General features: G+C 31.3%; 2 protein-coding genes across 3 annotated transcripts; both read right to left on the reverse strand.

Annotated features, from left to right (window-relative positions):
- Positions 1-15768: 15768 nt before the first annotated feature.
- LOC132746355 (uncharacterized) lies at positions 15769-33498 on the reverse strand. The gene is made up of 5 exons (XM_060735472.1): positions 33169-33498; positions 24932-25158; positions 23264-23387; positions 20843-20927; positions 15769-20343 (listed from the first exon to the last, which is right to left on the reverse strand). The coding sequence occupies exons 1-5, from the start codon at positions 33496-33498 to the stop codon at positions 20264-20266; spliced, it is 846 nt and encodes a 281-aa protein (XP_060591455.1). The 3' UTR covers positions 15769-20263.
- A 26946-nt stretch (positions 33499-60444) lies between these two features.
- On the reverse strand, positions 60445-65737 carry LOC132746347 (uncharacterized). 2 transcript variants are annotated; one of them, XM_060735459.1, is made up of 6 exons: positions 65654-65737; positions 64978-65040; positions 64070-64200; positions 62666-62833; positions 62192-62238; positions 60445-60578 (listed from the first exon to the last, which is right to left on the reverse strand). In XM_060735459.1, exons 2-6 carry the CDS (start codon positions 65022-65024, stop codon positions 60531-60533), a joined length of 441 nt encoding a protein of 146 aa, XP_060591442.1. In that variant the 5' UTR covers positions 65025-65040; positions 65654-65737; the 3' UTR covers positions 60445-60530. The 2 variants fall into 2 exon arrangements, with proteins under 2 accessions (XP_060591442.1, XP_060591444.1); XM_060735461.1 differs by having other exon boundaries at positions 65596-65681.
- Between the last annotated feature and the right edge of the window lie 6352 nt (positions 65738-72089).

Genomic DNA, 72089 nt, shown 5'->3' on the forward strand with positions numbered 1-72089 from the left:
TATCTGTGATACGCAGGCTTCATAACCTCTGATCCCCTTTCAAAATTCCATTTAATTTAGTTCCGCCCATTGTTTTCTTCGTTTTAGGGCACACGCTTTTTATTACTTGGGGACCATACGCCGCTTTTCATGGAATGGTACGCAAGTGTCATATTGAAGGTTCCATGATAACCGCCGTATGAACACATCTGCGGATGTTTCTAAATTAAAAATTTTTTACTTTTTCACGTTTTAAATGTTGAATTCTGCTTCAGCCGGGTGCTAGGGGGCGTGGAAGGTATTTTTGCACTTTCCAGTACCGTACATGAACAGGCTCAATAAAACCCAGCCTGCAACATTTTCAATTTTGCCGTGTTGGGCTTTCTTTACGGATTCTGTATTTATCTATTTCATCTTTGCCGTCGGAACAATCCATATATTTTGTCAAAATGTAATCTGTTTGGAAGACATCTCGCATAGTCACAATGAAAAGCCCCCGCTTGGCAAGTGTCTGCATATGGATAAATACTTTTTGGAAAAAAGGCGTAAAATGACACAAACAAAAAACAAATAGATAAATACAGAATCCCTTAAGAAATATGATAAACAAGGTTAACAAGGAAAGACGGCGTTCAATGAACGCAAAAAAAAACAAGATTAAAGATCAACAAGACAAAGTTCACAGGACGCAACCCCCATATGACCCAGTCACAAGAACCAGAGGCAAGGAGCCCAGGCAGACCCCCAAACAAAAACAGGACAGGGCAAGGACAAGTTAATCATTAAATGATAAATAATTTGTAACTGATTTGGAATTCAAAGAAAAGCCTAACATTTTTCAAAGAAAATTCTAAAATAGATAAATACAGAATCCCTAAGGAAAGCCCAACACGGCAAAATTGAAAATGTTGCAGGCTCGGTTTGATTGAGCCTGTTCATGGACGGTACTGGAAAGTGCAAGTTACCGTCCACGCCCCCTAGCACCGGCTTAAGCAGAATTCAACATTTAAACGTGAAATAGTAAACTTTTGAATTTAGAAACATCCGCAGATGTGTTCATACGGCGGTTATCATGGAACCTTCATGTGACACTTCCGTGCCATTCCATGAAAAGCGGCGTATGGTCCCCAAGTAATAAAAAGCGTGTGCCCTAAACGAAAAAAACAATGGCGGAACTAAATAAATGGAATTTTGAAAGGGATCAGAGGTTATGAAGCCTGCGTATCACAGATAAGACGTCAAAAGACAAATTTAAAAAGCAGGCAACATATCCTAAGGTGATTCAACATTATTCAAGTAGGAATATTGGAACCACCCAAGTGGAAAATGCCGAAAAGTTGAAACTAAAAATACCACAAGCACAACAATAATGTCGTGCTGAACGATCTTCAAGGATCGAAAATATAACATCATTGATTAAATGTACGGGGAGACTTTTTATAGCCGCCACACGGCACAAATAACACGGATGTGATCATAAAATAGATAAATACAGAATCCCTAAGGAAAGCCCAACACGGCAAAATTGAAAATGTTGCAGGCTCGGTTTGATTGAGCCTGTTCATGGACGGTACTGGAAAATGCAAACTACCGTCAACGCTCCCTAGCACCGGCTTAAGCAGAATTAAACATTTGAACATGAAATGGTAAAATTTTGAATTTAGAAACATCGGCAGATGTGTTCATACGGCGGTGTACATGGAACCTTCAATGTGACACTTCCGTGCCATTCCATGAAAAGCGGCGTATGGTCCCAAGGTAATAAAAAGCGTGTGCCCTAAACGAGAAAACAATGGGCGGAAACTAAATAAAATGGAATTTTGAAAGGGGATCAGAGGTTATGAAATATGATAAACAAGATCAACAAGGAAAGGCGGCGTTCAATGAAGCCTGCAGATCACAGATAAGACGTCAAAAGACAAGTTCAAAAGCAGGCAACATATCTAAGGGTGATTCAACATTTTCAAGTTGGAATATTTGAACCACCCTACAAGAAAATGCCTAAAAGTTAAAACTTAAATTTCCACAAGCATAATAATAATGTTGTGCTGAATGATCTTTAAGGATCGGAAATAAAACATCTCTGATTGAATGTACGGGGCGACTTTTTACAGCCTCCACACGGCACAAACAACGCTGATGTGGCAATAAAATAGAGAAAAAAAGAATCCCTAAAGAATGCCCAACACGGCAAGATTGAAAATGTTGTAGGGTCGGTTTGATTAAGCCTGTTCGTGGACGGTACTGTCAAGTGCACGCCCCCTAGCACCGGCTTAAGCAGAATTCAACATTTAAAGGTGAAATTGTAAAATTTTGAATAAAGAAACATCCGCAGATGTGTTCATACGGCGGTTATCATGGAACCTTCATAGTGATAATTCCGTGCAATTCCATGAAAAGCGGCGTATGGTCCCCCAGTAATAATAAGCGTGTGACATAAACGAGAAAACATTGGGCGGAACTAAATAAAATGGAATAAAAGTTTCACACATATCAAACTAGGAATTCTGTAAGTAGTACAGTGTCGCCTAAGCCTTTTGTTTCAGATTTAGTCTAAATATTAATTTTTGTCTGATTTCAGAACAAGATGAATCTGTTATATTGTTGATTAAGGCAATAATGTGGTTGAAGCTATGGAGGCAGCAGATTCTGAAACATTAAAATATGATAAACAAGATCAACAAGGAAAGGCGTTCAATGAACGCAATAGACAAAGTGATCCCTCGGAAGCATTAATCACAACAAAATAACATAAGAATTGCAGACTCGGTTTGATTGGGTCTGTACACGAGGGATAATGAATAAGTGCAACATCCCTCACGCCCCCTAGCACTGGCTTTAGCGGTACACAATTCTCAACACTTTATAGTGTTTGCATCAATGATCCCGAAGGACCAGAATATATAACAAGACTGAAGTGAAGTACGGGGCAATGTTTACGGCTGCCACACAGCACTTGACACCTGCTGTTGTGAAGTACACAGTTCTTGAAAGAAAGGAAGACATCTCACATAGTCACAATGAAAAGCCCCCGCTTGGCAAGTGTCTGTATATGGATAAATTACATTTTTAGCTGCAAGGCTTCCAGAAATTTAAAGCATTAATTTGGATGGACTACGTTTTCTTACTGACAGGTATGGGTAGTTGTTTTTCGTTTTTCTTCACTTTATCTAGACTTTAAGGTGAATACTAGCGTGAATCCTGAACATGTTGGAGAACATTGGGTTAATAGATATCAGAAAATTTATGAATTTCTACCATATACAAATGTTGATAAATCATTGTCTAAAACCGGCTGTAAGAAAGTGTTTTTCATGATTTACCTGATGAACTCATTATTTAGATATTCTCATTTGTAACCACCAAAAAACTTTGTCAGAATGTAGCACCGGTTTGTCGCAAGTGGCGGCAAATCTCATTAGACCGTAGCCTTTGGAAATGTCTTGCTTTTAGCTCTGATCTGCACCTTTCAAGTTTGAATCTGTTTTTGGTGTTAATGCGTGCACCTTTATTAAAGAAACTCATTGTTAGTGGTAGAGTAAATTTGACAAGTTTGGAGGTTGCCATCATAACTGAACTCTGTCCAGGGATTCAGGAGATCGATTTTGAATTTTGTGATATCACAGGTGTTATTTTGAACTGTCTAACTGAAAACTGTCCAGCACTAAGGAAAATTAATATTGGGGGTGTGACAAACTTGAACAGGACAAGACTCTGCGGTATTTAGTGAGATGCAAAATGCTGACTCCTCTCAATTTCTCACACTGCATGTCCTCTCAGGATTCGGGCATTACATTTTTAGCTGAAAGACTTTTTTCTTTTGTCAGCAGCTTCTATTTTTACTCTTCCGTTTTCTCTCTTCTTTCCACTTCCTAAGTTTTTCCATGATTTAAGCACTGTAAAAATTAAACAGATCTTTATCTGCATTGTGTACATACCTGCTCACTCGAAAAACAGGATTTTTTTTTTCATTTTCATTTTTTTTTCTTGCTTCACGCTCCTCCTTCCATTTTTTTATTTTTTCCATGATTTAAGCACTGTAAAAATTATATATTAAAATGAATTAAATCATACATGTTATCAAAATTACTAACAGATTCTAAATCTATATTTTGTTTCACAGTTTGACTTTGATTCTTTTTTGATTTTATTCACATTATTAAAAATTATAATGGATCTGATCATCTTTCATTTTATTCAAGTCAAGTCAAGTCAAAAGATTTATTCAGTAAATAAAGGCCACCGGCCCAAAATACATGTCATACAAAATATGATATTTAACATTATAAGGTTGTGTCTTTTACAAGTTTTGACAATCATTACATTTAAATGCTACTGTGCTATAGATATCATGAGGTGGTAAATATAAGTAGAGATTTTCTTAATTATAAAAATATCATTTGATGAGAGTAATTCATAAAAGTTATGTAATTCATTTCCGGAATTATACCAGTTTAGTAAATAGGTATTTCTAATTTCTAAATATTTTTTACAATGAAAAAAAGCATGATATTCACAGTCAATATGATAAGTTAAATGATTTTCAAGACAAAAGTTGCAAAAGCGTTCTTGAAAAGGTATATTTAAATGCCTACCGATTTCAACATTAAGTTTGTGATTTGAACATCGAAATTTAGCATATGCTTTCTTATGTTTTATTCAAACAGATCCTTTATATACAGCAGCTTATCTTATTCAAAGTTATACTCAGCACGTCTTAAAGGGGCTACACTGAGGTCTGACAGGTAATTTGGTGTCCAAAAAAAAATGTAAACAAATTTCTTCACAAATCACAATATTATGACTAAAATAACAATAACTTACACTTTAACCAACCCTCTAACAACAATTATGCTAGAAAATGCATTTTCACATTAGCTTTTGATGCAAAAATGAAAGTTGGTTTTCCCAGACTTGTACAGAAGTTACCCACAATTCATCGGGTATGACTAAAATACGCAACGGACATTTTTGGAACAACAGAGTAAACGAGGGTAAAAAAGTCTATTGATTTTTTCTCTTCACTCTAACCTATCTGAAATGTTTATATAACTTAAGTTTAACAAGAAAAACTGTATAAAAGATAATCAAGGTAGCAATTTCGTTGTCTTGAAAAAAACAAACGCCAGCGAAGCGGACATTTTCTAGACAAAACGGAAAGATATTATATACATGTACAATTATTTTCATTGACATTTCAGTTTCAATTTCAATATTTTAAGGCAAACATAATGCATCGGTGATATTTATACTATAACGAGCACAGTGTAATCACACTAATAAATGTATTTAACACTATCTATAACGTATTTAAATCAAATACAGTTAATGATATGTCTCATTTGATTTGATTGTTTTTGGGATGTAGTGGGGGTTACGTCACACAAGACTGTGTAGGTCATTTTAGCGACTCTTCAGTTTTACTGGTGGAGTAAGAACTCAGGTGCCCCCTTTGCAAAATTGTTTCTGGCACAAACAGGCATCTGTGTATGTAATGAGTTACGTTTCGTAGGCTATCTTGATAGGATCGTACATGCACGTTCCACACACAATTACATCATATTCATATCATAGGCAAAATTAAATGCAAGTTCCCTGTTGTAACAATATGAAACAAAAACCTATGAACCAGCTTCTGAATGAGACATTTCTATCGTTATTCCAAAAAAAGCACCCCCCCAAAAAAAAAAAAAAAAAAAAAAAAAAAAAGAATGAGTACATCAATGGGCATGCTCTGGAGTGTTGGGAACTATTACCTGCACTCCAGTTACGCACTGTGCATGTATATGAATTCGATTTAACTCTGACTCGTTTTCAACAGAAAAGTCATCAAACTATGATACAATAAATGTTTATGATTCTATTAGAAACTTGTTAAGAATTTTATGATTTTTCGGTGAAAACGATATAAATTACTTGTGCTACAGATGAGATCAAAGTGCTGAAGGCACTGAAGAAAAAACGGATAAACTAACACATTTTCATTCCAGTTTCACAGGTAAATGAATTTTATGTGTCGCGGTTTACATCTTAATATCAGCTAACCTTTGCTTTTTGCGACTTTTGTTTTGAAAATAATCTAAACGATTAAAATAAACCCTCTTTTATGGGCAAATAATTTAATAAGTAGCAACCCCGATTTCTCTTTCATAAATTGGCTTTAGCAAATTCTCTTCTATTCAAATATTAAGAACATTCTGTCAGTGACGTGTCTTCTAATTGAAATCTTCCTGGTGAGTATGTTTCGGTAACAGGAAGAAAATGACAGTCTGTTCGTATTTTCGGTAACAGGAAGAAAATGACAGTCTGTTCATTTGATCATGACTGTGAAAAATCATGTTTTGTGAACCAATTTATCCTGCCGATAAAGATTTTGCAAGCAATCTAGTTGTTTATGTTCAAGTGCTTACACTTAGTATTTAATTCCAAAGAACATTTCTTAGGAGACATTAAACGTTCGATTACAGTTTAATCACTGTAACCGAAATACTTAGGAATTAATTTTAATTCCTGTTACTGTGAAATTTTTCGTTCATGTTTTTAAAATACTTAAGTAGCTCTATAAAATAGATAAATACAGAATCCCTAAAAATCTATAAATTTTCAAAACGATATCCAGTATTTCCGAAACAATCAGAAAGGCTTCTAATACATACTCTTATAAATCTAAAAGTATTACGAGAACCACCCACCTAATATCCAGAACATACATACGAAAAACAAGATAAATCAAAAGGCTGCAAGATCTGTGGTATTTTCTGATCTTTGCAATCTAAATCGCACTTTAAAATAGACAAATACAGAATCCCTAAAGAAAGCCCTACACGGCAAAATTGAAAATGTTGCAGGCTCGGTTTGATTGAGCCTGTTCAAAACTGTATTATTTTCCTGTATAAGTTTATTTTTATGTACTATAATTCTTCTTGCTTGGTACCAGAGTTTGATACATATGGAATTTTTCATGACTATGGTTGCATCAAAAAATCATTTATGTTCATTTTTATGACAGTCATACTTTATCCTTGCATATCGTGGCTATTTCTTTAACAAAGAAACTTTATAAAAACTAATTGCCTTGAATTGGATTTGAACCCCAGACACACTAAACGAGCGCGTTACCCTTGCACCACGGAGAAGATATACGAACAATGCCTGAATAAAATCAAGTAATACTAAATTTAGATTTTCCATTGCATTTCGGGTTTGTAATCCTTATTAATTTCGAGGTTTTTTGTTCAAGAAAAACCTGTTGTTTAACATTGATGTAAATAATTTAACAAAAATCTTCCCGCCAAAACATTCCGACATGTATATATTCAACTACTCGACAGTCAGATTTGTGAAATACGCTCTCGACATTAAAATGATATTCATCCGCGTAATTTGTGAATGTGCATTCATTGACAATTCTGTAACCCAAAGCTACTTTTAAACTTTGAATGCGTTGTAATTTGTTGGATACTTATAACAAAATGAAAATATTTCTTTCTTTTAAATCGCTAGTTTTCAGCTGTTTTAAGAACTGCTTGTTGTTATGTTTGTCGTGAAACCGCTGTGTCAGAGATATATGCAACACCCACACAACCAAGCAACACAGGACCACAGCTAAATTATCAATTAGAAATTTAATTTCAGGCTTTCAAGTGGTAAATAAAAAGACTAAACAAAAAAAAGAGAAAACAGGAAGAAAGAAAAGACAAAAGTAGAGAAAAGTAAAGGTTTTAGTGCTATAAAGCAAGAAAAGCAGGGTTCTCTTCCTAACTTAGTTATGCAATGAAATGCACCCGATCAATATTTAGCCATTGCAATTTTTGAAACCAGTCACTCGTGTTTTCAAAATAGTCGGGAAATGAACCTGACCTTTTTTATCAAAATATTTAAAAATCTATTAGCAATGAGTATGCCATGATAAACAGGCTATAAGGAGTAAAAACAATGGTTAAGATATGCATTGCCCTTTCCCAAGTTTATACCGTCTAGGAGTTGGAAGTATTATAAAACATAGTTTATGCAATGGTTGTTGTATGAGGTGAGGTTAATACTATCTTACTGAATTCTTAAAGTTACTTTTACTTACCTGCACTTCACATTTGTCTTGCAAGTATCATGATTTTGTTTGTTTCGTTTAATTTGAAAGAAAGTTAGGGTTTAAAGAACAACAACTATATAATCAGTTTTAAGTTTATTTTCACTAGTCACGGCAATAGCCCTGCTGTGGAAGCTTGACTGTATTGGGGGCTGCGTCCTGTGAACGTTACCGTGGCCTTGTTTGTCTTTATTCCAGTTTTCCTTTTTTACTCTTATAACGCTCTCAATTTCTTTTCCACCGGGAAGCTTCAATATATTGGTAACATTAAAGGACAGCTCAATTAACCCATCACTAGTACGGAGGCCTTCCAATAAAAAAGAAATTTATCAGGATATCTGCTAAATCAATAATGATAATGATAAGAATTATATTAATAGAGCCAGATTGTAACTCTTTTCAGACCTTCTTGATAATGTTTACCATTTGCATGAAACAGGTATCAATTACCTATAGTTTTGAATGTCTTGATCAAAACGTAATAATCTTCTCGTCAACAAAGTTTACATCCAATGCGGATAACTATGCTAGTATGTATGTAAAATGATAAATATTAAATTTCAGATCTATCTAGCAAAGGAGATCGATTTTTCATTATAGAATTTTAATTATCAATAATATGCACTAGACATACATAAGAAATATTAATTAATAAAATTGAAGCCTAAATGTCCTTTAATGAGGCCGGATTCATTCTCTATTTAGCCAGTGCTTTCAGTGCTTTGATCAGAGTTAAAGAGAAATCTCTGGAATAACATTCTGTGTGTGCTTGTGATTTTTAATGCTTACAGTACTCAAGTTCATGTTCATTGTATAAAAGGTATTACGAATTTTTTTTTCTGAACGGGTGTCAGATAAACAAAAGTGACCTTTGAAATAGGAACCATAACACTGATTGACAAAGTAAATTTTCTTAGTCTAGATATCAGGATATTTTAACCAATACAAAGTTAATACATAATATTTAATAATTACACGAAAGCTCTCAAATTAACATAGAATATTTGTAAAATTTGTGTATGTCAGTTTCCAACTCCGTACGTTTAGCTAAATTCATCATTGTAATGGAGAAAAAAAAAACATGATTACAACAATGTAATGCTTTAAATATATTGAAATTGCTTTTGAAAGATTTTTCTCACAAGAACATATGTGAACAACAAGAAATTTAACAAACAAACCCATAATTTGCTTTTAAATTTATGGATTGTTGGTATATTCCACTTTCACACTTTCGTTGCTGCCGATACACAAAAAAAATCTCCGTTTCGCTTTTTAGTCATCCCGACAATCATCACGTGACCGTTGTTTTTATTCAGATTTGCAAACTGAAAGGTGTTTAAACGCTTTTCCCACAAAATTGGAGAAAACATGTATTTCAAACGATTTGCCAATCCAAAGAACACATATCAATGTATCACTGATTCTGTTTGAATGTCCCTAACACGCAGGTAACAAAAAATTATCGGTTCGTGAAATTTTACTTTTTTTTTGACATTCGGCCGCACCTCAGTGGAGTACCTTTAAGACCTCATATCGACAACACTTCTGACCACGACAGGCATTTCCTAAAAGTTACCTTCCTTAATAAAGGTATCGATTTCATCGATTTACCCAGTATATTTCGTGATAAACGTGTCACTGATTCAGTTCCTTTATACTTCAAAAACTCTGAGATACCTATTATTTGCTATAAATATAAGAAACCTGTTAGAAATGTCATATTTAATTACAACAAAGTGGTCTCTGACTTAGACATTCAGTCTAATACTCCAACTACTTGAGACTGCAATACTTTTAATTTCTGTAATTCAGATTTTGGCCATATTATCACTGGTAATTTTGATATTATTGCAGACAAAAGAATTCGTAATTTATTCTTAAAAGGACCTAAATACAGAATTCCCTCAGAAATTGATTTTAATGCTTGTCGTTGTCAGATTGCTGAAACAATTGAGGATTTTTCAAGTAAATGGTGTCGCCGTGAAAATGCTGATATTAATGCTCTAGCTACTTGGAAACGTAACATTTTCAAAATTATTGATTCACGTATTAACTTTTATCGTGGAAATGAACATCTTCTTCCACCTAAACCGAGACTTACTTTAAGACATCTGAAAAAGGATATTCTAGCTTTTCACTCAAAATTTGTTTTGGTACCAGCGGACAAGGCGGCTAATAATATCATAATTGTATGACGTATCCATTACATCAACGTTTTACATAAAGAACTTAATAGCACCAATGCGTATTCTAAAACTACTGCTTCTGAAAAAGACATTGTTAACAATCATGTTACTAATATTTCCAGTCTAAAAGTCCGAATCGATGAAAAAGAACTAAAACTTCCTATTATGTATTGGATTCCTAAATTACATAAAAAACCTTACAAAGCCAGATTCATTGCTAATTCTACATCTAGCACAACAACTAAACTTTCTATTTTATTGACGTCTTGTTTGACTGCCATTAAAACACATGTAATTAGATACTGTGATAAAGTATACGAAAATACAGGCAAACATCTTTTTTGGTCCATTAAGAATTCCGGTGAAATTCTGGATAAATTAAAAATTAAGAACTATCGGGCTTCAACTGTCAGTACATACGATTTTTCTACCCTTTATACTACACTGCCACATAATTTGATTAATGATAAACTAATTTCCCTTATTCAGAAAACCTTTGCACGGGAAAAAGTTACATTTCTTGCATGTAACTCTCAAAAAGCCTTCTTTACTAACTGTATTGTTAAACAATATACTATGTGGACCTGTGACGAAGTTTGTAGAGCACTCTCCTTTCTTTTAGACAATATTTATGTCAGGTTTGGTAATACCCTATTCAAGCAAATCATAGGAATTCCTATGGGTACTAATTGTGCACCCCTGGTCGCCGATTTGTTATTGTATTGCTATGAAAGAGATTTTATGTTAAGTCTCTCTGAAAATACACAACAAGATGTTATATCAGCATTTAATAACACTTCCAGATATCTTGATGACATTTTTAATTTAGATAATTCTTTTTTTGATCAAATGGTGTCTAATATTTATCCTACGGAGCTACAACTTAATAAAACGAATTCTTGAAATTTAACTACATCATTTTTGGATCTTCATATCACTATCAAAAACAATTCGATTCACACGAAAATTTATGATAAAAGAGATGACTTTGATTTTAGTATAGTAAATTATCCTCATTTGGATGGAGACGTACCGCACGCAACGTCTTACGGGGTTTATATATCTCAGTTAATTAGATTTGCTAGAGCTTGTAGCAACGTAAAGGATTTTAACGAGCGAAATATTTTCATTACCGGTAAGCTTCTAAAACAGGGCTACCGCTATTATAAATTACGTAAATATTTTACAAAATTTTACAATCGTAACTTTGATTTAATTTCAAAATTCAATAGTGATCTAAAAACACTTCTGCGACAAGGGATTAGCCAGCCTGATTTTTACGGTGATGTGGTTTACAAACTTCGTAAGATCTTGGGTCATTGTAATTTTTCTGTTGTGTTTACTAAAATTATAAAACGTTTTATTAAAAGGGGTTATGACCCTACTATTTAAAGAAATACCGCATGCTTAGTATTCAACCCTTTTACATTAGGGCACTGGGCTTTCCTCTTTTATTTACATCTAACGGACCAAGTGGGAGACTATATGATGGTCAGTTCTTAAAGCCCTTTGGGACTGGATTGCCTTAATGTTTGTCTTCTGTCTTGCTTCGTCGGGCCCTTGTAGGTGATTTTCTTGTTGCTCTGTCTTCCTTTAAGACATCGAGTACTTTTGTTATGGTCATTGGGTTTACTTTTATATGTTTCTACATGATCATTTTGGTGTTTTACTTATTTAACCTTTTGAAACCATAACAACTGTTAGAATTTCACTTGGCGGGGATTCATTTTATTTACACTGTCTCGTTTATAGGAACATGGTGGGGCTAAGAGCGAGGTTTGGTGCACCATTAACCGGTTTAAACTCCCCAGTAGTCATTATTATGCTGCTGACCGTTCCAAGGCGGCGCCCCTCTGTGTTCCTCAGATGTATGTCTATGTTGTTTTATACTGTTTTGATGACACTTTTGCTCGTGTCTCTTGTTATTTCTCGTCTACGGTAAGTATCTTCCCTTGTCCCTGGTTTATATTTATTTTATTTCTCCCCCCCCCCCTTCCCCGTGTCTCGTGTCCCCTTCCCCTGTGCCTTTTGACATTGTGGGCCTTATATTAAATCATTTATTTGTTTTGTTTTATTTCCTTATAAGTTACTTATTATGTATTCTGATGTAGTGGTTTGCCTGCCCGTGCTCTGCCTTGTGCCCTGTCCTGTTTTTCTTTGGGGTCCTGGGCTCCTTGCCGCTGGCGCTTGTTGCTGGGTCGAGTGGGGGCTGCGTTCATTGAATGCCGCCTTTCCTTGTCGATCTTGTTTATCATATTTTACAGGGATTTCTATAAGAAGATACCGTTCTACATTTAATAAGCTTTTAAAATAACAATAATGGTGACATCTACTGGCATTGTTAATATTATCATGCCAATTTTGAGTATAACAATCTATTATGCGTTGTTTAAAAATGCTAACAAAAATATTCACATCTCCTATTTCTTGAGAAATCCAAATGTAACCAAATCCGTAACTGTATAAAAGTATTCGTATTTTGCTAGCCCAACAAGTTCTTCCAGCTTCATCTAGTGATTTTAACATTAAATCACATTGTTTTGGGTAACGGTATGGTGGCATAACTAATAGCTTACACCAATAACGGATGCAATTTGTATAATAAGTAATACAAAGTGGGAGTCTACCACATTCACCTAACACCATGCTTGTGTTTGTATTTTTTCGAACATTTAATAAACCCTTACAGAACATATTATGAACAGATTCTATAGTTGGACTAAATTCATACCCCCAGATCTGTGATCCATAACAAAGAATAGGTTTGATCATTGTATCAAAAATTTTAAAGTGTTCCTTTATGGGAAAATTACCAAATGGTTTTTCATAACCTTTGATAGCAAAAATTGCTCTTTGAGCTTGCGAAGCTAGTTTATCATGAGCTACATTCCATGATAGTTGTGGAGTGAATAACAAACCCATATATTTATAAACAGCAGTTGTATTTACAGGCTGACCGCGAAAAGACCAAGATTCATAATTACGAAGACAACCTCCATTTCGAAATACAATTATCTCTGTTTTATCAAGCTTAATTTCCATGCCTGTGTTCAAGCAAAATTGATCAATTACATTAAGTTGTTGTTGTAATTTTGTAGCAGTTTCAGCACAATTTGCAACATCATCTGCAAACATTAAACAAAGAATATCAGGAATATCATTTGTAATGAAAATGCCTGTGCCACATTTCTCTCTTAAAAGGGAAGATAACTCGTCTATAAATAATGTAAAAATTGTCGAACTTGTCTTATCACCTTGCCTTGTACCAATGTTACAGGGAAATAATTCAGTAATCATAACATTGTTAAACAAATCAGTTGTTTTAACACATGAAGAGAGATGAAAATACATTGATTTCAAAACTCGAAGAAAATTTCCAAAAACGCCCTTCTTTTCAAGTGACAAGAAAAGTTTAGAACGATTCACTTTATCAAATGCTTTACGGAAATCAACATAGAGACAGTAAAAGCGGCCACCCTTTTTAGAAAGATATTTTTGAACCATAGCTTGTAGACAAAAAACATTATCGATAGCCGAGTAACCATGCCTAAATCCTGCCTGAGATTCATCGATTTTTCTTTGATTTTCGGCCCAATCGTATAATCTTTTATTTATAATACCTGTAAAGACTTTATATAATGTATTTGTAATAGATATGCCGCGATAATTACCAGGATTATTACTTGGCCCTGATTTATGAATTGGTGTAATCATGCTATTTTCTCCAAGATATTGGAAATTGCCCTGTTTCGAGTATTTTGTTAAATAGTGTATGCAGAATAGGCGCTATTTCATCTGATGTATGTTTATAAAATTCGGAAGGTATGCCATCTGGGCCACAACTTTTATTATTAACTAATTTAGATATAGAATGTTTAATTTCTAGCAAAGTGAATGGTTCATTTAATGTCTGAGCTGTTTCATCGGCGGAATCATGTTCGTTTCCAATATAAGGATCAACAAACACTGAATTTTCGTCATACAATAAATCTTTAAAATAATTGAACCATTCTGTACAAGAAATACTAGGATCAGACATAGTAACAGTTTTGCCTTTCTTCACTAATTTCCAAAAAGAACTTGGGTTGTTACTGTTTGATACTAGTTCTAATCGATTAGATTTCTGATATTCAGATATTCGTACATTACAATAGTCTTTAAACCTATTTCGTTTATCTTTATATATTCGTAAGTCAGACGAGGAATTACTTAATCTAAATGTGCGTAGCGCCGCGTATTTGTTTCCTTTTAACTCATTACATGTGTTATCCCACCACGGAGGTTGAGACGAATGAAAACAAAATTTCTTAAGCATGCATTTTCCAGCATCTTTATAAATAGAAGTAATACAGTCGACCGCAGAATTGACAGAGTTATCAACTGATTCCATTATCATCGTGTAATGGTTATGAAAAAATTCCCTAAATTTTTGCAAGAAATCTGTACCTGCAGACACACGCCATTTATATCTATCAAAAGTGTTCAATGATATTTGAGCAGTTTGGCTATCTGCGTTATTAGAGTTTTTATGGAACACAAAAGTACAACATATAGGAAAATGATCAGATTCATCTCTAGTAAGAACCTCAAAATCTTTAATGTATGAAAATAGAGAAGAAGATGCGATCATAAAATCAACAACACTCGATCCATCATTTGAGAAGCAAGTAAATTCACCGTTTTTATCGCTTGGAAAACGACCATTAAGTATATGAATATCAAAAATACAGCATAAGTTTACTAAACATTTACCATAATTATTGCCACGTATATTATCCTTACTATGACGTACAATATCAAAAGTACTACCATTATAGTCAGTATTACCAAAAATAAAGTTTAAATTATCACATGGGATAAAGTCTAAAAAAATTTTACATCGACTATTAAGGTCACCTGACAAAAATAACATGGTGTCCGGGTATTCATATGTAATTTGTTCAAAATGACTAAACATTTCATTGATACCGTTTTTATCGTCTCTATCATTATAGTAAGAACTTCCCCCAGGACTTATATATGTGAAATACATGATAATGTCATTACAATCAAATATTTTTGAAAAATTACAGTATAGTACAACACAGTTCTCAAAATGATCAAAGATTTGTCTTATTGATATAAGTTTATGAATAGTACTTTTCACGAAAACACTAATTCCACCATTGTTCCTCAATGCATTATCTTTCATTTTCCTAACAAAGTCAAAATGCACATATGAATTTAACAAATTATTGTTTCATGAAGTTAACCTGACAACTTACCTTTGTGCCTGATGTTTGATACAGCTCCTTGTCGGAATGATGCACAAACCTGCTCACACGAAAGACAGGATTTTTTTTTGATAACTTTCTTTCCTCCATGATTTAAGCACTGTAAAAATTATATATTAAAATCATACATGTTATCAAAATTACTAACAACAGCTGATATTATAATTAGGGATTTGCTCAAAATTTCCCTAATTGGGGACAGTATAAGCGATTTTAGGGTCATCTTTTTTCACTAAATTAAGGAGGACTGTTTTTGAAATAATCAAAATTGCAACAAAACGTTGAAATAAGGGCTTGGATTGTTGAAGTAATAAAAAGGAAAACACATGAAATCGAGTTTAAATTTTATTACAAATAATTCCAAACCAGTAAAAGGAGGATTAATCCACCCTAAGTTGCAAAACATGTATTTTAACAAAGATCTTATAGCAAAATAAAACAAAGGAGGACTAATCCGCCTATTTCAATGTACTTCAAACCAAAGACTAAGTATTTTTTCAAGGTGTCTTTAGAAAAAAGTAATTGAAATGGCGGACTAATCCACCTTTACACAATTATCAAAACTAAAATGTTCAATTATAACACATGAAGGAGGACTAGTCCGCCTCATTCAATGTAACCTCAACCAAAGACGTAATATTTCTCAATTAATCTTTAGAAAATGTTAACTCAAAAGGCGGACTAATCCACCTTTATACATACAATAAATAAAAAACTAAAAACTATAAAAACAAAAAGGAGGATTAGTCCGCCTTTTTCAATCTAAGTCAAAACAAATACTTTGCATTTTTCAAACATAAACTGATAGGACAGACTAATCCAACTTTATACAATAACCAAAACTGAACAACTCAATTATAAAACATGAAGGAGGATTAGTCCGCCTTTTTCAATTTAACTCTATAACCAAAACTGAACAACTCAATTATCAAACATGAAGGAGGATTAGTCCGCCTTTTTTAGTGAAACTCAAAATAAAGATCAAGAGTCTTTAGAAATCATTAATTGAAATGGCGGACTAATCCACCTTTACACAATTATCAAAACTAAAATGTTCAATTTAAACACATGAAGGAGGACTAGTCCGCCTCATTCAATGTAACCTCAACCAAAGACGTAATATTTCTCAATTAATCTTTAGAAAATGTTAACTCAAAAGGCGGACTAATCCACCTTTATACATACAATAAATAAAAAAACTAAAAACTATAAAAACAAAAAGGAGGATTAGTCCGCCTTTTTCAATCTAAGTCAAAACAAATACTTTGCATTTTTCAAACATAAACTGATAGGACAGACTAATCCAACTTTATACAATAACCAAAACTGAACAACTCAATTATAAAACATGAAGGAGGATTAGTCCGCCTTTTTCAATTTAACTCTATAACCAAAACTGAACAACTCAATTATCAGACATGAAGGAGGATTAGTCCGCCTTTTTTAGTGAAACTCAAAATAAAGATCAAGAGTCTTTAGAAATCATTAATTGAAATGGCGGACTAATCCACCTTTACACAATTATCAAAATTAAAATGTTCAATTTAAACACATGAAGGAGGACTAGTCCGCCTCATTCAATGTAACCTCAACCAAAGACGTAATATTTCTCAATTAATCTTTAGAAAATGTTAACTCAAAAGGCGGACTAATCCACCTTAATATATACAATAAATAAAAAACTAAAAACTATAAAAACAAAAAGGAGGATTAGTCCGCCTTTTTCAATCTAAGTGAAAACAAATACTTTGCATTTTTCAAACATAAACTGATAGGACACACTAATCCAACTTTATACAATAACCAAAACTAAACAACTCAAATATAAAACATGAAGGAGGATTAGTCCGCCTTTTTCAATTTAACTCTATAACCAAAACTGAACAACTCAATTATCAAACATGAAGGAGGATTAGTCCGCCTTTTTTAGTGAAACTCAAAATAAAGATCAAGAGTCTTTAGAAATCATTAATTGAAATGGCGGACTAATCCACCTTTACACAATTATCAAAACTAAAATGTTCAATTTTAACACATGAAGGAGGACTAGTCCGCCTCATTCAATGTAACCTCAACCAAAGACGTAATATTTCTCAATTAATCTTTAGAAAATGTTAACTCAAAAGGCGGACTAATCCACCTTAATATATACAATAAATAAAAAAACTAAAAACTATAAAAACAAAAAGGAGGATTAGTCCGCCTTTTTCAATCTAAGTCAAAACAAATACTTTGCATTTTTCAAACATAAACTGATAGGACAGACTAATCCAACTTTATACAATAACCAAAACTAAACAACTCAATTATAAAACATGAAGTAGGATTAGTCCGCCTTTTTCAATGAAATTAAAAATAAAGATCAAGAGTCTTTAGAAATCATTTACTGGAATGACGGACTAATCAAACTTTAATCAAACTAAAAAACGCAAGGAGGATTAGTCCGCCTTTTTCAATTAAACTCAATAACTAAAACTGAACAACTCAATTATCAAACATGAAGGAGGATTAGTCCGCCTTCTCCAATTAAACTCTATAACCAAAACTGAACAACTCAATTATCAAATATGAAGGCGGATTAGTCCGCCTTTTTCAGTGAAACTCAAAATAAAGATCAAGAGTCTTTAGAAATCATTAACTGAAATGACGGACTAATCCACCTTTATACAATAATCAAAACAAAAATAAACTCAATAAGAAAACATGAAGGAGGATTAGTCCACCTTTTTCAGTGAAACTCAAAATAAACATCAATGAGTCTTTAGAAATCATTCACTGAAATGACGGACTAATTCACCTTCATACAATAATCAAAAACAAAATTTAATTAAAAAGCATGAAGGAGGATTAGTCCGCCTTTTTCAGTGAAACTCAAAATAAAGATCAAGGAGTCTACAGAAATCATTAAATGAAATGACGGACTAATTAACCTTTATGCAGTAATCAAAACAAAACAAATCAATTGTAAAACATGAAGGAGGATAAGTTCGCCTTTTCAGTGAAACTCAAAATAAACATCAATGAGTCTAACTGAAATGACGGACTAATTCACCTACATACAATATTCAAAAAAAAAATTAGATTAAAAAGCATGAAGGAGGATTAGTCCGCCTTTTTCAGTGAAACTCAAGATAAAGATCAAGGAGTCTACAGAAACCATTAAATGAAATGACACAGCCACATTTATACAATAATCAAAACAAAACAAAAATTCAATTGTAAAACATGAAGGAGGATTAGTCCGCCTTTTTCAGTTAACTCAAGCTAGAGATTAAGGAGTCTTAAGAAAATGTTCACTGAAATGACTGACTTATCCACCTTAAAACAATTATAAAAAAATAAACAGTTTAATTATGCATTTATGCATTTTTTTCAATGTGTCTTTTGAAAACGTTAACTAAAATGACGGACTAGTCAACCTTTTTACCATAATCAAAACTAACAAGTTCAATTACGAAATAAAAAGGAGGACTAGTCACTCAAATCAAATACTATTCATTTTATTTAAGGAGTCTTCAGAAAAAAAATAACTGAAATGACGGACTAATCCACCTTCTAACAATAATCAAAACTGAACATTTAAATTATTAAACAAAAAGGAGGATTAGTCCGCTTTTTGCAGTCAAACTCAAATCAAATACTATCTATTTTTTCAATATAAAACATAACCTTAAATGACAGACTAATCCACTTTATTTACGAAACGAAAAGGAGCACTAGTCTGCCTTATTTAAAGAAACTCAAACTAAAGATCAAGGAGTCTTTAGAAATAAAATGACGGACCAATCCACCTTCATAAAATAATCAAATGCAAACAGTTAAATTATGAAAAGGAGGACTAGTCCGCCTCTTTTAATCTAATTCAAACCAAATACTATCCTTTTTTAGAAGAAGTCTTTAGAAAAACAAAAGGACAACTTATTCATTGATAATAGGACTAATCCTCCTTTTCATAAACACTAAAACTAAAACAGTACAAGAATAAAACAAAAGAAGGACAAGTCTGTCTTTTCATGTAACTTAAACCAATTATAAGTTCTAAGAGAGATGAATCTGTAAATATTGCTTCGAGAGTTATGAACCTTGTCACATAAAATGTAATTGATGGTAAGGAATAAGTATTTGAAGTTTGGGTAGATACCTTTAAAATTAAAAAATTTATAGTAAAAAGTAACATTTTTCAAGTAAAAAAAATCTAAGTTTATGGGGAGATAATTCTTGCAATATTGGTGCTAGAGTTATGAACCTTGTCACGTAACATGTGGTTAATTATAAGGTACATATATTTGAAGTATGAAGTTGATCCCTTAAGAAATAAAGAAGTAACAGTAAAAAATAGTATTTTTTAAGGAAAATTTTAAGTTCAAGGGGAGATAAATCTCAAAATATTGGTGCTAGAGTTATGAACCTTGTCACATAAGATGTGGTTGATGCTGAGGAACATACATTTAAAGTATGAAGTATATCCCTTAAGAAGTAACAGTAAAAAATAGTATTTTTTAAGGAAAATTCTAAGTTCAAGGGGAGATAAATCTGAAGCTATTGGTGCTAGAGTTATGAACCTTGTCACATAAGATGCGGTAGATGATAAGGAACATATATTTGAAGTTTGATGTTGATACCTTAAGAAGTGACAAAGTTATATTGAAAAATATTTTACTGCAACAAAACTTTAATCTGAAATCTGAACACAGACGCCGACGCCGGGGCAAGTAGGACAGATCTCCATATACTTTTTACTGTATATCCTTTTCTTCTATATCAGTTTCACTCACTTTCCTTTGAACATTGTCTTCTAAATACTGCACATGGTAAACTGAAAAATATATCACATTAAACATGATTAAATGCCATTTTTTAAAAATGTATTGCATTTGGTAGTTACAGGTCTATCACTGTTTATTTAACTTTTCTACAGTCTGTATTGCTTATAGTAATATCCTCAGCTTAATAGTTAGTAGAAATAATATGATATTTCTTTGACATGAATTGGTTAACTATTTTAGCGAATTTATCGTAAATTTTATCTTAATTTGACAATGAGGGTAAAGTGTTAATTAGAAATGAACGATATAATTCAATACCCTAAAATAATTTCATGCTGATACAGTTTTGTGTAATGCAAATGGTATGTTCAAAGCTCTAAACATATCAAGAGACTTTTTTCTGGTCTATTCATTGTAAAGTTATAAGAATTCTGTTATCCAAACTGTATTAATTCACCAAATTCTTAAGGAATTACTACTTCTCCAGCTTTCACATAAAATAATTATCTGAAAATAATATTTATTCAAAAAAAATACCAATTTTCTTACTTATTTCAACTCTCTTGATCACTGCATCATACTTTCTGCCGTCTTTCCATTTAGCCATTACTACATCTCCAACTTGGTAATTTTGCTGAAACAAAACAATTTATTCAAATTTTGTTTTGATGGAAAATAATGAATATGGATGAAATTGATAAACTCTATCACAGCCACTGCTAGCCAGAGCCACACACCATTTTTTATTACTTTTAAAGTCAAAAAAATCAAAGGTAGAATATGGTAGCATATAGTTATACAATACAATTTTCTGGTACAAAATATTTTACGGAAATTTCATACTTGACCTTGATGGTCTTTATTAAAAATTATCAACTCACCAGTGTCTAAGTGGTGTGTTTTTATCCCAGTATGAATTAAATTATTTAATAATAAAAAACAACAAAATAATGACAATTTAAGCTAAATTCAACAATATGGCTTTGCGGTCAAAATCATACAATGGTCAAAAACACATTTTGTATCAATTGTCATGTCAGTTTTTTGTGTCGCCTCTACGGAGTAGTGGCGACATATAGGGATCACTTCTCCGTCGTCTGTCTGTCCGTCTGTCTGTCTGTCTGTCTGTCTGTCTGTCTGTCTGTCCGTGCGTCCGTCACAAAACTTGTCCGGACTACTCCTCATAAACTACTGGTGCAATTTCATCCAAACTTTACAGGAATGATCAGTACCAAGTCTAGTTGTGCATATTGTCAGCATTTTCCGGTTCAATGATTTTTGTCAGAGTTATGGCCCTTTAATAATTTTTAATTTTAAAGTTTGTCCGGACTACTTCTCTTATACCACAAATGCAATTTCAATGAAACTTTACAGGATTGATCTGTAGCTCAAGTCCTTGCGCATATTGCACGGGTTTTCTGGTTGAATGATTTTTGGCCGAGTTATGGCCCTTTGATAAAAAGGTTTCTTTTTCTGTGTGTTGCCAGATACACAAAAGCTTGTCCGGACTACTTCTCATAAACTACTGGTGCAATTCCATCCAAACTTTACAGGAATGATCAGTACCAAGTCTAGTTGTGCATATTGTCAGCATTTTCCGGTTCAATGATTTTTGTCAGAGTTATGGCCCTTTAATAATTTTTATTTTTAAAGTTTGTCCGGACTACTTCTCTTATACCACTCATGCAATTTCAATGAAACTTTACAGGATTGATCTGTAGCTCAAGTCCTTGCGCATATTGCACGGGTTTTCCGGTTGAATGATTTTTGGCCGAGTGATGGCCCTTTGATAAAAAGGTGTTTTTTTCTGTGTGTTGCCAGATACGCAAAAGCTTGTCCGGACTACTACTCATAAACTACTGGTGCAATTTTATCCAAACTTTACAGGAATGATCAGTACCAAGTCTAGTTGTGCACTGTCTGTCTGTCTGCCTGTCTGTCACAAAATTTGTCCCAACATGAAATTTGCCTTCATGAGGCGACACATGTGATTACTGATCGCTCTTGTTCATAAGAATCTTTTCTCATACATAAATAAATAACAAATTTATGACAATATCAGCATATTCAAAAATTTTGACCTTGATGGCCGAAGTGGATTAAACGTCAAGATCACATTAAAATAAATCAGCATGCTGATTTTGTCTGAGTGTTCTTAATATGTTAAAATACAAATGAAATCCATATATATGAATAACAAAGTTATGACAATTTAATTAGCTAATTTAAATAATTTGATATTGACTGTCATGGTCAAATAAAGGTCAAGGTCATATTTGAATTATTTAGTGAACGGGTTTGTCATAAGCTGTTATTTTTTTGTCTTAATATAAATCAAGTCCATGAGTAAATAACAAAGTTATAACAATCTAGCCTACATTCAATAATGTGACCTTGAAAGTCATGGTCATCAAAAGGTCATGGGCCATATAGCATCGCCTCTGATCCTTTGCGACAATAATAAGTATTAATATTTCAATGCATCACTAAGTCATTAGGTTGCATCAGGCATGGCCATAAATATCTGGAACCATTATCAATAAAACATTTTTTATTTCATAATGCTATAATTATGCCAAACATCCAAACTTAAGGCTGTATAGTCCCCAAAATGTATGTGTTTTGCTTAATATGTCTATATGTGAAACATTAGATTCAAAAGAAAGAGACAAGTTTGATCCATTGAGCATAATCTGTATAATTTTTGTAGAAAACTGTAAGGCTCTAGGGGAAACTGAGCACATCCTTGTTACTGACATTCAAGCAAACATCTTTTTTTCAATTATTTAAAAGGACTTCTTATAGCTTCTGAAATCTCAAGTGATATAACTTATCTGAATTTGCCAGTTCAATCAATTAGCAAGATGATAATTTGTGAATAGGGAAAATGCACATGTTTAGAAAGCTGAATAAATAATTCTACAAAATGTAAAGACAATTTTATTCTGAAGCATGAATCTGTCTGCTTACCTTCACAGAATGCTCTTTCTCATTTGTTTCTTTCACTGTTTCTTTCACAGTTGTTTTTCCTTTTGCTTCTGTTGGCTTCTTATTCCTGAAATGCCCAACTCCTTCCACTTGCATCCACTGATTCCTGTGAGAGAAAGGTACATTTAACAAATTTGTAAAAGTCACAAAATGTACAAAACAGGTTTATCAAACTGTATGGTTTATAGCAGCAAGCCTCGAGAAATACAGCTAATTGTCATGAAAAAGTTTGAAAATGATTTTAAAAATAAAATGTTTACAGTTATGAAATAAAAAATGAGATCAAAACATTCAAAATAGTAATGCAATAGTAATATGGTAATAAATAGTGAAAAATCAATCATTAATCGCACATAACATGTAAATTATTACTTCAATCTTTTGCATATCCTAAAATTACATTTTTCTTGAGTTTGCTTTCATTGAAATATTTTAGCTCATCTGGCGGCATGCAGCTTTAAGACACATCAGATTATAAGATATTTCATTAATAGCTTTGAAATACCTTCTCCCAAAATTGGTCGAGACATAACATTTCATAAGAGATAACAGGTCAGATAATCAGAATATTTTCACTGTGTATTCAACTTTTTTTTTCACCTAGAAATTAATTTTGCTGAAAATTTGGTGTTCAAAAGCAGATTTTTTAAGCAATCTTAAAGTAAAAGCATAAAAAATGCACTTAATAGCTGACCTCGCCTGTCACCTCAATCAATATTTTAATTGTCAGTACATTTCACAACTCAACACTTGTTACTATATATAATATCAAAATTGCCTTTGATTTCAACTGACTATGAATATCACATGATCGGCCAGTGCTAAGAGCCTGTAATCATAATAGGTCCGCTGAACATGAGCAGGTGCAAAAACTGAAACAATCATGTCAAATTTTATGTCATCCAAAAAGGTTGTTGTAAAGTGAAAGCAGGTTTTCAGCACGGGCTGCTTAATTATTTTGTTACAACTTAAAAATATAAGCATGATTTGTACCAAAACGTTTTTACTGGAAAAAAAAAAACCCAACAATTTTATTTGGTAAAAATCAATTCTACAGAAGTGGACTTAGTAACTTTGTATACATATAAGGGATGCATCCTTTATAAATAACTAAAACAGAAAAACCAAAGTTGATCTAATTAAGAATTGTGCTACTATATATTAAAGACTTTAAAACAGATCATAGACAGGCAGGAAAGTATTAATCTGCCCTGAAAGAATAATGCCCTCGATCTCAAGACCTCTGGGCCATTATTTAGTGGGTTGATTATCATCTTGAGACCCTACTCTGATGTGTATTAACCTCTAATATTCACCAGCTAAAATTACATGTCAGTATTATATTAAATTTTAAACTTCAACTTAATCTTCTGATTATGGCATATGACATGCTGTCAGTCTGAATTCTATAGACACAAAAACAGAATTGTCATGTTTAAGTAATTCCTCTATATTTATGAGCACACAGACAAGGGCAGACATTTTGCTTAGCATTACAAAGAAACACTATTCATATACATATTTGTCTATTAAGGAAATTATTATCTCAAACATTGTTCATCAAATTAGGAGACAAAATTATTTTTTTAATTTTTTGTTAATTTTTCTTGATTCTTTATTTGCAGGAACATTTTTCAAAAGATGACTTACATTTTTTCCTTAAAAGCTTGAACCCCTTCTTGAACTAAAATCTCTGTTCCCTTGTCCATATACTTCCTCATTTCACTGTGTTTTATAAGCCCTCTCAAAAGGGTTTGTGAGAGTGGCTTCTTTGAACACCATTTTTGGTCCGCCTGGTGCAAGCGTTCAATAATCTCGTTTGGCCACCTCGATACAGCCATATGTACGCCCAAGTCATTTCGCACCTGACGACCATTCTGAAACAGAGAAAGTATCAAATTAATCAATGTTCACATATGTAAATTTTGCTGTTTTCCTTAAGATGATAGCTACAGTGTTGTTCAAGAGACTGACATTAAAATCTTTCAAGTAATGTACTAGCTACCTTCCACTAAGGAAAAAATAAATGGAAGATAATCTAAGGAAAGTTTATGGAAAAAAAATTGGGTAGAACATGTCATAATCATGGTACGTTTTGAGAAATCCAAGATGGCCGCCAAGATGGCCGCCAAATTATTGAAAAAAGGCTAATACGCAATTTATATGATAAAATTAGTTCTTTTTTGTATTTATTTTGGTACAGGTGATGTTAAAACTTCACCTCCTATTGGAACAATATGAAAATGGAGGCATTTCCATTATTTTTTCATATTCTCTGAATTTCATAGATAAATTTGCTGAAAAATGCATGAAAAAATTATCAAAAATTGATATGGGGCTGACATTTTTTCCTACCAGCTAAGGCATAGCGGTGTTAATGAATATTTTTACCATATACTACAAATACTTGAACAAGATCATACTAATATCACCCTCATTTTCTATCTTTATTGTAAAAGAATGTAGATTCTGATATTCTTAAAGTGGGTGGGGTAACGAAAACTAAGTGTCAGTATTTTGTTAACTGGTTTGTTGTGATAATTAAAACTATGAATAGTCAACATGTATTGCACTTTGGCATGTACCTAAAGTTATAAATAATTAAGAAACTTAGACTGATATTTTGTTTATCAATATTCAACATGTTCTGTTGCCATGGCAACGGAGAAGTAAAATGAAAGACACATCTGAAACGTATGACACTTTCAACTTTTAGCATTTTAAGCATGTTGTTAAGAATGACACAAACTTATAGATAAATAATCTGTGCACAATGCCATGGTAACAAATTGAAAAAAAATGTAACATTAAAAGAAGTCACATTTAATTCTAGGAAATTATCAACACATATAACAGCCGATATTTTGAAATTAGATGAATAAATTTATTTCAAGAAATTGCATCATGCATTTGCTTTTTTCAAACTGCTATACATTGGAAAAGGTCATGTCAGATGTGAATGTTTTTATGTTTGGAAAGGATAATTAATGGTGATAATAATAAGTAAAATTAATGGTGATAATAATAAGTAAAAGGCAGTCTTAAGGTAGAAATGTATATAAACATTATCAAATGTTTGCAACTGTACATAGGGTAAACATTTAAGACTTTGCATCTAAAACGAGAAATAAATAGGTCACTGGTTCAAATTCTAGGTCAACCAATATCATGTTTTAATGACAATCGAATTTATTGTTGAGTTCAAGTTTTTTGGTTGTAGCTTGTATTATGTAATTCTAACTTGCACTAGATAAAATTCTAGGTCAACTGATCTCAGTGCATAACTCTGCATCTGAAATTTTACAATCAAAATACAAAGAGGTCACTAGAACAGATTAAGGTCAGCTGGCATTTCATATTGTGTCTGTTATCCAAATTTCTTTAGCTTCAAAACAAGAAAGTAAGTCACGAGGTCTTAAATTCTAGGTCACCTTATACCAGTGGGGCCATGATTTGAACAAAGACAATTCTTCCAACCAAATGGCCTTCCATTGTGGTTTCTGACAAAGAGTTTTTTATATAAAAATCGACATCTGGGCAGGGCCATTTTTATGCTCCCCGAAAATTATGGGGGAGCATATAGTCGCCGGGCGTGTGTCCAAAACCTAGTCGAGGAGCATCACCTGGTTCAACCGGCTCTTGTTTTAATCCAGACTCATGATCATTATTTGATGCCTATACTGAGAGTGTCGGATGTGAAATCCAGGCGTCTCTTGTTCCACAGACAACAATTGATCTCGGTCATTGAGTTTTACGGTCATTTGTCTGTCAAAAAAGTTAGTACCGTAGCTAAGTAGAAATTGGTCATTACTCTTCTGGTTATTTATCCATGAAAGTGAGATAGTTTAACCAACCTTCAAGTTATCAACAAAGAAGTGTTGAAATTGGCGTATAACTCAGACCCGGCCCTTTCATGATTTAAAGAAACATGGTAAAAGTCTTCTAGAAATTGTTTCACATGCTCTAAACAATGGGGTTAAAGGGATGATTTTATAAAGGATTTTATATATAAGTTTGACTATGTAAATCAATTGACCCTTGGGAAAGGTAATTATAATCAAACGGATCATGACTTTACCAAGCTTAGAATTTGTGTATTATTACTATTATATGATTTATATCGTGACATAAATTGATATGGTCATAGAATGAATGCTTCACAATTAAATATCAAAGCATTTTATTTATGGAGAAGAAAGTTTTCAAAGCCTTTTCTTTATAACACAAAGTAAAATGACTTCTGGGGTTAGGGCAACTTTGACAAGATTGTCAAGATTTGAAAAATAAATTAAGGTTTTTTTGACAATGCTTTTAACTCAAAATCTAATCTGATCTGGGTATTTGGTTTTGGAAAAAGTTTTATTTTAAAAAGTTTTCCTATGTGTCTCCATATGAAATAAGTTGACCCTAAGGGTGGGTTAAATTTTCATTTGAATAAATTTTTTACTGGTCTATACAAGGCTACAACAGAAATAATAAGCTATAGGCATCGGTTTGGGAGAAGTTATTTATATTCTATACTAGGTCCTGCAGTTATGGAGAAGAATATTTTCATGTTTTTCCTATATTTACATTGTGTAAAGAAAGTTTACTCCGGGGCTTCGCAAGAAAAATGAATGTGTACTTCTTGACCTTTTACCAACCATGACCTTGATGTTGTGTCATGCATATCATAAGCACATAGTCTCACGATGGCGATTATTTGTGCCAAGTTATTTAAAATCTTCCATAAAGTCAAAAAGTTATGGAGAACATATAACCTTCACCTTGGTTGCAGCGACCTAGATGTTGAGGTCTGTAGATTGTATCGTGGTGGGGATCATATTGTGCTAAGTATTTTTAAAACCTTGGAATTGTCAATAAGTTATAGAGCGGACATGAAAAAAATGTTTTTACATTGGACCGTTGAATTTGACCCTGACCTTCAGGGTTGTGCCTTGCTTATTGTGCTCTGCCAATGGTGTCATAATGTTGATCATTTCTGCCAATTTAACTTAAAATCATTTCAGAGGTTTAAAAGTTAGAGACAGACGCGAAATGTAGACTTTCTAACATATGAACTGTAAATGTGACCCTGACCTTTGGGGTAGCATTTCAATTATTGCGATCTGCACATCGTCTCATAATGGTGATCAATTGTGCCAAGCTATTTAAACAAAATTTCATAGGTTTAAAAGTTGTGGAGGGGACACGAAATGTAGATTTTTATACATTTGACCTTGACCTTTGGTGTAGCAACCCAATGTTTGCGTTCTGCACATTCTCTTATACTGGTTATCAATTGTGCCAAGATGGATTTTTTTAAATTTCAGCGGTTAAAATGTTGGAGCGGACACGAAATGTAGACTTTTTAACATTTGACCTTAAAGTGTGACCTTGACCTTTTGTGAAGCAACCCAATTATTGCGCACTGCACGTCGTGTCATAATGGTGATCCGTTGTGCCAAGTTATTTCAAAACTTTACAGCTTTAAAAAAATTATGGAGCGGACACGAAATGTAGAGATTTTATTATTAAATGAAGACTTTTAACATTTGACCTTAAAGTGTGACCTTGAACTTGGGGATAGCAACCCAATTATTGCGCTCTGCATATTGTCTCATTATGGTGATCACTTGTGCCAAGTTATTTAAAAAAAAAGTTCAGGGGTTAAAAAGTTATGGAGCAGACACGAAAGTGTTATGGACGGACGGACAGACAGACGGAGTCCATTCCTATAATCCCATTTCCGCTACGCGGAAGGCGATTAACAATGTTGGTTTAGTCCCATCTTAAAAAGCCATACATATAAAAGCTCAAGATCTTTTTATTTATTTCTGGGAATATTTGAAAACATTACAAATTGTCAGTTCTATTTTTAACTTCTGTGACTAAGATATACAATAATCCGATTTGTGCAAAAAACAACAACAAAACAAAATTTCTGTCAAATTTTATCAAATATAGCCTACTTTTACGTCACATCAACACTTTAAAAGGCTTTGTGGCGACTTTCCAAAGCCTAATATGTTTCCCTCCGTGCATTATTTCATAATATTGACACCTGGTCATCTTTTAAGGCAAATCAGAATTACAAAGTATGTAAGAAAGTGAAATTTGGCTTATTCAAATGAAGAAAACAGTAAAATTGTTTGTAAAATAAAGAAATCAAAGTCATATGTTCATCCTGATTCCAAATTCAAATACGTCCTGAACTTAATCTAAATTTGGAACACACTAGTGTTCATGTGCATTACATGCAACCGGACAATTTGAGAAATGCTGTTTTTCCTCATCTCCAATTACATTGAAACTATGGTTTTAAGACTGCACTTTTATAATGACTTATCTAAAACAGAAAGCTTATAAATTTTGGATACGTTCAGCCGCGGGTTATTCCACATGATTTATGGATATTTATTGATGAGAAAATAACGAAACTGTAACAGTTGATATGATTACCAATGTCTTTGAGATTTTATTTGAATGCTTATCTGTATATAGTTATAGCTTATTACTACGTGACGACAATTTACATACTTCTTTGTGTGAGTGGAACAAAAATCGCTCCTAAAGTTTTACAAACACATATTTTTCTTATAACTGGTAAGAAACAGTCGAAAACAAAAGCAAAATCTATCATTACACCAAATTTATTAAGTGCCTTTCTGATATATATAACATGTTCAAATGCGTTAAAATCAACAAATTTATATCATAGTTATAAACTTTAAAAAAGAATACTCGACATAAAAATGAAATTTCAACAATTATACAAATTTAGATATGGCTATGTAAAACTATTTGCATATAAACATAATCTTAAATTCTTTTCAACGTGATTTATGATAATATTATGAAAGAGACCGCCATCTTCTTAAATAGTCACATATTTCTAAAGAACGAAGTGAGACTGCGGTAACAAAACTCATATTATTTACATATCGGAATTACTTATATTGTATAATTAATTTGAGACTTTTAAGTTTTAGTTTTGTGTACATTCTTCTGTAGCTTTTTCTTAATGTATACTGGAGTTCGTCCCTACTGTATCCGATTTTCAATAGGTAAAACAATTGAGATTCTATACAACGTTTCAGGGATTCTGTTTTTCTCTATTTTAATGTGTTTAAATGGAGGGTTGTTTTTGGTAATTAGACAAGATGTCATTTGATGAACGGTCCGGAGTTTGTTGATGATGATTTAAGACATACTGACCGTATAACGAAGAATTAGGTGGTCTGACCTGTAGGTCACAAAATAATTTATAAAGAATTTTGAGGCAACGGTGGAATATGGCCTATTTGTTTTGCGTAACAAGACATCTATACAGGATTTATAATTTATGCTGCTCTATATTTTTTAGAATAGAAGAAAGTGTCAAATTTCTAACACAAAATGGTGATTTTATCCATGTTTCTCCAACTGTTAAAATATTTCAGCTGTGCTTGTATTGCATTGAGATGAGAACACAATCATTTAGGTTTTCCAGATGCATCTATGGCACATTATCTTGAAGACGTTCTTCATCACAACATATTGACATATTGTCTATTCCTTCTTATCACATTTTATCTGTGGGATCTGTTTTGCTTTATTTGTTATTTGTTATTTATTATTATTATTTAATGACCAATAAATGAAGAATGGTGAAAAGTTTTTTTCTCAAATCGGGCCAAACACCAAGCATAAATTTTATATTTCAATATAACTCTGAGTAGATTTCATTATTATCTTTTGCCTCTAAAACTTTAAGCGTTTTTATTGTTACAGTAACGGTTCAGCAAAATGTTACCGATGTTTTAATTCAAATTTGTGTTTTTTCATGGAAAGTAAATATAGTGAAATTTGAAATGATTTTTTTTATGGTCAAATGTATCCAACTCTGAATTCTGTAATGCATAATCATGACATTAACTTCTACAACATGCTTGAAATGATAAAACCGAAAGCCTCATACGTTTCCGGGTTTCTCTCATTTAACCACTTTGTTGCCATGGCAACAGAACCAATTAATGTTGTTGGTACAATAAAAATCTACCTTTTAGAAAATTAAAGACTTAGGAACATTTTAAAATGTAATCTTGTTGGTTATTCTTAGTCTTAATAATCGTTATATATCAGTTCACTAGAAATTGGGACTCAATTTTCGTGTACCCCACCCACTTAAGGAATGTCAGAATTCACATTCTTACACAATAAAAATTAAAATAAGGGTACAATTAGTAAGTTGTTGATCAGGTCTTTGTATAATATGGTAAAAATATTAGTTTTCACAACTATGTCTCGACTGATAGGAAAAAATGCCAGCCCCATGTCGATTTTTGTTACTTTTTCATGCTTTTTTAGCAAAATTTCTCTATGAGAACAAGAGTATATGCATAAGAAAAAGGAAAAGGACCCTTTTTCATATTGTTCCAATAGTATGTGAAGTTTTAACATCACCTGTACCAAAATAAATACAAAAAAGAACTAATTTTATCATATAAATTGCGTACTAGCCATTTTTCAATAATTTGGCGGCCATCTTGGCGGCCATCTTGGATTTCTCAAAACGTACCATGATTTGACATGTCTACCCAATTTTTTTGTAAACTTCAAACATTTAGCTTTACATTGGTATATCATTTATCCATGGACCTTTTTTGCACACAAAAGGTCCCCAGGGACTGTACTAATATTTTAAGTTTCAAGTTAGTCCCTTGAATATTCATGGTCTTTTACTGCTGACAAGAAAAATTCAAAAGAATGCAATGAGAGAGATAATTTAATCCGGTCAATTCCAAATATGGTTTTGATTAATGATCTGCAAAACCGAAAAAATGAAGTACAGTCGACTCCACTTATAACAAATTCAATGGGACATTTAAATATCATTTGTTATATCCGAAGTTTGCTAAAAACGAAGTGGCAAAAACATGCTCACTTGTTAATGGCCGTGAAAAAGACATACCTGTCACCGTTGTAATCGGTTTTTTCAGCAGCGGTATTTTATCCGGGGCATTTTATTGAACAATATATTATGTACATGTATTTAGACATGTAGGACTTATCTAAAATGTGCTCATCATTTGCATTATTTTGCTATTTGTTTGTTATCATTTGGTTAATATTCATAAAGAGAATCAATAATTTGGTAATTATCGGGTTACGATTTACAGTAATTTATCAAATGAGGTTGCGAAAAAAACATTTTATCAACATCTTTATTCCCTGAAGCCGTAACTTAATTGTGCAATAACTCACAATCCCCTCACAGAAAGAACCCTGTCAACATTCTGATAGCCATTGACCATTTAATTATGCCACTGTATGAATGAACTTAAATCTTATGTGCTCTTATGTTGTCTGTATTGTGTTAAGTTTCCCTGTCTAGTAAGGATATAATGTTTATACAACAGATAATCAAAATACCCAATTTTCTCAGAATGAAAATGTATATCTAATGTTTCAACTTTTCTCCTTTTAAGTAAATTTGTTGGAAAAGTTCCAAGTTCTTTAAAAATGATCTAAGGAAACAGTTATTTAGCAATGGCCAGACAGACAGACTGAAAAATCTCTAAAAGTAAATCCCTACAAGTTGTTACCAAAATATAACATTTTAAAAGCAAAATTCTTAAAGAGGAGATAACTCTTGAAATAAAGATGCTAGACTTATGAACATTGCCATACATGATGTGAGTATAACAAAAAAATTTCATCTTAAGTTTAAAGAAGACACCATTTATAGTCACAAAGAAAAAAAACAACTATCAAATAAACCATTAATAGAACAAAGAAGAAAATTTCCAAAACATAAAATCAAATAAATTCAGATTCAATTACATTTAATATAACATTTATTGAAATTGGATACATATATATCGTTAATGGTGCTGTTTGATTTTCAATAATGTAAGAAAATTTACCTTCTTCTGAAAAACTGATGCCACAGCTTTGATGTCTTGTTTTAGCTTCACAATAACATCCACCTTATCTAAAAACGACATAGGCTTCGCCTTCAGGTTGGTTTCATTGTGATGGAGACCCACCTTGAGAGCCTCCTCATCAGTCAGGCCTTCATATAATGTCATCTGGACATATGGGTTTCGTAATCCTTGCCGATACAATGTCATTAGAGCGGCCTTTGTATGGTTGCCTCCGATCACCTCAATCCTCATACCTCTCTCTTGCATGGCATTCTCAAGATCCCCTGACAAGATGTTTCCAGCCAAAAGCTGGAATTCACCACCTGACATAAATTATGGTACACACATCTGAGATACATGTTAAATTCTGCTTCAATTAAATCATAAGAGAGTTCAAATAGATAGCAATTCATTGATTGAAAGTTTACGCATGCACTGCCCCAATGCATTCATAAAATCAATATATAAATATGGCATTGCACTAAAATTGATAGAACAAAACATTTATCTAAAAATTTCTTTCAGCGGTAACTTTATTGATGCTTCTAATGCGGTATACTCCTTAATTGAATACACTACCGTTACTTCAAGCGACAGTGAAACATTCGACCGATGTGTAGGTGAGTGCTGTAGCAGGAAAGCGGTGCAATAACAAAACATTTTGAAAATCTCATTCTAAATTTAATTTACAAATAATGTTTTATATTATATTGTTTTATCATTATATTTCTTGATTAGATATTTCAAAGTACTATAAAAATGGCATGTCTGTTAAAAAATTAAAACAAAATTTTGTTTTATTAATTATTTTGCTTTGTTTTGTCTTGTTTTGTTTCGTCTGTGTTTTTGTCTCGTCAGGTTATGTCGTATAATGAGACATTTAGCGTATGTTTCAAATATCGGGAGGTACTTCTGAATCCAAATCTGTAATTCCTGATCTGCATACGATTATAAAACAAACACATATCTTTTTTAACTATAACTTTTTTCTGCGATGTGTTTCCAGCATATAAATATAAATTTCATTTCGTTCATTCATTCAACATGACGTCATATTCCGTTTAAGTTCTGATTATTGAAGTCTATACATTGATACCTGATAACCATACGTGCTGCAAGAAGGTTTAAATTCCGCTTATGGACAGTAATCAGATAAGTATTTTATATTACACAATTTTCCTAAGTTAAGGTAGAAATGATTATGTTGAGGGGTATATAAAAGCTGGTTATTTAACTTTTATAAAAAGATTTATCTCTTAAAAATAATTTCAAATTGACTCTGTCCTTTTGCCTTATGATTAACCAATTTAAGTATCGTCTCAGGGAAAAGATTTAATAAGTTGTGTTTTTTATAAGCGTCTTTTTAGTTTTTATAATCAGATTTGCTAGAGATTTCCTGACTAAGGGCAATGAATTTCTAAAAATGAAGCTTTTTTGTACATTAATTATTTCAATCTTGCTCAGTTTGAAAATTGCAACCCGCTTAGCTATCAGAAACTTTTTTTTGTAAATTGGATGACAATTAAATGAAAATTACTGTGAATTTGTATTGAATGAATTGAATCATTACAGTTTTATTTTGATGCATTTGCTCAAGATGATATTAAATGATTCATTCAAGACTATACTTTATGATGCAGTCCTTATTTAACGTTTGTTTCACTTGATTTTGTATTCATCAAAACAGCATTTTGTTTTCCTACAGAGCAAGCTTTGAGAAACTTTCCTTCCTGTCGGAAATATTGAAAATAAACCCTCTTCCTTTAGTCATTCATCTGATATTATTGTTTCTTATTTCCTTTTTTATCTTACTCAACACATTTTTGGTATGTGTAATGAGCGGTCTACTCAGGTTAATGAATTATGGAATACAAGTTTGAAAATGATTTTATAAAATGGCTGTATGAAAGAAACTTTGGAAAATTAGTTAGAAATCACCCTTTTGTAAATTCATTTTCTTAAGGTTTTCTTTCTTTGTTTTTGTGTTCGATCTAATATCTGTGAATGACAAGATTTGTATAGATTTTATATTAAGCATTGCTCCAGGATTGTTGAATTATCAGCCTTAAACTAAAAATATTTAAAAAAAAACTAACATTTTGCTATCTATGCAATGGTAATGGAATCAACTACAATTATGTGGTATGCATTTATCGTGTAACAAAATTGTTTGTAATCAGCAACTGTTACGCAGTTGTTTTTTTTTTCTACCTTGAGGCACAATAAATTAATTTGATTTTCTGGAATTCTCAAAATAACTTGTCAAAAACTGACAAAACAAGTTCGCCCGCTTAGCTAAATAGGGAGAGCATCGGACTTTGTAATCTCTGCGTGACAATTGATTCCAGAAATTGAATCTAATGGTCATTTTTCTCCAACCGCCATGGGATTTGTAGTCGTTTACTTGCGGAAAAATTGTTAATTACTGGTTTATTAATCCGAGAAAGCCTGTAAAGTGGAATAATCAACGCAATATTGAAAAAGGAAAATATGTAAAAAAAACTGTCAAGACAATCGGATAATCATATTCAAAATTACACTAGTTAAGATATTTGTAATTCCTAATAAGATATTTACAAAAATGTTACTCTTAGCTGATTTTAATCACTTTTTATTAGGATTATTTCAGACAACACGTTGAGTTATGGATATTCAGTTATATTTTATAAAATCAGTGCCTGCATTTGAATATGATTATAAAGTAAGAGACGAACTTGAAAACTTCAATTTGATCATTTATATTTCAGACAATGGTTATGGTTGAATATAGTATACGAACTGAACCATCAATTTGAGGTCGCGATAACAGCATTTAAGTTTAGATACAATGTCACGATATTACAGCAGTCGAGTTTCTTCCTGAAGAAATAATTTTCTCTAATATTTTAAATTGAAGCATGTTTGCATGGTTTTTTCCGTGCGTAGAGAAATAAACAGGTAACAAGCGGATGACACTTATTATGTGTTTCGTGTCAACTGAGTGTTAGCATGTAAAGTTTGTTAACTTTATGGAGTGATTTAATTAGGATTGACTAGTAATGACTATAAAACAATGCTCTGATTTTGTATGACTACATGTAATGTTTTCCTGTTATGCTAAGATCAATTTAGTATGGAAACGATACATTTATTATATATAAATGCAAATGATGTGTTTAAACATTATATTTTCACTTAATACTTTAAACAAATCCGAATAAGGAGTATATATAGAGAGACTTTTAATTACTAAATGTTAATCTAGGGCTGAGAGTTCGTATAAAAAAACAAATTGACACCTTATGTACTAAAGAATATAGAAAACTCTGTACATGTAATTATTCCGACAAAAGTCTTACATCTCTTCGTTCGACAGTATTTGTCCGAATAATTATCCCTATAGTTACGAGAAATATTCTGACAAGAGATGTATAAAAATGATCATTTTTATGACAGAAGTTTCATAAGGTCATCTACCGGTGATCGTTAGAATTGTTGAATTATTACATTACCGGTCCTCGTATCGTTTACTAAGCCTTTTATTTATAATTTCGAAATGTATCATACGATCTTAACATACACATTTTCTCTGACAGGAAGTCTCTAATGTACACAATGTCATCCGTCTAAGATGCGTTAAATCATTAATTACAAATATATAAAATTATTACAAACGGTTAAATATAGTTATATCTTATATATAGACGTGTCTTGTTATTAAGATAGTACAATAATATAAAAGTGTTTGAAACCTTCAGATGTTCGCCGAGTAAAATTGCATTTTTATTTTCTCTGCATAGAACGTAATTTGTAATTCCTAAAGTCTGAAAAATGTTATCCAATTTATTCACATTTATTATTTTGTTTTTTTATTAAATTATTATTTTCTTTCTTTTTTTATTTATTTTTTATTTATTTAAAGTATTCTTATCGTTTATCTGTTACAGTTTTCGAAATGCTCAATGCCTGAATAATCATTTGTACCATATTTTTTTTTATAGTTGGCAACTACCAAAGGTTATGGCATTAATGGTGTTTGTACGGTTGAGGACAAAATACCATCTTGGTTACATTTTGCTACCAAAAGTTTTGCGTCCGATTATTTTAAATTCAATGCTGCTTTCTTGCTTGATAAGCATTCAACATGCTCTTTATGATGAAAACTTGACTCATCTAAGGTGTGTCATTTTCTGAAGTGATAAAACATATATAGCCTAGTACAATGCTTTTCTAAACTTATAATTGCCTTTATTTGTTGTTGCAAAAGCACACTCACACAATTATAGTCAAAGCAAATGGGTCATTGTTGCTGCTAAAATTAATCGAAACATAGATTTTACAATTTTTAAATTAAACATGAACAAACAACAATAGAACAATCAGTGTTAAGATTTAAATAATCGACCTGGAGAATACGATTTTTTTTCTTCTACTGTAAATAATAGAAATGAAAAACCGAAATCAGAAACTTCGGACATTTCATGTACGAGGGATGTTCGAAATGTATAGCTTATTTCTATCTGGAGACATCAAATTTCAAGTTAGCTAAAGAGTGTTCATTTCATGCCCGTGAAGTACTCCCCGTGGCTAGAAATGCAAAGTTTCAGCCGATATATTCACTTCCTAAAGGCGTCTCCGTACGCTGATTTGGGGACAGTAGTAAGGTACTGATGAATGGCAGATCCAAGTGCCTGTCGAGACTTGTATTTCCACCCAGCAAGGAAGGATTTCAACTTCGGAAAAAAAAAGAAATCACATGGGGCAAGGTCTGGAGAATACGGGTGTGAGGCAAAAAAGTTATTTTTTATTTTTTCAAAAACGCCGAAACTATTACGCCCCAATTTCATATATATTTTGCCGTATTTTTCTCAGAAACCTTTGAATACTTTGAAATATAACGAATGTCTAGAACACTGAGTTATGCAATAACAAGTCTTTTCTTTTTGACAGTCATTCAAATTCTGTTATTCTGTTTGCCCGCAATTTATGGGCATATTGAATGTCTTTATTCTTACAGAAAATAAAGCAAACAAAGCATTTTATAGTAGAAAATATCTTTGCTTTCTATAGCCATTCTATAGCTGACTTTGTATTATTGTATTAAATAAAAAAGTATTAATATATAATCCAGACTTTATATATATAGAGAAAAGAGAGTCACAAACAAACATTTAGATATGTCAGACAATATGTATATATTAAATATATGATGCTATATAAATATTATATTTAGCCTCCGTTAGCATTCAGGACATACGTGTCAAACTTTTAACCATAGTTTGAATAAAAAAAGAAAACCATTGACGAGTGAAAACTTTTTTGCAGGTTCGTACCGAATAAGGCAAATGGACCCTCATCAGCCATAGAATACACATTCGAGTAAATATTTTGTCCAGTCAAAACAGTTTTTAAATGTAATTGATATTCCACCATGTCAAAGAATAGAACTTTTTTTATCTCAACACATTGCTTCATATGCAGTTTCCATGGATTACACACTACATTTTACAATATTTTTTTGTTAATTTGTTCTGTTCTGTTCTGTTTTGTTTTGCGAAAGGAATTATTCCATAGTGTATGATTGATTGCATTACGGGAAATGAGAATTTTAATACAGTCGACCTCAAGGGTGCTTTTATCTCTTAAAATACGTATTTAAAAAAGAAATGGACTATACTAGTAAGGTCAAATTTCGGTCATTGACATAATTGCTGTAGTGATGTTTATCTTTTAATTAAGGCTTTTTGTGATAAACGCTTAATAAAAGGTTAATCATGAACATCAATAGCGTACGTATCTAGTACTTACCGACACGAAGTTTGCATGGGATTTTCTCCTTGTATAAGAAATAGCCGAAATAAAAAGAACATTACTACCTACAACATATATTTAAGGTAACATTTTGCATCCTTTATTGTTTGAGTACAGAAAATAACTTGTTACCTGAGCATTTATATGTTGCTGCAAATTATGACTAACATAATAATCAACTTATTTTAGAATATTAAGGGATTCCATTTAGGTTTTAGACATGATGACGGGTTCCGATATGTGTGTTCCTGTTGATGTTGGCCTGGACAAATATCTTGTGTGCGAATATTTACATAATTCCCGCGCATGTTTTTTACATTCTTACATAATTATACATAATCACTTTTATTGTCAAAAACAACCCACAAAAGAAAAGCACTTCAACAATTTTCATTTAAATCGGGCTGTAGAATTGAAAAGAAAGTCGATTTTCATTTTCTTTTTTTAGTATATTATGCAATCATGCTTTGCAGATTTCTCCATTAGAATTGCTTTACCCGATCTTTGTGAGAAATTTCAAATTTTATGTTTTAGGCTGAAGCTCCTTTCAAAAAACAAAGAGGATGTCCATTTTGCCCATTATTTTGTGGATTATATTTGTCTCAACTACAAGCCGTGTTTGGCAAACATGTGACATTTGCGTTATGTACATCAACCATTCCTCACGAAACAAATGGCTTAAAAACTATTACTTTTTTGAAAACAAAATCAATGCGTAAGTAACATAAATCTCTCTTAAGTCACACATTTTACAACGAAACGATCCGCACAATTTACACGTATTTAAAATTTGTGAATTTGATGATATGCCTTAAATGTTTCGAAGTACAATTTTATATGTTCCTGTTCAGAAATCAGTTAAAGTTAGTTTTTTTCTGTATATGAAAATTAATTCAGACATTATCACTTGAAAATAGTAGCATTGAATATGTATTATAAATAATTTTATGTTAAAAAGAAACGTTACAAAAAACTGTTATGAATTTAGAAAAGTGTAATAACTGTATGCCCTATTACCTTTATTTTCAGGCTGCATCAGTGTGTCTTCATTTAACGACCACAAAACGTGCATTGTAAAACTGACACACAAAAATGCATACTAATGCTCGAAAGAAACAAATAAGAAAAATACAATGAATTTCTGAAATTAAGTCAATTGTCTGAGTATTTTTTTTTATCTGGTTTTCTCTAGGTATTGGCAACTGACACCAGTATATCATAAAAATTGTGAGTTCATTGGAATAGAAGGAATATTTACGGTCTTGAAGGAATACAACGTCATTGCATAAAAGTAATTTACCGACATTGAATACGGGATTATATAAACAGCTTAACAAAGACAGTATAACATTTTGAGGCATCATAATTGATGTTTCTTTAACACGGAACCTCTGTCTCGTTTTACGTGCATATAACTATATATTCTCTGAAAAATGAATCTGGTCGAGAAACAAAAAAACATTTTTTCTGCGATTTATGTTTTCGTTCCAGAAATCAAACAAATAATATAAAATGAGATTTTGTAATTTTATCATATTGATTAAATTTCATACAATTAGTCAAATCCAAATCCATATGCCCAGGTCCAGAATAATATGCATAATGTAAAAGTTTCAAATTTAGATGCTTTTTTTATAAAGCTCAACTTGATTTTCCATACGGAAAAAATGGTGCTTTTTTCTCTAACGAAACATCAAGATAATGTACTTTTCCGAGTCTCTATTTTTATTTGTTAAAAAAAATAGGGGTACATTATTGCAAATGTCAATGGTTTCTGTTAGAGTAAACATCAACAATAATTATACAAAAATGTTCAAGAACAATATTACACATTTTTATTGGCTGTATTAATATGTTTATTTCATCAATTAGCTTACAGTTTGTTTGGAGTTTTACGGCACGTCAACACATAACTGGCCATATCGTGCCGAATGCTATAATAGGCTTAAAATGTTATGTAAACCTTTGTAAATGACAATAGAAATGAACCAATTAGATCCTAGAATACAAGTTTATCTCTTTCAAATAATCAATTATGTTTTTTTGATGGAATTGTATTAAAAAGTTATTTGAGTGAATTTACAGAATAAAATCTATTACGGGCCTGTGAAAAGTCATGACATTCAAGAAGAAAATGCTTGACAGTAAAATTTTCATTACAGCCTACACTACACAGAAAGGGGCATTGTCATTTATAAGGAGATAAGAATGGGTAATTTTAGTGTGTCCAATTCGGCATCGAAGACGAACTGTTTGATCACGGCGGTTTGACAGAGATAGAGATGGTGACACACCAAGAGATGGGTTTATATCGTGAAGTTTATTAAAAACGGCATTGTCCCAATTTGCTTTCCATTCAGATGATACGAGTTTATTTATAGCCGGTCTAAAATCACAAGCAGGTAACAATAAGTCAGTTTTTTGAAAATTTAATGATTGTTTAGCTAAAGCATCTACTTTTTCATTTCCTCAGTTAGCAGGTGATGTTATAATTCAATCAATCCAGATTAATTATAAAAAAAATAATAATTTCTAAAAACCCTATAGAAAAATAGATTAATTTTATGATTTATATTTCTTACCAGGGTGTATATTCTTAATGCAATTCAAGTTGTGCATTTTTTATTAACAGATTAATTTAATCAAACACATCTGCTCATTTCTATTTTAAGATATGTTGTATTAATATGTTTATTGATTAGGAATTACTGCGGTTTTCTTTTATTGATAATGACATTTACTTTACAAACAACTTTGATAATATTATTGTTCTGAGCAGAATATAATTTCATTTAGATTTGTACGTAGTATACCATCAGGAAGTCAGGTTTATATCTAAAAATAGATATTATAGATATTAGTTTCTTTTGAACAATATTGCCGATAAAATAACTTTCAATTGTAAAACAATTTGGCCTTATGCAAACGTTTTGGTACAAGAAATATGAAAACATATATCAACAATGAAGAGTAACTTTCAATAAACGCATTCCCCACCAAAAACACAGGATTAGCAGCAAGCAGCCCAGGAGGATAGCAAAAGTCATCTATAGTTGAATATAAACTTACATTAAACTATCATTGTTCCGTTGTTTGTACTAAAAAGGGCTTATAATTTTTAAATGTTAGTAGTAGAATTTTGTAGTTAGAGAACATCAGTTCAATAAAATTACACATAGGTGGTGTGTGATATTAATCATTAACCATATTTTGTTTCGTGTGTTAACAAAGAATTGGTTTATCAAAACAAAATGATTATCATCTGTAAAATATATGGTGTTACAACATAAACGTATATTTTACTGCTTGGTATTCTTTTATATGGAAGCTTTAGTTGACCACGCCCATATCTGCCTGAATAATTGCAACTCTTGTAGGTAAGATAATCAGACAAAACGTTTCGTATACATATATTTCTCTTCTGTCTTAAATAGACTGTCACCGCATTTGTATATAATCATCAGGTACTCTTTGGAACAGTAAAAATGTGTTAATTAACCGATGTATAAATTTTACATGTCAGAGAATATTAAAAGCTACGCTAAATTTATCTTTTCTGTCACGTTCAGAATGTATATTTTCATAAACTTAGGTTTTTATCTTACGAAAAAAAAATTATATAATGTTTGATAAAGACTTAGATAAAAAACACAATTAATTATAGGACAATGAACCTTTATGTGTTAGAAGATAAGCTCGTGTCATTATTTTCTCATTAAGTCCAACTGATAATAAATTTCATTTTTATGACATTGTTTAAGCGTAGATGAAAAATTTCTCTTAAGTTAGTTTGCCTGATAAATCAAACTTTGAGATGATAATTGACTTGTCTTTGCTAATGTATGCCATCATTTTGTATGAGACAATTATTTCAGCCCAATTCTATAAAACTGTTAGAGTTAGAAAAAAATAAGAATTAAATTTAATGCAAGAAAATATTTATTGTAGTCTTCAAATTTATAAATTTTTAAATTAATGCGTTAACATGGAAACATATATTTATAGTCTATTTTTTCCTTCATGGTCAGCTTCGATATTTCGTTTTCTTGTTTTAATCCATGATGATTAAAGCTTAAACTTTAGTTTCGATTGTTTAGAGTTCCAAGATTATACTATGCTTTTAACCGTGACATTTAATTTCTCAAAAAGACAAAGCGATGTATCTGAACTAATTGGACATTTAATCTACTATAACTTTCCTTTCTTCTTTATTTTCGAGTAGAAGGATGGCTTTCTCTCATTAAATGTCTTATTTTCTACAGAAATGTAGACAAATGTAATTTACAATAGTTTCCAGTGTAAGTATTGCCAATAAATTGTTGCAGAAATCAAAGACTCGTGAGGGTTGAATAACCATTACACAAAAAGGAACTTGTCACATAATAGCATTTACATCGACAATAACAACACCTTTGCTGCAATCGCTGGGTGTGAATTGAAACAAACCTTTTATAATGTCGCACCATATGTGGTTGCCTTCTTTGCTATACGCCTGAGACATTTTACATTCCAACATCTGTATATAAAGAGATTCATGTCTCCTATTTCTGTCTAGCTATTGTTTAAATGAAAGTCTGGTTCTTTCAAACAGCATTATATATATATGAGAGATTGTATTTCATGTTATTTATGTTTTCATCTATTTAACCTTTTACTAATTACTGAAGAAGCAGAGGCAGCAGCAGAAGCAGAAGCAGAAGCAGTAGCAGTAGCAGTAGCAGTAACAGTAGCAGCAGTAGTAGTAGAAGTATTAGTAGTAGTAGTAGTAGTAGTAGTAGTAGTAGTAGTAGTAGTAGTAGTAGAAGTAGAAGTAGTAGAAGTAGAAGTAGTAGTAGTAGTAGTAGTAGTAGTAGTAGAAGTAGTAGTAGTAGTGAAATAAATGACATAGTACGATTTATTCGTTAACTTTTTTCTATTTCCTATAAGCTTGAATATAATATGTAAAAGTGTGACATATTAATACCCTTACCGGCTGATCTAAAAGTAATGATTGTCGTTCTGTTAATTATATAATCTTTATTCACAAAAGGTTACAAACCCATGAGTGTCATGGTATACAATCAATCATTTAATAATAAATATAGGTCAATGGTGACATATAACAATGACATATAATAGTCTCTAAAAGTCATGTAATTACACATTTTATGTAACAATTCTTAATGGAATTAATTGTGTTGCATGCATAAAGCTTTTAAACACTAAGAAATAAAAAAGTAAATAAAATAAATTGCATTATGTTCTAACCGGAAGAAACTTAATAATTCACAATAGAACCTGAACTTGTGATTTAATACATTTAAATCACATATAAATATGTATGTTTTACTAGAAGAAACTTAATATTGCATAATATAACATGAACTAATAATCAAATACACATGTGCATTACACTTACATATAAAATGTATATTTTTAAGTATTGAATGATTAAACAAAACAGATTATTAATATATACTTGTAAAAATGACGTTGTAGGAGAAAAGTGTGAATGAAAATATTTTTAAGAAAAGTAAATCGGTGTACGGATTTCAAAAGCTTTATAAATAAAAGTGGACAGTTTTCTTATTATAGTAGTCGATTCATTTGACGTCAATTCGATAAATTTAGGTATGTTTGGTCTTTTCCAGTAGTACTTTGGTAAATACTTCGTTCTTATTTCACAATATAAAATACATTCTAATAAAAAATGGTATTCATCCTCGAGTTTGTTACATATTATACATTTTCTTTCATTTCTTGGAATTTTGTTTGGTTTATGCCATCTCCCTGTTTCAATTAATAACCTATGTGCTGAAACTCTAAATCTTGTTAATGCTATTCTAAATTTCTGAATGTTAATTTGTTCAAGATACAATTTAAAATCAAAGTTTGAAAAAGAATGTAAAGGGAAGCTCTTGATGAATTGCGTAGAGATTCAGTCCAGTTTTGCATGTAGTTATCTTTAAGTCTCTGTTTTACCAAGTTCAAAAATAAAATTTCATTTCCCACTCCCTGATTAACCCAAACATGATAAAACCCTAGTCTCTGAAGTAATTGTTTAATTGAATTTGCCCAACATTTATAATTTGGTTTTTGTTCTATATTAAAGATCATCATATTGTAAACTTTTTTAATGTACAAATATTGTTCCGATTTCAAAATTTTAAACCAAAATTTTAAAATTCGTATCATTCTAAGCTGTATTAATTGTTCTCTGCCTAATTCTCCATAAACGAAGTTATTTTGAGTTTGTGGCCTTACTCCTAATAGTTTTTTGCAAAATTTCAAATGTATATTTTCTATCTTTTTTGCTTCCATAAAACCCCATACCTCGCATCCATAGCTTAAAATAGGTGTTATTAACTTGTCAAAAAGGTCGAGTGTATGTGAAACTGAGATATTAGGAAAGTTTTGCATATAAGAGTTAAGTTTAAATATTGCCTTTAATGCTTGTCCTGAAAGTGCTTCGAAAGTTTTGGAAAATGACCCTCCCACTGTAAAAACGATTCCTAAATATGTGAATTTATTTACTATTTCAATTTCTGTATTTCCGTATAAAAATCTTAAATTCTGCTGATTTCTCCCTCCCTTTTTAAAAACCATTATTTTTGTTTTATGACAGTTTAGTTTTAGTTTCCATTCGTCGCAATAATCTTTTAAAATATTTAATCCATTTTGAAGATCTTCTTTTGTTTCCGATATAATAGCAATGTCGTCCGCATATAATAATAAGAACAATTTAAGAGTACCTAAGTCTATGCCTTTAAAACCTTTTAATATAAAAGTATCTTCTAAGTCATTTATGTACATAGAAAAGAGAAAAGGGGACAAGCTGTCCCCTTGACGAACCCCTAATGAACACATGAATGTTTCGCTCAATGTATTTGATAATTTAATTCTGGATTTGACGTTTGTATACATAGATTTCAAAACTTTCATTACTTTTCCCCTGACTCCTAATTTTATTAGCTTTAACCATAGATTATCCCTAACAATGAAATCAAATGCTTTTGTAAAGTCTACGAAGCAAACAAAAAGACGTTTATTTTCAGAAATTATATGATAAATTATACTTTGTAATACAAAAATATTATCTACAGTTCCCATCTTTGACCTAAATCCTGCTTGTGCGTCAATGTAAACGTGAAAGTTCTCTGCCCAATTATTAAGACGTGTATTAAGTATTTTTGAAAAAAGTTTACCTAGGGTACTTAGTAATGTCACTCCCCTGTAATTTTCCGGTAAATTATTATCTCCTTTTTTATAGATAGGTATAATTATGAAACCTTCAGACCACATTTGGGGAAAATAACCTTGTGATAGTAATTTGTTGAAAAGCTTGAGTAAATATGGTAGTAGCGAGTTAATTCCGTATTTGTAAAATTCATTTATAAAATAGTCGGGTCCTCCGGCACGATCATTCTTAAGTTCTGAGCATGCACGTAATATTTCATTTTCCGTGATTTCTAAATCAAGTTCATCAAACATACACTGAAATTCCCCATTGACATATCGTTTGTTAAAATAAATTGCGTCATCGTCCGGTTGAAAAAAAAATGAATCTGGGTTATTTATCGCTTTAAAGTATTCGGCGAAATGTGTACAGGATATACTATGTTTTTCTGCCCTTATACCTGTATTCTTTAATAGCTTCCAATATTCTTTTGCATTTTTATAACGGAATTTTTCTAATTTTTCGGTTTCCTGAATATCGTGATTAAGCTTTTTATTTCTAATTAATGTTTTATACTCCGTTCTAGATTTTACCATATTTATTCTATTTTCTGTAGTTTTATCTGCTCTATAAATATTCAAGTTTCTATAAAATTCTTTTTGTTTCCCCTTACAGTAATTATCGTACCAATTATTTCTTTGTTTCGTTTTTTTCCGGGTTATTTGCCTTTTTTCTGAAGATTGGGTCACATACACTGGACAAAAACTCATTAAATTCTTGTAAATTTTGATCTATATCTTGATTTTCCGATACTAATTCCAAATTTTCGATTAATGCATCAAGTTTTAATGGTGCCAAAACGTTCAAAGATTCTAAAAATTCAAATTTCTTGTCATTATTCCATTTGTATGAGTTATCTGCATATTCACAGTTTTGATCATCTAAGTTTGTGTAATTGCTTTCTTCGTTTAGGGCAGCACGTTTGATTGAAAAATTTATCATACAGTGATCGGACATAATGTTCGGCTCCTCCTCGAATGAATTAAAAAATGGTATTAATCTTGGAAAACAAAGAACATAATCTACTGTACTACTGCCAGATTCCTTAATACATGTATATTTCCCTATGTGTTTGTCCTTACCAACCCTTCCGTTCATTATTCTCAATCCAGTCATTTTACAAAAATCTATTAAAAGTCGCCCGTTTTCGTTTATAATTTGATCTTGAAATACCCTAGGTAAAACTAAATCTTCTGAATAATCTTCTGGCATGAGATTAAGATTAAAAAGATATTCATTTTCTACAAAGTCATGTAAATTTCCGACTCTGCTATTTAAATCGCCAGTGATAATAAAATTACAATTTTCACCATAAACGCTTTGAAAATGTATCATATCTTCCATTAATAAATCAAAGATACAAGATTTACTTAAAACTCCCCTAGAACTCCCTTTCGGTACATTGTAACATTAACAACATAATACATCTGTATCATAATTAAACAAACACTTATCTAATCTTAAAAGGATTCACAAAAACCCGGCAGTGCTTAATAATATCCAACAATATTTAATAAATAAATTTAATTAATGTTCAATAACTTAAAACATGTTTATGTAAACAAATGTTTAAGTCATATAATATCAGTTTTCATAACCAAACTATTTGTAGAAAATTGGTATAACACAATTGATTGTTGAAATTATTACATATTGGATGATTTATTGTGTTCTACGATCGGTCATGACTTTGTTATGGTTTCATTACAAAATAATCATCAGGTACACGTATGCCTAACGTTCATTTCACATTGGTTCTTATTGTTTTCGCTCGAGAAAAAAACATTGATAGTTCCCTGTAATTGTACTTATCACACAAACTATTCTAGTACAAAGTAAACTGTTGTAAATTTAACAGCTTTGTTTAATTTAAAAAGTCAGTTTAAAGAATATATATTTTAAAAAAATTAATATGATGTGTTATTAAACGCTTCATTTACTAGACTGTTTTCTTATTTGTAATTTAAAGGTATCACTAAAAATGGAATAATGTCCAACGTTCTAAATTTCGTTCATCATCCTGCTTTGTTAAAAACACTGGCATTATAATGACATTCAAACGTACTAATAATCATAAATAAAGCTAAACGAGATATAAAAATAGTCGTGAAATAAATATAAAGGAGGTTTAAATACACTGCTATAGACATAAAGACAGAAGAGCTATGGACATAGTCTTTAATTTATTTTCTTTTTACTAGCTGTACTGAAGTGCATGTAATAAACGTTCTTTTATTAGCAATTGAATTTGTGTGTTAAGCTCCCGAGGAACGATAATAATTTGACACGGCTCTCTCATATTTGTAATTATTTCAACTAAAATATTGTCCTTTATCATTATTTATCAAGACACTTATTTCCCTCCGTATCATCATTTGTCATATCCGTCACTATTATTATTAGATTAGCAGATGATATTAAAACGTCACATATCCCATATTTGACAAGCTTACACAATTAGCAGAGGATAAAAAATCCCCCGCTTTTGTGATCGGACCGTTACGATTCTAATGCCAGGGGTAATTTCTTCTCCAAATATCACACGTTTTTTTATCATACAATAACATGTACCTAAAATGTCTTGTTAGGTGAAAACATCCCCATCAAATATTTCATAGAAGCGAGTCATGTGTACAGATTAATTTCTAAAAATGATAGAAAGCAACCACAGATAATCAAGTTGCTAGGTAATGTATATTCTACTTGAAAGCTTGAATATATTAACACTTAGTAAAAGGTTAGTTAACATTTATGCTGTTTAAACCGAGGTTTATTCGACTTTTTCACTAGTATAGAGCTACGTCAACCAGCACATCATAGCAGTTTGACCCATACTGAAAACGATTAGCATTTGCCACAAGTATAGAGCTACGTTAACCAATACGAAATAGCATCTAACCCAAACAGAAAGTGACTAGCCTTTGCCACCAATATAGAGCTAGGTCCAGCTGCTGACTCACTTCAAATATTCATCTTATTTTCCACGAAATTGATTATGAGCAGTTTCTAACAAAGGTAGGTGGACAAGATTGTTTAGTATGAGTTTTTCAGGTTAATGATTAATTATGAAGTATATACACATATCCTTACATAAATATTACATTTATTATATAAATTATGATAATGATTAGCTGTTATTTTCATTATCCATGCCATTAAATTGCATCATAACTTTAAAATGCAAATTGATCTTTGACATTGCATGGATAATTAGTATGATCATAAAATGATGTTTCCAGGAGAATACTAAATATTCAACATTTGTCATAAAATGTAATGGCATGCTGAGAAATAACTATTTCTGGAATATCACCCGCAAAACATATAACTTGCTCTTGGAGAAGGAATCAATTAATTATTGCATTATAGGGTATGTTGAAGGTCCGTTTTCAATCAACTTAATTTTAATGAGACTAGTTTTTTAAAGCGCCTTCGTGTGCGACAAATTTGCATACTTTCTCATAACTAATTCAATATTATTGAAGCATAAGCATATTATAATAGTAAAATAATCGATTGTCATACTTGTTAAATGTTGTTATAATTTCAATGAATTTTGAGTTTTATAGGATGTTACATAATAAAGTTTTGCTTCTATTTTTACATCTTTTTTTTTACTTTTACTGTGCCAAGACAATATCTCATTTAAATTTGAACAACGAAATTTCATTTACTAAAGAGCGAGATAGTGCTTGATAAAATACATGCCTACATTATTTTGAAACATACATTGCAGATTGTGTGAAAGAATCATCATTCCATACATTAGAATTAGTTCTGAAACAAAATTATTTTAACAAACAAGAGAATATAGACAGCGATCCTGACATTTTTATGTTATCCTCCCAAAAATAAAATGGTCAGCTCTATTATTTGGGCATTATGAGTAAAGTATTGCGGCTTTACGGCGCCTGAAATTGACATTAAACGCCAACAGGCTTTTCTGAAACTTGATTCGCGAGCTTTAGTATATTCTTTATGAAGCATTTCCATGCATTTACAATTGCTCTAACGTTCTGATCTAAAAGTGCATTATTCTGTTAATAGTGTGGTGGTTTGATTATGATGATATTTTTTACGATAGTTTTACACATCTGGTGATGATTCTGATTTGTTTAAGTTACTATTTCATGTTAAATGTTGACTTCCGTTTAAGCCGGTGCTAGGAGTTTAGACTGTAACTGTCTAGGACCGCATTTGAACAGTTAAATTCATACGAGCCTGGGTTAACTTTTATAAATTTTACTGTTTTTGGCGTCCTTGAAGATTCATTTTTTTATCTCAACGTAACTTCCTTGAAACCTACAGTTGCTGTAGATTTCACCTTTGATCAAACATTCATAAAAGAAAACAAAAATCATTATAGAACAATAAATATAAAAGAAGTAAAGCCAACTTTTGAAATTGGTTATAAGCAGAGCTGCATCAGTACTAAGGGTTTAGTACTTAAGTACCAGTACCAGTACTTGGCAAATTATGCAGTACCATTACCAGTACCAGTACTAGATTTTAGCTCGGTACTGCAGTACCAGTACTTTTTTGGTGAAGTAATTAAGTATCAGTACCATTACTTTTATATATTCATCAAAGTTTGAATAAATACAGTGTCAAACAAATAATTGCAAATATTATTCAGCAAAGAAATAAAATCATAATTTACTTTAAAGTTAACATAACATATTTACAACTTTATAGTTTTAACATACTTTTTACAAACAATATTTACAACATATATTCATGTCATATCTAATTGTTTAGTAACCAGTCAGGTGTATAAATACAATGCAAACATCTTTCATTTAAAACACAACAGTCTTTTGTTGCCTTTCACACCTTCACACCTCTGTTCAATTTATACCAAAGTAAATAACAACTTTTTATGGTGCTAACAATATCACTTTTTCACTTGAAATGGGATTAATTAGAAAAAAAGAAATTAATTAGTGTTTATTTTGCTCTTTTACTAGTAAATACAAAGTAATAAAAGATTTTAATAAGGATATTTTAGGGTAAAGAGTTATTGAGTCTGTTTATCTTAATTTAATTTTTACTTAGTCTTTGGTGCTTTTTATGATAAATACTATGTTAACATTTGAAAGAATATTGCAGCAAATTATCTTTAGATTTGATAACTTACTTTTTCACAAAAATAAAATATAGTTAATGTAATTTACAGCTTTATTTTATGAGAAAAATTGATGCTATTTTTAATTTTTATCAAAACCCAAAGTACTGGGTAATGCAGTAGCAGTACCACTTTTTAGGACAGTAATGCAGTACCAGTACCAGTAGTAGCAAAATTTTGTAAGAGTAATTCAGTATCAGTACCGGTACTACAAAATCGCTGCAGTACCAGTACCAGTAATGCAGCTCTGGTTATAAGCATTTTCTTTCATTTCATCAAACCTTACATTTGGTAATAATGTTTGTTGCTTCATGAATTCTGCACCTCACTTTAGCTTGCTTGCATAGAACGTTATTGGTCGCATGATTTTCAGAATATTATTACTTACATGATTATTGCTTTGTTAATATTTGGTAAACTGTACTGTATATGTATGTTTTTTCATTATTATGGCTATTCTGTAACATGATATTTTTATTGAAAACAAAAATCGGTAATTTGTGTTCTGTACCTGAAATAAGCCACAGCAGCAAAGTCATTTTGTTTCAATTTAAACGATTGTGTCTTTCAAAACAATCCAATCTTTGTGTGATTTATTTTGTCCAATAAAAGTGCAATTTGTACAAAGAACATTTAATAATATTAATTTTGAAAATGTTTATCCAAGGATGTTGGTTTAAATGATTAATCATCACAACATAAGAAATAAAAGACACAACAAAAATATGTCTTATTTAAAAATTTAAAAAAGTTGATTTAGAATGCAATCATACATGACTGGTGCGCTCTGTCTATCAAAATACATATATATTGGATCGCATGCAATTAAATCTTATAATTAAAGAAACGCAACTGAGGTCAAAACGCCTAAAAACTTAAAATTTGAAAAACAGATTATTGAGAAATACAGCAACACTTAAATTGAAGATCGTATGCTTGTGTTATTTTTAGCTTGGATTGTGTGACAAGAAGATCAACGCTTTTCATTTGTTTGATCATTTTGTACAATCAGAATATTATTCTTGAAAATCTAAGGAAGTAAATGATCTGAAAGAATGCACACAAGTTATCGGTCAAGACCGACATAAAATGAAACATTAATTTTGAAAAAAATATATATTTCCAGTCCCACAATGTCAAAGACCCCTGAGTGGAGTCCATTTTATTGAAATATGAATATTGCGTAAAACGTATACGTAAAAGGTATCTGTTGCTATTCTTTGAAGTAAATACATTTTTCCGGAGAATGACCATTTGACCCCCTAACATCATAGGTTCAAATATATAAAATGCACATAAAAATGAGCAATACACATATATAAGATGCATACATGTGTAATAACATGTGTTTGTTTAAACAGTATAAAATAAGGAACGATTAAGCATAGTAATGCTGTAAGTGTTGTTTATATTTAAAATAATAAATATGTTTAGCTGAAATCATCAATTATATTAACATTCATGTCGTCATAGGCATTATAGTTCATTAGACGCACACGCAACCTTTATGGTAAAATTTCAAGGGATAAACTAATTTGCAAGTCAAAACAACCGACATGCAAATATGAATTTGTGTCTTAAAATTGAACATGTTTTTATACTTTCATGCTTAACATAATGTCTCTGCTGTGTTGCTTTGTGTGAAGATTCTAAAAAAGTGCTGATATTATTCTGATTTTGCGATAATGTGAAGTCTAGCTCTTTTTTAAGATTAATTTATAGACAATCATATCAAATGATATGATTCCAATACGCTATTAAGCTAAAAAAAATATTTTAGCTCGATTGTGTTAGAAGCTATAAGCTTATTGAAACACTCTCGAATCCGTCCCTGGAACCAACAAGTACTTAGCAATAAATGTAAAGTTTCTTGCCCAAGGAAACAAGGCTTATCTTGACAGGGTTTGACCAGCGCGGTAAGAAATCCTTAGATTACTAGTCCGACGCGTTAACCACTCGACCACGCCGCCATTCCAATACGCTATTGATTCCGTTACCTGGAATAACTATGTCTGGAGTCAAATGATGAAGCGTAAGCAAATTGCCCGAACCAACGGTTCCTGTGATAAATGGAGATACTTGAACAACAAAGAAAGGACACCCCTGTTGTTGATTTGATGTATAGCATCTGCTTGCTAATACATAATTTTAGTCCCATTAAAAGAGTCAGCATGTTGAGTATAGTATTTTGTGTACCTCTGAGCCAATAAAAAGTAAAAAGCTATTTATAAATTATATAATAAAGTATTTCGTTTATAGGCGTTATCCCTAATATCTCATAGACCTCTTTCCCTTATATCTTATTATAACTGTTTAAAGCATTACTATTACATATACATTGTACAAAAATTCGGTAGTAATGTCTAAAAACATAAACGAATGCCCATTTCGTGAAAAAAATCAAATATTTACATTCTTGATTCAAAAAAGTATGAACATATGAGAGTGCATATGGCATTTTTTCCTACACTAATCTTTAATGTTTGTGTTCGAATCGGTATTAAGAAGTTTTATCATTTCTGACATTATTCTTAATAATAAGCTATAAAATTATGTCCTTTTATTAGGTGAACTGACCCTCATTACTCTGTTACTTTACATAATGCTATGTTTTTTATTGTATTAAACCTGCAGAAGTTGTATGTGTGACCTTAAATAAAACTTTCATGACTGTAAAACAACAATAATCAAACAGTAAACATAGCAACAAAGCCGACTTATGAAATTTGTATAATAGGATTCTATGTCATTTCACCCAACCTTAGATTTGATATTAATATTGGTTGCTTTGATAAATTTGCACTGCACTATAGCGTGTTTGCAAAGAACTTTGACATGATCTTTCTTCACAGTCATTATAGAGTGAACCCTTTTGAGCTCTATTGAGTCAACTAGATTTTATCTTTAGAACGAATCGATTATATTAATCGAGCTTAATATTTTTAAAAATGTATATTCTTGTTAAATTAAAATTTACGAATAAGTACGCTTTTGTCTAGTTAACTTAAGAGCCTTTCATTTGAATATTGATTTAACGTCTGATTGATAAAGAGAACTTTTATAAATGAAGTTCCATATAATAAGACTTGGCAATAAATCAACAGTTATCAGCACAAAATAAATAAGACGAATTTGAACTAACTCGTTTACAAAAATATATCTTACTCATGATAATTTATAACTTATAATGTTAGTTTGAATCAATCTCTGTAGTTTGTAATAAGGATGCTTCACGTCAATGTACAACGTTTTTTCATTGTTGTCATTTATTCCTTAAAAAGACAGCATCAGCATTAACATAACGGAATCTGAAGTGCTAAGTTAGGTAATAAATATTTTGAGTACAATGCACGGTTAGAGTTTAAATATTTTTTTCTCATGCAAACACTTTCAAGAAATCTTGCATATTAATTTTACAATTTTGAAAAATATCATTGTCCTTTGGTATCAAAATTGGATTCGTTGGCAATACCTTCATACTGTCACTGTCAATCTGGAATCAGTGACTATAAGTACAAACAAGAAACAGGCAAATTCTTACTCGAAATTCATTTATAAATTGTTAAAAATCCATGAAATACTTTCATACTACATGTACTATTTAAGCTGGTGTTGACCTGATGTTCTTTTATAGTATCATGATTTGTTGGCCAGAAAGTACAGCTTCAGTTCAAATGAAAATAAAATCAAAAGCCTTATAATTTCCACAAGTTAGTTAAAGATAAAATATTATAGATAATCATGGTTGTTCAATTTAAAGATATTTGTTCATTAAAATATACTGTATACTATAATAAAGTCTTCAATCACATGAAAGTATAACAAACCAATATATTCAGGTAAACACTAACCACATTTTTGTCTTATTTTGCCAGTTAATTATCTTTTTATTACAATGTATTATTTTAATACATCACTTACTTTCAATGCATTTACCATTTCTAAACTGACACGTGAATGAAAAGGATATTAAACGGTTGACAAAATAGTGGCAGTGTGGCCGAGTGGTTAACGCGTCGAATTAGTGATCTAAGTATTGCTGACCACGTGGGTTCAAACCCTGTCAGGGGCAAGCCGTTGTTCCATTGAGCAAGAAACGTTACATTCATTGCTACTACTGGCTCCAGGAACGGATTCCAGAGTATCATAAGAAGCTTATAGCTTCCAACACAATCGAACTAAACGAACTGGTATAAACTAAAAACAGTATCATCATTTATTTAAGATACACCCTTCACTAATAATGCTCTGTAATTGACCAATGCAATTCATCAATTTTGAATTATTATATCTAATAAAACTATGTTAAGGGAAAATAAATATTGATATAATATATACTTAGTCTAAATGTTTTAAGGGAAGTAATTCGTCGAGTATGCTTTTAATAAAATGCATAATTTTAAGATGCTTATTTTTCTAGGTCAAATTGCTAACCATAAGATAGCATTGTTCACGTTCAGGTTATTGCAATACTAAAATACAATCAAAACTAACACAGTTACTGCAAAAATAATTCAATTTGCCTTTTAATTTCTCCTCATCTTTCATTCTTTTTTGTGTGTTTCTTTTCTTTTTTTGGTAAATGTCATCTAAATGTGATTTATTATGTTCCACTGTGAGCCAACAAAATACTATTTTATGTGTTTTAAATATGAATATGATTTCAGAGAGTATTTCAAACATGTCAATTAAAAATGATTTATTTTAACAAGACGGGAAATGAAAGAAGAGGAAACTTCTTTCAATTCAAAGAAAGCAACAACTAAAATCTAAATGACATCGGATATTTCTTCAAAATTAAATTTGAGGTTCCATTAGTTTGAATTAATTCTAAGCGTTTTTAGGAGTGTTGAAATGCTACATTTTTAAAAAGGTGTGTTTACATTCTTTGTTGAAAAATGTCTTCATAAAAATAACATGCAATTTAATGTAATTCATGCAAATATTTGCAAGAAACGAGAAAGAAATACTTCTCTCTGAAGTTAATTCATTTATTCAGGGGAACTATTGAGTTAAACATTTATATAAGTTGAATATCTAAATAAACTTGAGAACACACACACACACGCACGCGCGCGCACGCACACACACATATTATCTTTATATACATATGCACTAAGACTTTCCATGATTGCTTATGTTACACGATTGATATATTTGAACCTTTGTTTAAAAGGCATGTACCTTAATCCGAAGGTATTTTCTGCATTAATGTATTGCGATAACTTGCAGTATTAATTATTAACATGATAATAACATCAGACTATGTTATATTTTGTTCCCCAAATGTGTTTGTTTATGCACATCAAGATTGTGTTTAAAATTGTAAAAAGCTAATATATCTTATGAAATATCTTTGATAAATTAATAAAGTAATTGCATTTTATAGTCTATGTTTTATGCTTACGCGCGTTCACCGACTTTACAGCTATTACCCCTGGTCATCGGGCTACTGGTATCTATCTATCAATCTCCCTGGGGAGTCTTTTAACTCCGCTTAGTGCAGCCGACACTTTGGCGCAACGGAATTTTACCACCCTCGCAGGTACCCATTTACACCTTGGTGAAGTGAAGCAATCGCAGGTAAATTTCTTGCTCAAGGAAATGAGCAGTGCATCCGGTGGGGTTCGAACCCGGGACCTCTCGATCCCTAAGCGCGCGTCCTACCACTGGACTACTGCTCCTACAATAGAAGGTGAAATTGTGTTGTTTCCATACAAGAATTAAGGTCACTTCTCGAACGAGTTGTACCATTAAATTTGTTATTCCACACATGAATAATGTCCTAAAACAGAATCAAATGTTTCGGAACAAAATATTATTCTGCTATTTTAAGTCCAGTTTAAGCCGCATAACGATGATCGATTTCGAGCATGTACCATTCTCGCTCAAGGACCTATAAAAACCTTTTTCTTTCAAATATTGTTTTTTTCTTCAAAATTCAAACATTAATTCTGTAAACTACCGGCAGCAGATATATGGCTTTAAACATTCTAAAATACTGTTTTCTCAATTATAAAAGGTAAAGGTCTTGTTTAATATAGTGTCACCTCTACTGAAAGGGCCAGCCATTTCTGACTTATGAGACACCTTATAATTGCATACCATGTACCTCCCATCTCCTACCACTATACCAGGCGCCAGGCGGATAGAAATCGGTAACCATTCATTTTAACTACCTCGCGGCTCATGAATCAAATATATTATTTATCAAAATAGACTTTTCCCAAATATAACAGTGCTATTATACTTTATATGTCATTTGCTATGCATATGCATACAATTGTTGTATAACAAAGGCTATACAGAGCAGTTTATATCGAGATTTTCTAATTATATACTCGGAAACGATTTCCATCACTTCAATTTGCAATCAAATGCGATAGGCAATCATATGACTCTGTTCAACATTGCAAAAATGGCTTCCATTTCTTGCCCGTGTCCCTCCCTGTCCTAATTGGCGACCTGCTGGGCACTTTTCCGGTGGTACTGTGCTGGGGGATGCGTTCTTTGAATGATGTCCTTTCTTGTTGGTTGCAGTGTTCGTGTTTTCTATATACAATAGGCCATTTAGATGATTTTAAACCTAAATTAAAATATTAATGGTAAATGCATGTTATTTTAAAATCATTTTATTTTTCCAAAATGACACTTTCATTCATGACTGAAGGAAAGACAAAATTTAATATGCATGCAAGGCAGAGTTTGATTTTGCACAATTTCCTAACCCTATTGGAGAAGGGAGTTATAACGAAAATAAAAATGCGCTCAGGTAAATAAGAAAATAATGCCAGAAACTAAACAAAATTGTAATTTTGAAAGTTATGAAGCCCGCAAATCAAAAGCAAGCTACCAAAAGAAAAATTCAAAAAGCAGGTAACATATCAATATAATTTACAACATTTCAATACATTAAAGAACATATCAATACTATATCAATACTGAGGAGTTTTATAAGTTTTAGTATGTCTGTTTTGTTTGTCAGTGTATTTACGCCGTGTTTAAGATAGTTTTGGTCATATCTCTGCCAGAAATTCTCTGAAAGTCACCAACAACTTTTGCCACATGATTTTTCAATCAGCGATGAGAGCAAAGTGCCCAACGATTTGTCTGTGAAGAAATTTCTTTAGCCAAATGTGCGAAGCAGCATCCCCTGCATTACCCATGCAATTCTCTCCTTATTCATTCAATAGAACTGATATTCTTTGGAGGATAACAGAAAATGAGACTAATAATAATCTCTTATCAAAGATATTGCATTTTATATAATGAGGAATCTTAAAAGAGAAATATAATACAACTTAACATGTAAAGACTGTCATGTTTGATCAATGGAAAGTGAAAGTGAAAAAAGTGAAGAAAAAAGGTGAAAGTGAATTTGAGCATTGGTAACATGACTTACCGTCTAAGTGAAAGTGAATTTGAGTATTGAATAACATGACTTACTGTATTTTTGTTTCGAGGAATAGGTAAAATATTAAGGTACTTTACTATTGGGTTAAATTATTAGAATATATGTGTACAACATATTCTTACTTAAATTTTTGGTTCTAACGTCCTTAGTCATAATTCATTTCAATGAGGCGATATCGACAATGTGTACTACTTATAATACCATATTTGCATTAACGTATTTCTTACTGTTTTCAAGATAACTTTGTAGTTACATTAGGCCGGATATATTGTATGTTTTATTATAGTATGTCTGTAACTATCAACTTGATTTTTACTCTCTGAGCCTTTTTATTATGATATCGTCTAATTTATTTGATTCAATGGACAGCGTGTCTACCTTAGAGACTATAAAGTAGAACATAACTTCTTTCTTTTTGATTATTTTATTGAGTCAATAAAAGAAGAGCATAAGCCAGAAATAAAACTTCTCACATCATGTACCTTACAGTATATGAACTGTCATAATTCTTACATAAACTACCAATATATCCGCCTTTAGTGTAAATCAATGGCACCATAATGCCACTTACTGTATTATTTTAATCGGAGAGACGAAGACTTTTGCGCAAGATTGTATCATTTTTGTTGTTAACCTTGTTTGAGGCATATTGTACCTAATAAGCCAATAAATATATAATCCGTTAGAAAGGACAAACATGAGTTTTATTATATTCAAATATCAGTATTAGAGCATGCCTGAACGAAGTAGCGATTAAGTGAAATTATCCGTCATAAAATTAGAAAAATGTAAACAAAGTAGTAATTTGACTTCAATACATAATATCAAATCACTATAACTGTTCTATTCGTCAAAGGCAACAGGAGTAAAAGATGAATCAGGAAAATATATAAATCAAAATTAAAAGACTTTTTGAGAAATAAAAATAAAAGCATTTCTAAGGCATAATGGGCCTGTAACATTGTAGTCATTTTATTGCTGGGATCATAATGATTATTAACTTGTATAGTGATTTCATATTCTGGTTTTCTGTATTCTTTATATTATTTAGAACAGTTAAACTGCAATGACATAATTGTATGTGTCCTATTATTGGGTAAAACAATTTATAAGTATCATTCTGACTTGATTCCATTCCAATGTTTTGAAATTTTCTAATGAATATGTTTATCAATTTAAATATTTACACTTTACAAATGATATAAATACTGCGAATTTGAATGTGTATATCTACTGAACAAAAGCTTTGAATGGCATGACATTTTGTTCACAAAGACAAACCACTAATGTATTTTGTTTATGCAGTGTATGGAAATAATAAATATGGGTTGTATTGCGTCCAAGAGCAGGCCGCTTAAAGTATTTTTGTGAACGTTTAATACGAACTATTTAAATATGTTCTAAATGGTATTCACGAAATTCGGTGTCATTTGTTAACTAAGTACATGTAGTAAACATACTGATAAATTTTCTTCAAAGAGGAAGAATTCCGAACAGAACTCAACAGATGTATTGTCAAATTTGAGGTCCAAAGTCCCAATGTTCTCTTTAGGTGAAGCGGATTAAAGGTTTTCACCCCAAAACTCGATTTTACGACATTTATTTAAGATATGATGGTCCGAAGCTGAATCCTACTAAACAGCCTTTTTCATTCAAATTTATATGTTGTAATAATGCAACGTGCACTTTAATGTTATAATGATAGATCTTAAGAAATATACAAATCTTCTAGTTTGCTTATAATAATTTATTTAACAAATATATGACATCATTTGCTTATGCTGTCAACGCTGTGCAATGTTTTCATATTAAATCATCTAGCAACCATGACCATGTCCGCCATTTTTATGAGAGTCTGGATGAACCTGTTTAAAAGAAAACAAACAGTTATAGCAAAATAATTGTCAACAAGAGATGATCTTAAATAATATTTATTCGGACGAAGTTCGTCTGTTATCAGTTTGACTGCCTGTAAAATTAACAGGGAAGGGCTGAATACAAAAAGAACTTTCATTGGTCAATCAGACATGCAAACTAATATCGTTAAATCTCACTAGTCATTCTTAAATAAAATGTAAAATACAGTTCTAACCATTTTCTAAAATAATAGGTAAAGGGTACTTCTTTCCATTCTAGAATAAGATTTTAGGGAAATAAAATATAAGGGATAGTTTTTGCCACTATAAAACAAAATGTAAAGGTTTGTTCTAAAACAAAATGTACAAGAATGAAGCTTGTTCTTTAACGTTTTGGTTAATTTGTATATGATACAAAATTTATAAAGTCAAACGTAAGAAAGGTAAAGAGACACCTAAAATAGAGGTTGACCTAAATTGAAAATTCATCAATATAAATATGCTATAGTTTAATTTCAATATTTTTTTAATTAGCTACTAGAAATAATTATTATGTCATAGTTATGCAAGCACTGCTAACATTTATTTTTGTATTGAAAACTTTGAAATAATATAATTTTGCATGCTAACCGATATTACTTCGGCCAAGTTTCATTTTTTTAAAGATACTTTTTGTTTTTCTTCTTGTTTTCATTATATTATAAATTGCATGCACAGATGACCCCATTTATATTTCATTGCAACATTCGTGATTTTATCACATAAAAACCTCAGCGCATGTGTTAAATAAAGCTTATGTACACTATAAATATATAGTTGCACCATTTATAATGAAGCCATTTAATGGAAACGATATTAATAATGAAATAACACTTTTGACGCGACGTCATTTTCGTTTTATATAAACATAGCGTTAAAGTATGTTAGCGTTACACTATATGCGCGTCAATGCAATATGACTCTGTTATGTGATAGAAAGAACATTGTATCCGTATCAATACTAAATTAATTAAATTCGTGACAGATGTGCACCATATTTTTTTTTCAAATCTGTCAATGTATCAAGTATTAAATCTACACTTATTCAATATCCTCTTTTCTTACTTGCATTCGTAAATGATAACGAGATTTTGATCCTTTATGTTAACTTATTCGTTTCAGAAATTTTCTTTTTCTTGTTTGTTTCTTCATATATATCGATAAGTTAGTGTTTTTAAGTATTATTTAATTATGGATTTGTTTGCATGAATGCTATATTGTGTTAATTATAGTAGAATATCCAAGACCTAATAATTCTAAACTTAGCATCAAAATAAAGATCCATGAAAACTATAATATTATTGTCCGTAATTTCTACTTAAGACGCTCAATAATTTAGACATTTTCATGGTATATACAAACCTCCAAACATAGTATGAAAATATTTTGTGTCTTTTATCATCTCTTTTTAATTTATTATCTAGAGGTTCGTTTTTGTATCAATGCTATTCACAGTGAAGATATTGCCACTGAACATTACACAGCGTGTTTTATTTAGATTAAAGACGATATTAAAAGAAATTCATTCAACGATTGTTAGAAAAAAGTAATAGATTAAAAGAAAACAGTCAACGATGACTTACAGCGTGCATGAATGCATTCATTTCTGCGGGTTGTATTTGTCCATCAGCTAGAAGAGGTAATAATAATAATAATGATAATAAAAATCATGATTATAATAATAATAATAATAATAATAATAATAATAAAAATAATAATAATAATAATCTTTCTTATTACTTTTGTGTCGGTTAATACTCATACATGTGTTTTCTAGAGGATTTTGGTACGATTTACTTGTAAAAAGGCAAAGGCAAATGAGTGTTCCTTGCTAAAATGAAACTGCCAGACATCTTAATAATTCATACTTATGGTCTAAAAAAAGGAAAATAACAAGAACAAACATATACCTTGATCTTGAAAAGAACTTTTATTTTCATGTATGTTTCACTTTTTATTGTGTTCAGTTGTAAAACGAACATATTGGGATGAGATCGTTAACCATCAAGAAATTTTACATCTACTTAATATGTTTTACAATAATTATTTTCACTTACTTGGGTTTTGATCGTACTTAGCAATTTGTACCGCAACATCAGAAAAGCACAGTTGCTTGTCATTATCAAGGTCGAGGTTATTAAAGAAGGCATGTGAAGTGTCATGGTGGTCGTGAAAAGTTAATGCCCAGTTCTTAGTAAAATCATGATAGGACAAACATGTTCCATCTAAAAAACATAAAAAACTATATTAGTACTGTTACCTATTACATATGTGCACGAACTCCAGGCTTGATTGAAACAGTATTAATATTCTTAATACAATTTGCAGCTTTGATCGAGTAAGCATATTGGAAACAATAGGTTGGTGCAAAAAAATCACGTTAAGCATAACTGTGCATTGATCTACAAAAATAAGCAATCGAGTTATATTCCAAACTTATGCTGAACTTTTATCATGTAAATTAAACGTATTCGTATATAATGTTTGTTTTTTATTTCTGACTATAAATCAAAGTTCTTGGAAGGAATGTGCGCTATATAAAACTTTAACTTGTGAACAATGCTATGAAATGTGAACAATTGTACGAATTCGTTTCTTTCATGATTATATGTTATGAACAATTATTCAAACTGAATCATATTCTTGTTTTTCATGTCTTAAAAGTTTTAACAAAATGTGGTACGTAAAACACATAATAACTATAAATGTTTATAAGATGAAAGAAAAAGATTAACATATAATTCAACTTCTATCTTTGATTCACTTAACAATGATATTGCTCATGTGCACCACCCCCATTATGAGATGTTGAATTATTCTTACTAGTACCAAAAAATAATGGTGTGATTTCAAAGTTATCGCTTTTATTGAGGGCAGCTTGAAAGTTACAATATTTTGTGACTTTAAACCCAACAAAAGAAAACAACAACAATAAAAAGAAAAAAAAGCACAATGAAAACAGCATTAAAAACAGAAATTGAATTATGTGACATTATGAAGTAGACAATGATGACAAATTATCTTTGGCTGTATTACTGTATGCCTAAATTACTCTATTTTTCCTCTTGTTTGAAATTATGAAAAGGGAACATTATCTAGAACAATGAAAAATCTTTCTTGGTGAAACATGCAAACTTGTTTTAATTCCAACACTTGATGATTATTTAAATTGTAACACTTATTTCACTTTGCACCTGTTGTAAATGATTATACAAAAAAGCACTCTAAAAGTGTCAAAACTAATGGTAAAAACTAGAGAAAATCATTCAGAGGTATTAAGACACAAAGTTTTTAGCAGTTTAAGTTACTAAAAGCATTTCAAACTTAAAGGTGTGAAATTATACTAGCAAAAAGTAGAGAGATTCCCAAAGAGAACTTGAAACGAAGTTTATAGGTGATAATTGTATACACAAACAATTTACAAATGTTCACGGGGAGAGCATCATTAATGCTTTACATACTAGACAAATTCCAATCATTGAGAAGTTCGTCAGTTAATTCACTTTGTTGAACGATACCATCTTTGTTTACGTCGGCAAGTTTTACAAGCTCGTCTGAAATTCGATCCACAGACCAGCACATATGGTTGGCTCTGCAATGACAAAATAAGTAGCGTACTTCCAAACATGATTCAGCCTAAAACCAGTAATGTGTAAAATATTTTACAAAAATTAGTTAAATTTTGAATTTAATAAAAGGATATACTATTATGGGGATTGAACCACATATAGATCTCCAAATTTAGCATCGGTTAAATATGTGTAAATTTTCGCTGTTCCAGATGTGCGCTTTAACTCAATATAACTGTCAATAAGAAAATAGGTATATCACATGGTAAGTTTTCTACTTTTTGAATCATTTAATAAAAATTATAGACTTTTTAAAGAAACTCGACATGTAATTCTACCCTCCGGGCTTTGTTGGTTTTTGGTAAGCCACAAAATAGGCTATGCGGATGAAGAAAATGTATCAAATCGGACTCCAAATACAAAGTTTTCACAAAATCTTATCACCAAACGATTCTCATTATGCAAACAAACACTTATTGAAACATTCATGAGATTGGGCTCAAAATTGTGACTATGCGCTTCTTTTTGTAATATATTTATATTGCAGAAATGTTTTGAAACCAAAGAAATTCTTACAGAATATGTGTTATTTGAAAATAAAAAAATGCAGATGCTATCTTTGAGAGCTAGATTTCCTAATACTGGGTCAAATTCATTTCCAAGTTTAAGTTCTATTCCCAAAAATCTGCCAATATTTTAATGACACCATGTACTCATGCAGTCTTTACCTAAAGTTTGTTATGCATTTATGAAAAGGATTATCAATGGATCGATTGAGATTGACATATATGTAAACTTACCCATATGCGAAACCGATCAACACTGTAAGAATTGCTAAACTCTTCATCTTTAAAAGTCAGGGTCTGCAAGTAGGAAAATGTTTATTTGCATTATTCATGTAATCCATTTTTTATTTAAGCCGTGAGTCGTATTTAGCTTCAATCTTTTATTTATCCATTTTTCTATTCTTTATAAGTTTTCCGATAATGCATTATTGAATTTAACTATTCAATTATTTGTGACAGTTATATATTGCAAAAGCAAAATTTATCTTTCTTTTTGTATAAGTAATATTGAACAATTTTGCATCTGAATATTTTATACGTTAAAAGTTAGTACGAAAACGTTAAGGGCATTTAGTGCGATCATGGTGTGTAAGACGACTGAATTTTGTTCTATTTGATCAAATGTTTTAACACAAATCAATTCATTTTATTCACAAAGACTAGACCATTTTAGTCACTCTTGGTCACTTTCTTAAAATGTTTGAAGTTTTAAGACACGTATTTTACAATAGACGAAAAGGTACTCTTTCGCCTAAACAAAAACTTCAAGCATATCAAGAAAGAAATTTGAATAAAACAAATTGAGTTCTGTTCAAAAATCTGATTAAATGGAATAAAAATCAGTTGACTTACAGATCAAGATGTCACTTATTTGAGGCACTTTTAACGTTTCCGTATGTAAGTGTCTTACTCGACGTGTGAACAGTTTACAACCTGTACAGGAGAACTTCTTTAAAAGAAATGACGAAAATCTCTTTAAAATCACGATTTTATGTCATGACAAAAGATAATGGCTTACATTACCTTCAACTTCTGTACAGTAGTTCCATTAACCCCGTTATCAACAAATTTAGTATATTCTGTATGACTTTACTTTGTGATGTAATACATTAATAACTTTAATAATGATCCATTGAAAAATAAGTTTAAATGGCTGATAAGTAATATTCTTATCCCTTAAATACTGAGAAGGGCATCATCTTATGTTGTAAAACTTGTTGCCCAACCCATCTGCTTTTTGATATAATACTCACTATTGATACAAAATGTTTGTTAACAGTTTGATGCAATAAAATATGTTTAAACTAAAATACATTGTACTGACCATATGTCCAATAATTGTCAAAATTTGATTTTCGGAGAACAATTTATAAGTGAAAATTCGGTAAGGCTTTTAGGGTTAGCATACTCCTCATCTTTGCAATATTAGATTTTTCAAAATTTATATACATTATTATAATTTTATAGACAATGGAATAATTATAATTTTATAGACAATGGAATAAAAGTTGACTCGTGCAAGCCGTCAGATTTCAAGTCGAAATTATGTAACATTCAGTGGCAAAGAATTATTCTTTTGCAAAGCGTAAGAAACATTTCTCCGTCTACTATGAATCATCGCCTTGTTTGACATTTCATGCTCCTATTTGATTTGATTTTACATTTCTGAAGTGCTTAAATATGACTATTGAAAACTGCTTCATTTTCGAAACAATACTCTGCAGCAAAAATGGTTATACGAGTCGGCGAATGGCGATAAGAGTTATGTATGCCTTCAACTGGACCATTTAATCTGACCAATGACTTTATAACTGATAATCTACTTGTACGCACACTCAACTTCTATATGCTACATATATATCATATTTCTGTTTATAATTGAAGACAGTCACGTACAGTCTTTATAGCAATTTCAATCTGTTCTCATTCTACCAGATAACATGACAGGTCAGTGAAGACACAATCAGAAAGTAAAACTGATTGCAAATCTCTTATCTTTTTTCTGTTAAAGGCCATCACCTTTGTATTTTTGTTTGTTTGTTTACATGACAAAACTTAGAATAATTATTATATACTTTAATTACTATCGTGATTTTTATAAAACTGAATACGTTTCATTTGATCAAAAAATGAATAAACTATTTAATATGGGAAGCTGCGATTTCTGAGCAAAGTTGGTATTTTCCTCAAATAATTTCAGTTTTTTAAAGAAACTACATATCGATATTGTTTTAAGCATATCTTCTTCGTACGTTTATTAATGTTTACCAAGAGACTTCTTAAGAAATATCAACATTTTCTAATATCTGAATTGACCATAGTATATCTTTAACTAAAAACCGTTCTAAGATGTTTGTCATTTGTTTAATGGTTTGCCCATTTTACATGCCCTAGTGTATCTATGTCAGACTTTCATTGGAATCAGTCTGCAATTTTCAAGTTATTTTGTTGTGATTAATACTTCCGAGGGATCATCCTTCATCCAGATTTCTTTACTTATTAACAGAAGATCTCTTAATTGTTGCTATATTTTCTGATCCTTCCATCACATTTAAGTGTTGGAAATTGAGTACCGAAAAAGCTGGTGCTAGGGGTGCGTCAGGGATGTTACACTTTTTTATTTTCATTAGGGACAATGAAAATACGATTTTATTCTATCAAACTCAATCTTCAGTTTTCATGTAATTTGTTGTGATTAATTAATTAAATGATACCTCTCCAAAATTAACATAATTATGTTTTTAGACCTTTTTGACATCGATGGAGTTTCTTTTACCTATATTTAGATTGTCTTATCGTCAGAAGGTTTATCCCGTTTAGTTCAAAATCTTAAAATGTTTTCTCATTTGTTGAGGTAAATGATTACATTTGTAGATCAGCTAGTCAAACATTTTCACTAATTTAACCTACTGTTGTGTCATTATTGTCTGACCGCATGTTAAAACTTTTGAAAGTTTGAAATTCTTTCCCAAGCTTGTTTTTTTGTTAATTTGTTAATAATATTACTGAGTGTATTCAATGCTTTTTTGTGACCAATCACCAGACTTAGCCACGTTAATGTAGGAAAATTTTCAAATATGCTACATACAATAGCTATATTTTACAATATATGTAAACTACATATTTGAGATGATATAGACTTTCCCTGTGCCTGTTCCAGATTTTGTTTGGTGTCCTGCTTGGCTCCTTGCTGATGTGACAGGGTCATGTTGGGTTCATTGAAATAACCTCTTTGTTGATGTTGTCTTTCATATTTTGAGCCAATGAAAGCGTATTTAGACAAGTTAAACTTGCAAATACTTAAGACAACAGAAAATTAAGATAATCATTTTTTGGTATTTTGTCAATAGCCTTTTTATAAAGCTATACGATAAAGCGTCAAATGTTCTTTGCAACCTACGAGTATTCATTACGAAAATATTAAAAAGCACTTGGAAATTTCATGAACAATTTGACACGAGAGGGAAGGAAAGCTCAAGGGGTAATACTACAAACACTTAACCACGGATACCTGTATTTGTCCGTGTCAAGTGAATCAAACAATCTATACATATTTTTTTTTATTCAGCACGATGATCCTTAACAAAGGCGGCTCTATCATTTGTTCAATATAGTGTTTAATCAATTATGATTACTGTCGTTTCTACTTCAATTTGTCAGTTTCAAAACACATGCCTCAACTTGCCATGTCACGTCGTTCAATATGCTTTAAATCAATCTCCTCTGTTTAATATCATGCACAATAAAATGCTTGTTTAACACGATGGTTCATTAAGAATAGCATAAAATGGCTCGACAGACACAAACAGGCTTTGATAAAACATGGTTCATTGAGAATAGGATAAAATGGCTCGACAGACACAAAAAGGCCTTGATAACACGATGGTTCATTGAGAATAGGATAAAATGGCTCGACAGACACAAAAAGGCTTTGAAAACACGATGGTTCATTAAGAATAGCATAAAATGGCTCGACAGACACAAAAAGGCTTGGATAATACTATGGTTCATAAAGAATAGCATAAAATGGCTCGAAAGACACAAAAAGGCTTGGATAGCACGAGGGTTCATTAAGAATAGCATAAAATGGCCTCGACAGAAACAAAAAAGCCTTGATAACACGATGTTTCATTGAGAATGGGATAAAATGGCTCGACAGACACAAAAAGGCTTTGTGAACACGATGGTTCATTAAGAATAGCATAAACTTGCTCGACAGACATAACAAAGCTTGAATAACACGATAGTTCATTGAAAATAGGATAAACTTGCTCAACAGACATAATAAAGCTTGAATAACACGATGGTTCATTAAGAAAATGATAAAGTCACTCGACAGACACAAAAAGGCTTGGATAACACGATGGTTCATTAAGAATAGGATAAAATTTCTCGACGGACAACAAAATGCTTGGATAAAGGATAAAATGGCTCGACAGACGTATACAGACACCATTGTTACAACGGATGTTCAAGTTGATGAGGATTTTTCTCCCTTTGCTATTTGTGTGCTTACCCATTATTTTTCATTATCTATAACAAAATTATTATGGTCTCTTATTGTAATACTGTTTGAATGAAATGTTTGAACAGCTAGAGTGCATATAATACATGTAAACTTCTTATCTCTAATAGTGTTAATGCGAAACTATTCTCACATGTTGAATAAATAATTTTAAATGTATGTGTATGATAAATAGAGTAGTATTTGTTTATGCATTCAGTATTTTTAACTATAAACATATGCCAATGAATTGACATTTCGCCACAGAAGGGATCGCTCCGCCAACTGATTCACGAGATCCGGTCAGTAAGAACCTTAGACAAAATACGGTACCGATGTATTCGCAAAACGTTTATGTCACTAATGTAACCAATGAATTTACTTTAAATTATTTATGTATATATAAAATTTTCAAGCTTTTAATGCTGTTTTTGAATAGTAGATTATTATTGAATGTATAAATGTATTATGGTATTTTAAAATAAAAAGTAAAAAGAAAAATATCTGCATTCACATATTAATGACACAGGAAACGTTTTCCAAAGGTCGTGTTATTTCTTGTTGACTTCAATGAAAATTTAAAACTTGACAAATTATCATTATATCTGATAAATTCAAATAGAGAGAATATAATAAATTATGTAGAACAGTATATGATTATGTTATGATCATTTTATTTTGAAATAAAAGTAGCGAAACAAAAACAGTAAAATTTTATTAGTGACAAAAAAACAACATTTTTTCGGATTTTATGTGCACAATTCAGTTTAGATAATACATTGTACATTAATTTGTTCATGAATTATTAAATTGATTCAGAAAACTGCATACCCTTGCTTATTTTATGATATGTGATTACGTATTGTTAACATACATTTGATATGATATGATTAAAGGCAAAATACTGTGTTATTCTCTTTACAATAAACTTCACATACATCAGACATGATGTTTTTTGGTTTATACAGAATTTATTTTAGTTCGATTGTGTAGGAAGCTTTAAGCTTATAGACACACTTTCGAATCCGTTCCTGGGACCAACCAGTACTGAGCAACGAGTGTAAAGTTTCTTGCTCAAGGAAACAACGACTTGCCCCTGACGGGGTTTGAACCCATGCGGCTAGCGAAACTATCGCCAAATCAGTTCTTCTACAAGCAGATATCAATCAGAAAGGAAATATCACGCTGTAAATGATGTTATTTGTATTAGTTTGGTATTAAGCAGATCTATTTGAATATTTAATCTTAATTTATTGAACTTTAATAGAAATATTCAGGTTAGATAATCTCACCCATCGTCGGATATCCATGGCCGAACCAATAACATTTATCTGCGGTGGGATTTTTTGCCAATATTCAGTCGATTAGGGGTGTGTCAAAGGCAGCTATTTCATTGGCTGCCTCACGATTTCATGAGGCGATTAAAACCAATCAAAACGCTCGTTCTGTACGACGTTCGGTATAACAAACAATATTGCTACAACCAGAGGCGACATGAAAAGTTCAACATCGAAAAATTAAACGATTTCAGCAAGAAAGTATAGATAATTTACTTTTACAGCGTGATGTTTTCCTTTCTGATTGATATCTGCTTGCAGAAGAACTGATTTGGCAATAGTTTTTGACGTTGATTTTAGCAAAACACGTGCAACAGTATTTAACCGTGGGCGCTGCCATTTTGTTTCTTATTGTTTTTTACCTCCGCTGCTGAAGAATATAGATTTGTTAAACGCGATGTCATTGGTAGATATTTTACGCACCTGTTGCTGTATATCGACGCAAATCGATTCATTTTACCCACGGTTGATTGCATGTTATGTGACATGTTTATCAATCGTGGGTATCCGACGATGAATCTCACCCATTTTTTATTGTATTCACTCATTATATTTGCATTTTTACGGCTCCCTTTTTATTGACGCTTTACGTTATAAACGAAAAAATGTCAACTCTTCGGATATTTTGGGATCTTATAATATGTAATAAGATTATAAACAGATAGAATAGAAACAAAAAGTGGATTTGTTTAAACCGTTATCCTTTTCAATGCATTGTGTTATAGCCAGAATAATGTTTAGTACTTAAAATTTCCATATGTAAAAATTTATTGACTTTTTGTATCATAAACTAACTCGATCTGTCAATATGTCAGTTTATTTGGTAACTAACTTAATTAATTAAATATATCGATAAAAAAGCTTTAAATTAACAGAAAATTAAAATGATTTTAATCTAAATTACTTCTGCACCATTGTCAATACGAGCAGCCTTTCAGGAAAAAGTGGTGGACTTCGCAGGCATCTTAGCGTGTAACTGATAACGATAGCAGATTGGCCTCTCTCTGTGACCCATGCCAATTTGATTGAAATTCGGTGTAAAGTCAATTGCTACTGCAGTTTAAGCCTTAGCTAAGGATATTATGATCACGTGACCGAAAACTTTAAGAAGATATCGGCGAGAATAGGGAAAGTTAACAAAATATCATTGGTTTCATTTCAGTCACAAAATACGTTTGGTTTTGGTTTGTGTTGTTCTTATTTGGTGGGAGGTGAAGAAGAAGAAACTAATAATCATCAATATCAAATAAAGAACAACGATATTAAGACCAAAGTGAATGATATGTTGATAATAGTTGTTAACAGGTGCACTTGTGATATCTCCTTATTTTGTTTACAAAGTGACACTGCCGTGAGTTTTTTCTTTACTAATTTGCAGTCGGTCAGTCGCATAACTGTATTTTTATTAATGTTTAAATGCTTTGTTAATATTTTTGTGGATCATATGCATATATTTTTATTTATTTTTTTAGAAATTAATAAAATAATAACATGTTTTTATCAAA

The sequence above is a fragment of the Ruditapes philippinarum genome, unplaced genomic scaffold (assembly GCF_026571515.1).
Source record: "Ruditapes philippinarum isolate M1 unplaced genomic scaffold, ASM2657151v2 ctg2590_1_1_1_1, whole genome shotgun sequence".
Classification (NCBI taxonomy): Eukaryota; Metazoa; Mollusca; class Bivalvia; order Venerida; family Veneridae; genus Ruditapes; species Ruditapes philippinarum.

Excerpts from the sequence above, each read along its gene's own strand:
- LOC132746355 (XM_060735472.1), bottom strand. The coding sequence starts at position 33,498 with ATGTCAGGTGGTGAATTCCAGCTTTTGGCTGGAAACATCTTGTCAGGG. Across the intron at positions 23,388-24,931 it reads CAAGCTTTTAAGGAAAAAAT|GAATCAGTGGATGCAAGTGG; the intron begins GTAAGTCATCTT and ends TTTCTCTCACAG. Across the intron at positions 20,928-23,263 it reads AGAAAGAGCATTCTGTGAAG|CAAAATTACCAAGTTGGAGA; the intron begins GTAAGCAGACAG and ends GTTTTGTTTCAG.
- LOC132746347 (XM_060735459.1), bottom strand. The coding sequence starts at position 65,024 with ATGAAGAGTTTAGCAATTCTTACAGTGTTGATCGGTTTCGCATATGG. Across the intron at positions 62,834-64,069 it reads CAATGATTGGAATTTGTCTA|ATGGAACATGTTTGTCCTAT; the intron begins GTATGTAAAGCA and ends TATGTTTTTTAG. Across the intron at positions 62,239-62,665 it reads TAAGTACGATCAAAACCCAA|CTGATGGACAAATACAACCC; the intron begins GTAAGTGAAAAT and ends TACCTCTTCTAG.